The following is a 60948-nucleotide window of genomic DNA, read 5'->3' on the forward strand; positions in this document are numbered from 1 at the left end:
AATATCGAACAAATAATCAACAACCATAACAAACATATAATGTGAAAATCAGACAAAACTAACGACAACACCGCGAACAAAAAGACACATACAAAAACATGCAACTGCCGACAAAAACAAAACTGCCCACTTAACGGAAACTGCCTACAGTCATCCGTTGTTTACCAAGCTACTAAAAAACGCAAAGACAATAACACAACTGAGACGTACATTGGACTTACATAAAACGAATTTAAGACTAGACATGGAATCACACTGCCTCTTTTCGCAACAAAAAACTACGAAACTCGACCGAGCTCAGTAAGCACATTTGGACCCTTAAAGACAGCAATATTGACTACGACATCTCATGGAACATCATCGCACACATCAAACCATAGAACAGCACCAGTAAAAGATGCAACCTTTGCCTCAAAGAAAAATTCTTCATCCTCTACCAACCATCCAAATCATCCCTCAATAAACGCAACGAACTTGTTTCCTCTTGTCGCCATAGATGCAAAACACTCCTATGTAATTTGTAACCATACACCTTATTTAATACTCTAACTTCCGTCATCTTGCATTTAAGCTTTAAGCATTTAAGTATTTTATTCATTAAATCCCCTGAAGAGTGAGCAATCACGAAACAGGCTTGTCGGGATGAATCTGTAGTTTTGTGATTTTTCTCAACACCACTGCACATATTTACGCTCTACTCTCGAGCATCGAGCACTGTTTTATACGGAAAATCATCAAATATAAACTTCCTATATATACATATATATTTTAACAAAAATGGGTAATACTATGATAAATCATTCAGTTGAAAGCCGAAACATGGCATGTAATATATTTCATTTATTACTATTAAACTATGCATTGTGGGAATGTATCTCTCACTGATGCACTTACCACTAAATGCATAATATGAAGACTTGTCGTGAATACTTCCACACTTGGTATCTCTCGTCTGAGTCGAATTTTAGTGTGTATCGGTATCCGTTTTCGTCGAGTTCTTTTTGGTATGGGGCAGTTATTTGGTCAAATGATGCTTTGTTGGATGCTAGGGATGATAGACGTTTGTTGATGGCGGCGGGTATGTTCTTCGTTATGTTTATAACAAAAAGTTAAATTGCTGAAACATATGCCGTTGCATTAAAAAAGAGAGCCAACATACGTATGTATACTCAGTTGCGACAACGTTGAAATGCAAAAGAAAATTTACAGGAATTTCTAATTTTGTGGTTATGCTCAATGTAATGTTGTTAAGTGCACTTGTGTATCTTCTGATGACAAAAAAAGTTATGAATACGCTAAATTAATTTAAAACTGAATGAACGAAATGTAATTAAACAAGTCGAAATACTTAACAAAGTATATAGTCACAACAATGCAAATTTGTAAATGGCAAATTCGTGTAGCATGTACCTCCACAAGTAGAAGTTGATGACAGCCAATAAAATTTGTCGTAGCATTTGCATTTTCCATACAAACATACATCGTACTCCCTGCATTCGTAGCTACCATAACAACCTACGGTAGATGACGTCAATAAAATGAACAAAGTTAATGAAATGAACATCCAATTAAGGATTTCAAATAAACAGAGTGATGATCGATGCATTAATATCTGCACTGTTTTATGGTCATCATATATCACTCATATGTATATGTGTTCTATCATGATAAGGGAATATTATATCAAATTTTAACAATTAAAGAAGGAAGAGGTGAACAAATGTCATTTTCCATCCCAGTTAACACCCTGTTGATCATGGTGAAAATGGATATAGAGTGCACGAGGGCTGAGGGGCTTGAAACCCCCTAGAAATTTTATTGGAGGGAGGGTTAAGCCCGGGTAGAAATTTGGAAATAGTATCATATACATACACATGTAGTCAGAAGTCACAGATATGAAGTAGCGTATTAAATACATCTGTTATATAATTAATACAATTGCATCAATATAAACAACGTTAAAAAGAACAAGAAAAGCAATTGGGCCGTATTCTGTGGCCTATTATCGTTCAGTTTCATTGCCCCTCATCGGGCACTACTTTTTAACGTGATACATAAGTAGGATATATTATAGAACTTATAAATTCACTTGTTTCCTGTTACATGATAGCAACTAATATCATGTAATATCATTGTTATATCATATTATAATTTCATATATTACTAATTAGGATGTTATCTAGAAGCTTGCTTACATGCGTAAACATACTTTAGAACCACAACCGCATATGTTGTTATTGTGGTTAACTACATCTTGCTGTAACATACTGTATCGGTATGGGATGTAGGTCACAAAACCACAATATTTCCCATTAGATATTATATATATATCAGTAGTTTAGACCACTGAGTACAACCTACGAGGACAACCTACGAGCACAAGCTACGAGGAGACAAACTTAGGAGGCATAGCCTACCGAATTAGGTTGACAAGCTACAATCTACCAGACAACTATCTTGGCTTCTGTGCAATAACTATCTTTTGGCTTCTGTGCCTTTAATCTATTTGGAAAACTATTGTGAGTCATTGTTGGACTCACGAACGCTCAAGAATAAAGACTCGCAGTTGTACTCAGACAGAGGAGATAAGTTTTACTCATACTTATTGATATTATTATTAAGACACTTATCTACTTTAATATTTACGCATTAATTAATAAACTGTTTGAGAAATATAACTGGTTCACACTATCTTTGTTGCGTGTGGAAATAGAACCAAAATTAATAGTTATTCTTTCGGGACCACGCACGTAACATTTCCACCTTCAAAAACCAGCTGTTTTTGAGTACTTTACCATTGAAATTTCAATAATTTCTAATTAGCAGCAATTTTAAAAAACACTTGAGAAAAACGACGATTTTTTTGAGAGCAAACATGTTTCGACATTATCAGAATGCCATCTTCAGTGCAGAATGATTAGTGAACCTTTATTTTACCGCAGATACGTTGACGACATTTTTTGTATTTTTCATAACAAAGACGAAGCATTACTCTTTTACGAATACATCAACAAACAACATCAAAGCATAAACTTTACATACGAAACCGAACAAGACAATCAGTTACCCTTTCTTGACATCTTACTAACTAAATCACATGAAAACTGTATGACCTCTACGTACCACAAACCAACATATACAGGACTACTGACTAACTTTTTTAGTTTCACACCATTAAATTACAAAATTGGACTGATACTAACACTGACCGACAGAGCACGGAAACTCAACAACACAGACATCGGCTTTCAACGTGATTTAAAGAAACTGATATTCACTCTCCAACGTAATTCTTTTCCTTTTCATTTCATCAACAACACTATACAACACTATTTGGACAACAAGAAAAGCACTGACTCATCTAACTCCACAACTAACACTAACGATATACAACAACCTGACAATAAACGTTATTTCAAACTACCTTACATAGGTGATTACTCACGACACACACAACGCAAACTCACACAAATCATTAAACGCTACTGCACTGACATTGACGTTAAACTTATTTTCACATCTTTCAAAATAAAATCTTTATTTTCGTTTAAAGACCCACTTCCCGAACTTTCCAAATCTATGGTAGTTTATCAATTTTCATGTGCGGGATGTAATTCCCGTTATATTGGTGAAACTTCTCGCCAATTATCTACCAGGATAAAGGAACATACTCACACAGACAAAACTCCACTATCTACAAACATCTTCAAGCCTCTCCTTCATGTAAAACAAATTCTCACCTTCCTGTTTTAAAATCATCGACACTGATCAATCCACTTTCTCACTCAAAATCAAGGAAGCTCTACACATTAATAAAACTAATCCCGATTTAAATATCCAAGTTCACCACTACAACACTATATTTACTTTATAATAATACTTTTGTTATAAATTCTTAATACTTATTTTTAGAACTTACGTTATAGTTATTAATACTTAATACTCATTGTAATTAATTTACTCATATCATATTATGTATCATATTACTTAACACTAATCATTCTGCACTGAAGATGGCATTCTGATAATGTCGAAACATGTTTGCTCTCAAAAAAATCGTCGTTTTTCTCAAGTGTTTTTTTGAAATTTCAATAATTTGAAGTCTTTCGCAATCGATCGAAGCTAGTTTGATTACGTAACATCTAGATCCTTGATGTAGGACACAACATTAATGAAGGTTCTACAGTTTTACACTCATTCCTAACTTAAGTTTCCCGCAATCCGCTGTTCAGGCAAACTTCAAAAAGAAAGATTTGGATGGCGTTTGACAATATTTTGAGCAAAAATTTTAAAGTCTTGAAACTGGACTAAAAAAAAACATGCACTTAAGCCTATTTGAAATGATTTAGACTATTTATGCTTTAGGAAAAGAATTTTTTGGATAATCTGGAACGTGTTGTCTCTTATTTTACGGCAACAGCTGCTGAGGGTAAAGCGGACACTTATGTTAGCTCTGCACTGTATTTCGGAAATTCTTCGAGCAATTGATTTTTTTGTTTTTATTTAACCTAAAAAAGATGCAAAACTTAGCAGACAACAAAGTATGGAAAGTTACCCCCGAAAAGAATTATTCTAACTCCACATTATATGCTTCGTAAAACCTTACAAATACCCAAATCTAGTATGTTTTCTGAGTTATGTCTTTTATCTACATAAAACACGAGAGAAACTCTAAATATGGTATAGTACAGAGATGAACAGTCAAATATAAATTATCGATCCCGGCTTTTTTGATCTGCATCGAGTCAATCTAATCGAGTTGTTCGTCACATCTAGCACTAAAATCATCATTAATTGTCATTTCAAAGGTGCCGATCAGATCCAGGAAGTTTATAATCATCAATACATCATCTGAATACTTGACTATGGTGGTCCATCACTATCATCACTATTTTCCATGTGTCAATTTTAATTTCAGTTGTATTTTCAATACGTATTTTATTTATTTTCATTCTAAAAGCGTAAATGAAATTTAAATGCACTCCCTCCCCTTGGCTCAGTGCTGTCACCACTGATCTGATAATAGTCTGGATATATTTTTATAGTTAGCAAAAGTGAAGCCGAATTATATATGCAAATTTCATTTCCAGGTAACACAGGAGAAACAAAAAAATCACAAATATAGTTTACGAATATTTAAGACATTTTACGACCTTTTACTAATCTCAAATATCCGTAATGGATAAAAGAAATTTTATAATATAATTTGACATCGAAATGCTCTCGATAGCTGTATAATATAGGCGTTCGTGCTCATTTGAAAATAATCTGTGCAAGAATAGGCCCCATTGCTGCCAACTGCTTAGGCAAGATAATTCACAGCTCGCTTTCTAAGTTCAGAGGCAGTTATGATCCAGAATAAGTTTCAATGCTTGCAAAATCAGTACCTTTATTTTATCATTCTTGACACTCTATAGAGATTGTTGTACCTTACTTTTGCCGTGACTTTGTGAGTTAGGTAGTATTGATGTAGGAATAAGACAAATTCACAAAGGTTTTTCCTTACTTTTTTGTTAGATTTCTTTATGAAGATATTTCTTTATTGCATACTGATAAACAAATAGCTGTTAGTTTGAAACAAAATACTTCTGCCGTTAAAGACAGGAAAGCAAATTCACATTTGTAATTTTTTTAATTAACAACTTTTTAGCAAAAAATGTAGGGCGTAGTCTGTTTTGCTTTGTAGCATCTGGCAATGTAATCAGCCACGTATAGAGTTGCAACCTCTGACAGTACTGCAGTATTAGTACTGCAGTATTAGTTGCACAGACTGCAATTGATACATATGTTGGATACTTTTGTCAATAACAACCATACTTAATCATTGATGAAGGCCATATACAATTGCTATAGCAAGGCGTGGTGATTATAATATCTTTATAAATAAATCTAACAAAAAAAGTAAAGAAAAAAGCTTTGTGAACTTGTCTTATTCCTACATCTATAGTACCTAACTCACAAAGTCACGGCAAAAGTAACGTACAACAATCTCTCTAGAGTATAAAGAATGGTAAAATAAAGGTACTTATTTTGCAAGCATTGAAATTTATTCTGGATCATAACTGCCTCTGAACTTGGAGAGCAAGCTGTTGAATTATCATGCTTTGGCAACCATGGGGCCTATTCCTGCACAGAATAGTGTCAAATGAGCAAGAAAGCCGATATTATACAGCTATCACGATCATTTCGATGTTAAATTGTTTTACAAAATTTGTTTTATCCATTACGGAAATTTGAGATTAGTAAAAGGTCGTGAAATGCCTTAAATATTCGAAAACTATGTTTATAATTTGTTTGTATCTCCTGTGGTACCCAGAAATGAATTTTGCATATGTAGTTAGGCTTCACTTTTTTGCTAACAACAAAAACTATATCCAGACTATTATCAGATCAGTGGTAATAGCGCTGGGCCACCCATAGGAAATTGTTTTTTAAATTTCATTTACGCTTTCAGAATGAAATAAATAAAATACGTATTTATATAATGAAATTAATATTAAATTTATACCAATGACTTTCTTATAAATGTATTTTATTAAAATTAGCAATTATAATTTATTTTGCCTAACCCTTGATACGCTACTGTTAAGAAGGGCTGCAAAAACGTTATGATGACGATGAAAATCTTTTAGTGCATTTAATCTGCATCTTGGAAAGGACTGAGATGTTAATCTACTCCCACTGGCATGCTGGCAATGGAGCAGTTAATTATTGCGCCCTATATATTGTTTTTGGGGACAAAGAAGGGAATATGGGCATAAAATTTTGATAATGGCTAAATAAAACTTAATTGAAATGGCACATAACTTTTACCTGCGAAAGTCTATAAAATGACATTTTATTGCTTCTTAGTTTAAGATTTTTCTAGGGGAGCTTTCCATCAGCCCCTTTCCACGCGTGGTTTTATCGTTTCTCCCTCATTTCTAAAGTATTATTTTGTAAGGAGGGGGCATTTTAAGTGGAAAGTGTTGGTCCCCAGTAACATCCTTCTCAGAACCCACTACCTACTTTTTAATAAATGGCTAAGAGTAGGGTCATATACCTTAAAGTATGTTCTGTTTTGTTATGTATACATATCCAGTAAATTAATATTAGGTAGGTATTAGTGTATGATTTTCAATGTGCGCCTGTGTTTTACATTTATAAAGGAGATAATGGCAGAACATACCATAATTGGCTATTTGTAAGGTTTTAGAAGGCTTATAATGTCGAATTAGATCAATACTTTGTTGACGTCTGCAAAAATTTGCATCTTTTACAGCTTAAATAAACAAAAAAATCAAAGATTTGTAGAATCCAGTGTTCAGAACTGAATACAGTGTTCAGAACCAACACAAGTCTGTGCTTTACTCTAGAAATTAGGGCGATCAATGCCGTAAAATGAGAGACAACACGTTCCAGATTTTACCAAAATTCTTTCTTTCTAAAGAAGAAATAATCTAAAATATCTCAAATGAATTTAAGTTCATGTTTTCTATTTAGTACATTGTGAAAACTGTTAAATTCCTGCTCAAAACACTTTCAAACGCTATCCAAAGCTTCCTGGTCGAAGTTTGCAAGAACAGCGAATGGTGGAAAGTTTATTTAGAAAAGAGTGTAAACCCGGAGAATCTGCATTTTGCGTCATATACTACCATTAAATTTTAAGGGGGTGTTTACATGAATTCGGAATGATTTTCTATCCCAATCGAAACGTGATGTCTATCCGTGTTTACATGGGAAATCAACACAAGGATTGACATTTCGCGGGAATGTTAAAATTTGAAGAAGGCGAACATAAACATTACAGCAACCTTTCCTTTTCTGTTGTTTCTGCGTTCATACAGCTTTACACTTGCATGAAACGAACTGTTGTCTTTCTTCGCACTCATTTTAGCCCATTTAGTCGCCTTAGTTGCTTACGATCTTCCATTTCCCATAAGACACTACGCATGACGCTTTGTCATTAATCACAATCTCATTCCAGAATGAAACTCAATTCGCGTTTACATAAGATTAAAACTAAATTTCGTTCCTGAATGAAAATAGGAATGAACTCGATCCGGATCGAGTTGTGACTTATTCTGAATTCATGTAAACATGCAGTAGGATTTCTTACAAAATGGAATGAGTCCATTGCGGATCGAAAGTCATTCCGGCCCATGTAAACACCCCTTTAGTGTGTTGAACTGGAATGATAACTCCATTAAGAATGCCCTATGATTGGATGAAATCAACATACGTCTAAAATGTGTCTACTCTCGCCCCTGAAGTTGGCAACCAGAATTTCCTTTTGTTATCGTTTTTTCCGCAATTTTTTGCATTGTACTATGCTTAGCTTTCACCTAGTAAGATTTATACGTGTGAAACATAATCGGCAAGAATCGAGGATGTCCGACAAACTGCTACAAGACAGAAAATGTTAAAAAATATGTATAAAATAGTTTATTTGAATATTTTCTGTATTATGCACACTTTTTTTTATGAATACATCTTTTACGTGCATCATTGATGTGTTTTTACGTTAAAAAAATTTTCATTGGGTCTTTTTAATTAAAGATATATATTTCAGTTTCCCAGTGTTTATTTCATTTTTGGTTTTATATCAAAATATTACGCATCAAGCTTATTCGTGATATGCTATGTGTTGATTTTCTTTTCCTTTTTATCGGGCTTTTTACGTACAACATCACAAAAATAGGACATTGTTTACATGAAATATGTTATTTGTATTTATACATGACATGGATAAAGCTGTTTAAATAGGTTTTTTCTCTCTTTATTGATCATTCAAATTTTTGTAAACTTTCATAGTTTGTGTGTTTAACAGGTGACTACAATAATTTGGCAGTTGAAACAGGTAGGTATATTTATAACTTCTTATAACTCAGAAAAAGCGAATATTTTCGCGTGGTTTTATGCCAACTTTTGTTTTTGTCTGATAATATTTCAGAAACTAAATGATCTTTGTTCAATGTAGTTACTTGAGTGAAAAATTTAATGTCTCTAGTATAGTCAACGCTAAATATTGAACATAATAAACAAACAGAAAGCGGTGAAATTTAGCGATATAATAGTGTATTTTTTTAAAAACTAAAGTTACGAAGGACTGGCATTACCTAATAAAGACGGCTTCAATCCCACTCCCTGAGTTGTTGCTGCCACGCATCAGCGTGGCAGCACACTAATCTTGACATGTCTCGGCCCATTCCTCTACTCGACCTATATAGAGGTAAAATCTCGATTTGTGTCGGTCGGTCGGTCTGTCTGTTAACATTTCCGGGGGGGATTTTTACGGAATGAGGGGGGAAGAACAATCACAATAAGGTAGAACCTTTCGGAACTCCTGTCAGTTTCTCTTTGATTTTAAATGTCTGGAATCCGAATAGATATGCGGCCTAAACAACGTTATACAGTAGATACCAAAATCGAGTGATTACCGACATCAATTACACATATCTCGTTTGGCGAAAAACACATGAAATCGATTCACCGTGCCGTATTTAGCCAGCTCGGTTCACATTTTTTATCTTGCGCTCTATGGTCAGACGGTGAGCAAAATATAGTGTAAGCATGTATTTATTTTCGTTCGAGCTTTTATTATTACTTGAAATATCGGTGTGGATTTAACAAAACGTCAAAAATAATTTAAACGCATGGTGCGAGTTCAACGATGAAATATGAATTATGAATATGATGAAACGTTTGCTCTTTGCGATAACTATACATCATTTTATCGCAGTCGCACAGAATCATCGGAAAAAAGGTTCTATCAAAATGTTATAAAGGAAATAATGGAAACAAAACTACAGTTTTATAATATAGTCCGTTTCTACGTTTGTAAACATGCGGACGATTGTTCGGTTGAGTAAACAACGTATCATACTTTTAATCAAAAGCATTTTAAAACTCAAAAGAATCAAAACAATCAAGACATTTAAAAGAATCAAAAAAATGTTTTCATTCAAAATGGCAAGGAATTTATCTTTTAATTTTATGATGAAAACGTATGACTGACGAGAATCGATTGAGCATTGAAGCACTCACCTCCATATAAGGTGAACTGTGCGTCGTTTGTGCATGCCGATTGGATAGAAATTGGAATGCTATGATTAAACGATCGTGACTAAAACACCACACGAGTATATACGAGTACATACGAGTAACATACGAGTACATACGAGTGACATACGAGTAACATACGAGTACATACGAGTGACATACGACTATTTTCTGGTCAACAAATGAGAAACAACACAATTTCTTCAATAGATTGATATTTGCGTCTATTTTCCCTTGTATTTGTGTGGACTTTGGGGCAACCATTTGATGGATTTAAATGCTGAAAAGGTATTTTACTTTTATACTACATTCATTTGTATGTTTTAGTTGAATTTGTTATACATATTTTGTCGATGCGATTTGCCAGTATTTAAGCGCTTTTTGAAACACTTTCACGTAGGAAATACATATTTATGAAAGCGAATAAATAAACAACGTATAAATAATGCTTTCAAAACGTGCTACATGAAATAAAGTGACACAAATCAAACAAGAAATCATGCCGTGTTTTTATTTCAACCTAAAGAACAAAATCAGAATTGTGAATTGTCTTAAAATATTTAAGCAAACAAAACTTTAAGCTTTTGACAAATATGAAACATTTTCAACAGGAACCATATGTCTTTTCAAAGTCAAAAAAGTTTTCAAGGTTAAAATCTGTTCAAATGTCCACAATGTTTACATCAACCATGTGGCTTTTTACACAATCATATGTTATGTTTAAGGTATCATTAATGAGTAGTATTTCATCTGATAGATCTTCGGTAGAAGCCGTAGCAAGATTGATGGAAGACTTTGAAACATTTAGCAACTTTACAATCTGAGAGTTGAACATGGCAAGACGGATATTCTTAGAACAATTATCCTCACTTTGGACAATTATACTGCCAAACCAACTGACTTTACATGCCATGGTCTTCTGCTTCACTTTGCAGATGCTGCAAACAGCAATCATCCCATCTTTTACTTCTACTTTACCTTTACATACCACACAACCCATAGACTTGGTCACATTGCTAACACCAACAATAGTTGCTGTTATTGTACGAATAGTTTCAAATTCAATATCATCAGTGGCTGCAACCTGTTGAAGATCTTCTGCAATTTTAAAAGTGAACTCTCCAGTCTTAGGAGTATTTACATACCTGTCACCACGGCTATCTTTTAATCGAAGGTTATTCAAGTTGTAAGTTTTCCCTTCTTCTAGACAATCAACATGATTTTCCCATAACACCAACTTGATTGAGCTTGTTTCATCAACAATAACTGCTTCTTGCTTCTTCAAAGAGCCTTGACTTGTTTGAAGGCTTTTCACTGCTGATAACTTCACAACTTTAGCATGGACACTAATAAGTTGTTCTAATGATACCTTTTGCAATGAAGATATAGTGGACATGTTTGGTGTAGATAGCTCTTGATGTGCAAAGTTTAATGCCTGAACTGATTCAATGGAGGTGTTGTTGTTAATGACCACATCATTTGAACCCTTTTTCGTGCTCAGCTTGAAGTTTGAAATCTTTACTGCTGATTTTGCATCCTGGTGTTTGCAGAATTCGGATCTCTTTTTAGGAGAGAAGGAAACAATACGAACAATATTGTGTGGCGATGTTTGTAGTTGAGCTGTAAAATACGATGTTTGATTGCTTTGTTTCACGGGCGAAACAGTATGAACGTATCCCAACAGGTCTTTGCCTTCTTTATTTTCTATATTTATGAAAATATGGAATTAAAACTCAAAACCATTTAATAATTACAAATATAATTAGCTACTGTACCTTGATTTGCGAGGGCATCCATCCTAATTGTCGCAGAATTCACTGTGTTCGTCCAGAAAATTGATCTGCACTCTGATTCGGTTTGTTTTATGGAGTTTATTAGCAATGAACAATCTACACAATCTCTCCGACTATTACAAATTTGAGTCTATTTATATGTTTACATTTCGTGACTTACGTGCACTACTACAACATGAATTAATTAAGAGAGAAAATACTTAGGAAGTGTTAAGTATATACACCCTAATTTAATTATAATATTGGCACACATAAAACTCTGCATGGGAACTTATAAAATCTGGCATGCAATAAAAAATATAAATGAAATATCCTAAATTATACAACACTAATAATATGAAATTTGATGAATGACAAGCATTCATGCGTTGCAATTGGCGATTGGCCAAAAAATATATTGAGAAATGAAAGATTTTCCACTTCCGTTCCCGGGCTCCGTGAGGGAAACAGGGGGAATCTGCATATCGTAAGATTAAACACGTGAAAAAGTTGAGAAAACGTTCCATTAGCAAAAAAGTGAATAAATGGCGCATTTATTCATTGATTGTAATTTACATCAAGGCGATGAACATTTTAGTGTTCAATCCAGAGGTAAGCAATGTGCTTTTATGAGTTTATCGGCAGTTTTAACTGCTGAAAATATTCCAATTGCAGAGTGGTCTAAATCAACATTAGATAATGTCTTATTGCAAGGAGACAAATTGTATAAAAAAGCTTTGAATAGCCATTCAATAGTTTTGGACCCTGGTGTCGAATTTTTGGCTGTGGATGACTTGCCTAGAGTTGTTAGTGTGGCATGTGTTGGGAGCATGTTTTCTTACGAAATTGAATTACTCATTTTGGTAACAGAAAGAAATCAATCCATCGTTGAAAACAATAAACTACCTGTCATGGAAGAGCCTGTTAGGGCGCATAATTACGTTCAATTACCCATAATGGTTGACCCTCCACAAAACAACACTCAACTACCTATTGAGGTAGTGCGTATTAAGGCACAAAACAACACTCAACTACCTATTGAGGTAGTGCCTATTAAGGCACAAAACAACACTCAACTACCTATTGAGGTAGTGCCTATTAAGGCACAAAACAACACTCAACTACCTACTGAGGTAGGGCCAATTAAGGCATCCAATAACATAGAACTTCCTGTTGTTGCAAAAAATATTGAATTAACGATGGGGTTAAGAAACAACAAAGTACCTATTATGGTGGAACTCGTTGATAAAGTGATTTGGGTTATTAATTATGAACATGAGCTTCAAGGTCTTGTAATAACTGATGGTGAAATTGAGTCTCACTACTATACAATTCATTTGGCACTTTCCAATACATTCATCAAGCATAGGTATGCTATATTATTATTAGAAGGCTATATGATGGCAATAATAAAGCAATCAAACTATTTTTACTTATTTGATTCTCATGCCAGAGACTTTAATGGCATGCCAGATCCTAATGGCACTGCAGTTGTCCTAAAATTTACAGGTATTCTGGAGTTAGAGCAATTTTTGTGTTCTCTTGCAAATAACTTACATGTTAATGTATTTGAAATAGTACCTATTCATGTTACAAAAACTAATGTAAAACCTATAATAGGTAATGACACTGACTGTAAGCAGCAAATCAGACTTAGAAAAGTGAATGATTTCATGAAAAGAAAGCGATCAGAGGAAACAGTCTTTGCTAAACAGAATAGACTTGAGAAAGATAGACTATCTAAAAGACAAAAGAGGTCAGTCGAAACAAACTTTGAACGGCAAGCCAGACTTGAGAAAGATAGACTATCTAAAAGACAAAAGAAGTCAGTCGAAACAAACTTTGAACGGCAAGCCAGACTTGAGAAAGATAGACTATCTAAAAGACAAAAGAAGTCAGTCGAAACAAACTTTGAACGGCAAGCCAGACTTGAGAAAGATAGACTATCTAAAAGACAAAAGAAGTCAGTCGAAACAAACTTTGAACAGCAAGCCAGACTTGAGAAAGATAGACAGTCTAAACAACAAAAGCGGGCTACAATAGGGTCACAATTTCAACAGAGAATAAATCAACAAGATTACTTGAATACTTTTGACAACACTATGTATGGTGGTCTGGAAGAGCAACCTTGGGCTATAGCTAATATGGACAAGTTTCATAAGTCAGTGCAATATATTGTCAGTCATTGTACAATTTGTCATGAGGCATGGCCCCTTAAATCTAAACCAGCATCAATTTATGTGTGTTCACGATGCTCTAGAGACAAAAAATATCCTAGAAAGTTCTCATTTGAAAACTCCATGATTCCCTCATCTGTCCCAGATGAACTGCAAAACTTAACTCAAGTTGAGGAAATGTTAATTGCTCGGGCATTGCCAATTATGAGAGTTTATGTTAAACCAGGTGGTCAACGTGGTTATTCAGGGCATTGTATCAACTTGCCACAAAATGTCACAGAACTTGCCAAATTTTTGCCAAGATATCCTAAAGATTTGGCTGTAATTATCATCAAGGTTAAAGGCAAGAACAATACCTTTAAAGATGTGATTGTGAGAAAAAAAAAGTACACAATGCTTTAGTGTGGTTGAAGAACAATAACCCATATTATTCTGAAATATTAATTAATGATCATGCACTGAGTTTGTTGCCTGCAAATGGTGCACCGCCAGAACTTATGACTGTGGAGACAGATGATGATATTACTTCTGACATTAGCTCTTCACCTGATATAGGTCCTTGTACTGATAATTCTTCTGAAGATATTGTTTACAATGACTCTACAGATATGAGTAGTTTTTTACCTGTTGGTGAACAGCAACAGCAGGAAGTTGAAGCTGTCAAAAATAAGCTTAATGCAACTGACCCAATGTTATGGCCTACAGTTGAAAGTGATCCAATAAATGAGTATCAAATCTCACATTTAGCCACAATGGCTTTTCCAACATTATTTCCTGAAGGGAAAGGTGATTGTACTAATCAAGAGATTTTAAGAGAAGTTCCTCTAAAAGAAAGAATAAAGCATCTTTTAAAATTTGCTGAAATTATTGATGGTAAATGGGTATACCGTTTTGCAAATCACCCAAGATTTTCATATTGGGCTTTTAATATGCTTCAAAGAAAACAAATTTTACAACAAAGTGGAATTTTCCTGAGGCAAAATCCAGGTGAAGCTCATCTCACCTTAGATGAACTGCGAGAAATGGCTGCCAGTAGCAGTGCTAATGTTTTTATGTCTAAACTTTCCAGATATGTTGGGAATATTGCAGGTTCAAATGCTTACTGGAATAGAGTTCAAGAGGAGCTAAAAGCCATTATTACAAATGTTGGATCACCAACATTATTTTTTACTTTCTCCTCGGCTGATATGCATTGGCCAGAGTTACATGCATTATTTAACGCTAATGTTGATTGTGAAAGTTCTCACACCACCAATGAGACAAGGCGACAAAATGTTATAAAAAATCCTCATCTTGTGGATTGGTTTTTTACACAAAGATTAGAAAGCTTTATTAAACACTGGCTTTATGAAACACTTGGTGCAAAATGGCACTGGTTTAGATACGAGTATCAAGGTAGAGGTAGTATCCATTGTCATGGAACTTCTAAACTGAAAAATGACCCAGGTTTGTGTCAACTTACTGAGACTGCCTTAAAAGGTTTCTTAGCACAAAAGTTTAAGGAAGAAAATGATTATTATGATAGAACAGAACTAGACCAGGACATTGAAGCTGGTCACAGAGCTGCTGAGACTGTATGTCAATATGTTGATTGGTTATTATCAACCATCAATCCAAACCCACCAGATGAAGACATTTGGATAAGACCCGAGGTTCATCCATGTCAACGACCTCATAAAGATATCCCTGAAGATGAAAAACAATCAGATTATGAAGATCTTGTAAACATGGTTCAACGACACACTCGTTGTAGCACAAGTTACTGTCTCAGGAAAAAGGCAAACGAAGAAGAGTTGAAATGTCGCTTTCATTTTCCATTTGAACATTGTGCCAATACAAAATTAGAATTTGAAAAGCTTCACACTAAAGATGTTGATAATCATTACAGGACAAAGGTTGTAACTAAACGAAATGATGCAAGGTTGAATAATCATCAACAGCTTCAACTCCAAGGATGGAGAGCCAATTGCGATATCCAAGTTGTAATCGATCATTATGCTTGTGTTGAATATCTCACGAAATATGCAGCTAAAGGTGAGCCAAGATCTCCTTTATTGACGCAAACATTCAATTCTGTTGTTCAAACTGTAGATGTTAATAGTGAGCCTCATCGAGCTGTTAAAAAAATCGTCATGAAATCTCTCGGGGAAAGAGATTATGCAGCGCAAGAGACGATGCATCATTTGTTGTCACTGAAACTTCACAGTTCATCATTTAATGTGGTTCCAGTAAGTCTAAACGGTTCACGTAGTGTGCGTGAAAATGTTGCAGAAGGTGAGTCATGCACTAATCGTTCTCTTCTTGATGTATACGCCAATCGTCATGAATATGATAGTTCACAAGACGTTTTGACGATGAACTTTGTCCAATTTGCTACAACGTACAAAGTTGTAAAAGACAAACTTGCAAAATTGCCTGAAAATGTTGTACCAAGAATATTTCCAACATATTCTCCAAATCCAAAAGGTCAAAACTTTGGACTTTATTGCAAGTACCAACTTTTAAGGTACAAACCATGGAGAAGGTCTCAAAACAACGCATGGGATGATGAAGAAAACCCTACTGATGAGACTTACATCAACACTTGGCAAGATTTTTTGCAGACATCTTATGCACAAAAAAATGTTCCTGATTGGTTTGACAAGTTACAAGCTGTCATTCAAAGTGAACAACCAGAAGCTGAATGTTCTGAACAACCAGAGGTAACTAGAGAGGAATGGATGATTATATCAGACCTTCATACACCTTTTAACCGATCTGATGAAATGACAGAATTTGTGAATGACTGGCATGCTGACAGTGACAATTACTCTGAACAACAAATCCATGAATTGCCATCATGGTTAAAAACAAACATGAAAGAATTCTCCGTGGATGAGCAATATGATGATGTTGATATTGACACTTTCAGTAAAATGCAAAAAAATGCCTATGACATTGTCAAATCTCATTTTTATGATACAAAGCTAGATAAAGAGCCATTGTGTTTAATTATAAATGGTGTAGCAGGGACTGGTAAGAGTTACCTAATCAATGGAATTCGAAATTTATTACAAAGCAAGTGTGCTGTTGCCGCCACAACTGGAAAAGCTGCATATAATATACGAGGAACGACAATTCACTCCTTATTGAAGTTACCGATAGGATCACGAGGTAAGAAAGACCTAACAGGACAAAGCTTGTGTAGATTACAAGAGAATTTGATTAATATACAATACATCATCATTGATGAGTATTCTATGCTTGGCCAAGTTACTTTTGGTTGGATAGACAAACGTTGCAAACAAGCAACTGGTTGTTATGCTAAAGTATTTGGAGGAATTTCATTAATTTTAACTGACGATCCAGGTCAGTTACCACCAGTGGCTGATAAACCTCTTTATCATGCAAAGCCATCTAGCACTGTTGGTGAACAAGGCTTTCAAGCATATCAAATGTTTGATAAAGTTGTCAAACTTACAGAGAATCAACGAGTGCAAGGTATGGCATCTGAACAAATCACTTTTAGAGAGTTATTGTTGAGACTTCGCAAAGGTGAGTCAACACTTGATGATTGGAAAATGCTTCTTTCCCGTCGACCTTCAAAAGTCTCGAATATACAATTATTCAAAGATGCTACTAGACTTTTCTATAGCAATGAACAAGTTGCCAGTTACAATCACGAACAACTAACAAAGCTTGACCATCCAATTGCACGAATTAACGCTCACCATTCTTCAGAAATGACAAAAAAAATTCCTTCTGATGACATGTCTGGGTTAGAACCAGTTGTTTTTCTGGCTAAAGGTGCCAGAGTTATGCTAACCATGAATTTGTGGTCAACTGTAGGCCTATGTAATGGAGCTACGGGAAAAGTTGTTGATATTATTTTTCACGACAACCATCAACCACCAGACTTGCCTATTGCAGTCATAATTGAGTTTGAAAACTATAGAGGTCCTGCTTTCAATGTAGACAAACCATTTTGTGTTCCAATATGTCCAATCACAGTCTCTTCACAATTAGAAACTGGATATCATGAGAGGCAACAGCTGCCTCTAAGACTCGCTTGGGCTCTAACAATACACAAGAGCCAAGGACTAACACTTCCCAAAGCGTGGATAGATATTGGCAAGTCTGAAAGAACTGCCGGAGTTTCATACGTTGCAATAAGCAGGGTAAAATCAATTTTATCTTGTGTCATTGAACCAATGACTTACGAGCGATTAACAAGCTTGAAATCATCAGCCAATTTACAATACAGGATTGAAGAGGAAAACCGCTTAGATAGTTTAGCACAGACTTCTTATAGCAGTGCTTTTTAATGAACAAATTTTACAGCTACTTTATTTAATATAATGTGTAATCAGTCCTATACAACAAATCAATTTCATGGCCATAATCACTGCATGTATAATGTATGTAAATAAGATCATCAGCAAATACGATAAACGTAAGTTATTTTTTCAGGCTTATTACATTGCCTTCTCATATTCCCCTTTTTATGATAATGCAACAGTTTTTAAATATTATCTTTTTTTTGTAGATTTCTACATCTGGGTTATTAATTGAAGAATCAAGAACAGACTTTCAAAATACTACGATTTACGCTTTCAATAATGGAAATGCTATGAATAATGACTGCAACGACTGTACCATTCAAGTTTGTATGTGCATAAAAGTGATTCCTCACTAAAACAACTGAGTAACATGAATCCAGGTGAAAACATATAATATGCTATAACAAAGAAGCACAGGGAGACTTAAGAGATACATATATGACACCATATAACGATTTGTATTGATGGATGTGTTGATCTTGTGCTGTTGACAACCAAGTGAATGAAATTCTGAAGATTTCACTTAAGCTCCGGTTAACATGATTTAATTGTTATTGGCCGAGTTCTAAATGACAATATGCAAATTTTTGTAAAATGAGCTTTGAAAACTGTTCATCCAATTATTCCATTTTGAAATTAGCGTAATTATACATACATACAGTGTTACTTCTTGCATCTACTTCTATAAATTGATTTATATGACAAATTGAAAATAAAAGATGACACAATTAGCTTGTCTTTATGCAATGACAAAATATACGAGTTGTTGCAGTTTCTTGCTGTATTTTTATTTTTACCATTCATTACTGTATTGTTTATGGCAGATGATAAATGATGGAAAACACGCAATAGCAGTTTCCAAACTGTTTTACCTTACTTGGTGGAGGGGCAGCACTTCCCTTGCGATAGTAACTCCTAGTCATACAAGTATACTTATAATTCAATGTATCTTGCATGAAGTATTCCCATAACTACGTTATCAAAACGGCGTCGATCGATTGTGAAAGACATCAAATAATTGAATTTTAAATGTTGAAATACTCTAACACTGCTGTATTTTGAAGGTGCAAACAAGTGAATTTTCAATTTCTATGTTATATCCTACTTGTTTATCGTGTTAAATGATAGTGCCCGATGGGGGGCATCGTAAATAATTTTCTTACCGACTTTTTGTGCAACAGAATACGGCCTGAATGGTAAATGCTAAAATGAACTTTTAATACGATTATCAACATAAAAAACAATAGGCTAATTAAAATAAGAAACACATCTGACTGGCTGCGAAATCAATGAATCCGATTTAGACGTGGTATTAATCTGATGAAAACATGTTTTTTTACAGTGTCGCCCGATCGAGAGCAAAGTTCATAGATTTACGAACTTTATGCTCTCTTCGTAAACAATTCATGAACATTAAAAATTTGTGAACTTCATGTGAATTTTCAAATTCTTACGACTTTTGTGTTTTCATCATAACGATAAAGAAAGTATAAGTAAATCATAGCACAATGATAATGGTAATCTTCATTGTTCAATAATTCTTTTAAAACAGTAGCGATTTTCAAGATCATCCGATGTTTACCGGTAATCTCCGAGGCATTCCGAGTATTTTAAGAAAATGCAAGAGTAAATAAGAGACCTTGCGTCTGAAACTTCAGCCCTCCGAGACAAAAACAAAACTCTACGCCTATGATGGTGAAGAAAATGGGTAATCTCTTTAAGGAAGCGAGGCACCACTCAAGTTTAATAGTATTAAAAGACATAGATGACCTAAGTGTTTTGGAAACATAAAGTAATACGAAGATTGTGAGATGAGAGCAATACAATATTTTTGTTGCTAAACAACTACAAAATAAGCATTCTTAAGGTAAAGCCTGCCAAGAAGACAAAACTGTCCCTCTATAGCAGTGCACATCCCAATTGAAAAGAAAAGGTGACAATTACGTTTATAAAGCAAACTGAATGTCATGATATATGTAACAAAGACATTCAATGAACAAATGATTCTCCTTCAAAGCATGTTTCATAAACTGTGTCCTAAGATGACTATGTAAGTGTACATACATCAACTACCTGGTTGGAAGATGGATTCATTGAAATAGTTGGTAATCTATGTGCAGCAACTTAACCAGAAGCTTTAAAGAAAGAGTATCAGAGCCATGCTTTGCGCGCTTGGTTGGCCATTTTAAGGCATCTCGAAAATCACAGCTGTAATATAATTTATTCGAGTACATAAGCACAGCATATAAATACGGCGTGAATATCGTAGCAACAGTCAAACTATCAACCACATATGCTTCCTATAAATAAAAATGATCACATAAATCGAACAAAACAAAACGCGTGTTGAATACGCATCTGATTGCTTATCCCACGAAAGTGCTCGAATGGTCCCGTATGAAAACATAAGCACTAAGCGCGCAAAGCATGACCCTATACTCATTCTTTCTTTAAAATAGTGTCAGGAACTGTATTCTGACCGCTGTGCACTGCATTACGCTCATGTGGTTGTCTCTATTCATACTAAGCAAGTGCGAACAAAGTTTATATCTTGCTGGTTACAACGCGTTTTTTTCATCAATGAATACGTCTCTATACTAGATATATGCCAGGCCGGTAATTTTTGGTGACGTCATGCGATGTCATAAGGCAGTGTTTTTTCAGTTTATGAATACAATTACGCCATAGCTAGTTTGGTTCGTGTAAAAATGAAAAACTTTACCAAATATAAGAAAACGCCAGGTATGGTGCTTTTAACCCAAATTTACAAGTTTACCACAAATCCAAAGTAGTAGAAAATTATATGCCTTTTCTCACCTCGACATTTTTGATGTCTCCAGTCTCAAACAAGTCTTGAGTCTTTTCTGCAGACGCATTTACTTTTTTTACATTCCAGTAGTGTTGAGCTGCAATCATTGTTATTCTCGCATTCTAAAAATTAAATATACTCAAGTACAAATGTTCCTTAAAAAAACACACACACGCAATAAATTTTTATACGTAATTTTAAATAACACGTACAGTGAGACTGCATTTTGATATGCGTGATTATAAAACTGTTAGGTTTGTGAATATATTAATAATTGCTTCATATATTAAACTTTGCCACTTATAGGATGTCAAATGTCGGCATATCTATGATAATACAAATATTTTTTGTTTGGGGATCTCATTTTGCTTACATGGAACATAAAAGCTTAGATTATCATTCGCAACATTCACTGTATAATTTCAAATCTTGGTTAAGCCGTTTAAAAATTTGTATTGCCTTGTTTTCTCATTATGGAGAAGAGGTGTATACGATCAATTAAAATGGATAAAAGTGATTGACAGTTCTAAACAGGTCCAAACCATGCAATATTTTTATGTAGACGTATTGTGTAGTATTGATCAAGAATATCATTTAGACAGCGGTGTTGAAGTTGTATGTTGCTATTTTCAAAGGACTATATTTTTAATACATAGTTTGACTTTTCCAAAACCTATGTTTTAATATTTGCATCTTGTTAGAAAATTCCTGTTTGTAAAAAATATCGCTACACAGCACAATGATTACTTTTTCGTACACTTTAATTTCTAAATTACGTTTCTGATTATTACCTTCCTGGCAAACTTCGTAGTTATATAGCTTCATTCCATTCTCACAAACACAGTTGCCGCTATTTGAACATCCCTGATCTTTGCTGCATTTAGCATCATTGATGCAATCTTTACGAAGTTCTAGAGAAATTGATCAAAGAAATGTTTTGAATGAGTTTATGCGGCTTGCACGCATAAACTTCTCTGAAATTTCTTGACTTTGATACAAATTTCACTATAAACTTTAGCTATAAATATCAAAGCCCAGCAATTTGCTTTTAAAAGAGCCATTTAATGCATAAAAAGAAATATTTATTTAAAAGTGTAACGTTTCGTCTTGACTCTCAAGACATCATCAGACAATATTGAATTACAAGTATTAAGGGATATAAATATAATACCTATTTACATAATATTAAATTACATGGTGAGATGAAAACGTGCTAGTAAATATTGGATAAGATGGTATGACGTGGGATGAGTAGAAACACGAAAGAAACAAAAAAAAACAAAAAAAACAAACAAAGAAAAACGAACAAAAAAAACCAAAACAAACACAAACAATCATAAAGTATACAGACATGAGGACGGACTAAATTAGATTAAAGCAACTGAAGGACAACGGAGTTTCCTTGGACGTTAAGAGATGGTTTCATTTTGTTGATTAAGAGGCTTTCGTGAATAAGAAGTTCTTGTGAGTCTGAACATGAAGAGAGTATTTTAAAAACCTCGAAGGTGGTGGTGTGTCCTGTGGATTTAAGATGTGATAGTATGGAGGAATGACAGGGATGTTTAGAAGGTTTACCAGTCAAAGGGGTGATGCCCAAATGCTCTGAAATTCGAGCGTGTAGATGGCGAGTGGTTTGACCCACGTATGATGCAGAGTAGCATCGACACTTAAAAGAGTAGACAACATTTGATTTCAGAGTTTTGGGCACTTTGTCCTTGAAAGGAAACCAGCTGGAGAGGCGTTTGTTGGATCGAAAGAAGAATCGACTTCAGTTAAGTCTCGTTTATTTGCTAATTGTATTTCGTCACTGTTCTGATGACAGAAAGTGTTGGCTGAAAGTAGATCATTGCCAAAGTTCTTCGTCTCGATTGGTTTACTATAAAAGATTTGAAAAGTTTGTTCATTACGCCATGTAGCTGCATTCATAATAGTGTCCATAGAACTATTCAATGCGTTTGCCCTAGAAGTTGATGCAGTTCTAGTACTGTGTGCACTGTAAACTTCAGTATTTATACCAGCATCCTTTAACACGTATTTTAAACACCAGGAAATGGTCGCTAAAGTGACCAAATGATAAGGTTTTTGCTAGCTCAATGGGAGTTGCCTTGAACCATTTCGTATAGGTGCAGTGGCATTTAGATAATGAGACAAGTAATTGAATACACATAACCCAGGCTCTGGTGGATAAGCCTAAACCTCTAAAGAAGCAACATGCTTACCAGGCTTAGATGTTTTTAGCAGTTGGTGCACATGAAAAGCTATCCGATCTTCTTTCTTCTCCATATGAGAAACATCAAATGAATGAAGTGTTTGGCATCGCTGATTTGATAATAAAGCTAAAAACATTACAGTTTTCAGGGTAAATGATTTCAAATTGAGATCTTTCGGAGGGTGGAGATCTTGAAAATATTTGTATACCACTGAAACGTCCCAAACCATGGCATATCAAGGAAGAGCTGCTCTTGCAACAAATTAACCTTTAACAAACCTAGCAACGAGTGGATGTGTACCAAACATATTTGTATGAAACATGGGGTTTCACTTAATTACTCTACTTAATTATTCAATGTTCGGGATTAAGTCTAGTTTTTGAATGGCACACGTAAACAGAGTCTTGTTTAACTACCATTCTGTTTCTGTGCGTGATATTCGAGATTCTAATCTGCAGTAACAATTTGTATTCCTCGAAAGTGCGCTGCTGTCAACCAAATATCATACAAAATGCAGCAGGTCATCCTGAAGACAAGGTCATTGTCCTAAAAAATTTACCCCGGTTTGACTTAAGGGCATCGCTTTTATCCATTTTCAGCCAGCGATAATGCAACTGACCGTACATTACGACCAGGAGACTAGAAGTTAGACAGCCCAAAACCCGAGAAACATCCATTAGTTTTGGCTGAGAAGCTTGTAGCAGTTCATGACACATGAGTTTTATTTTCTCAGCTCATTCTGTCTTGACAGATATTTGAATAAGAACTAAGTTGTGTCGGAAACCCAAAAATGTAATTACATGTTTGAGAACTAAAACTGACTTATCTGGATGTACGTAAAAGCCCACTTCACTAAATAAACAGATGGTATCGCAAATATTTCGAACACATGAAGAATATGTGTTGAACGTCAGCCAAGTATCATCAATAAATCATACCGAAATATGTCCTTTTTGACGTAAATATGAAAAAAGAGGTTTGTAGAGTTTTGTAAATATTCTTAGGCAGATGGCTAGGCCGTTAGAAAAACAGACAAATTTTTATAGTTGCCCTCTCCACCAAAATTTAAGGAATTTTTGATTTGTTGGGTGAATAGGTACCGAAAAGTAAGCATCTTTGAGATCGATGGATGCCATTAAACAATTTGGTTTCATAAGCTTAATAGCTGACCAAACAAACTCCATTTTAAAATGGTGATATCTGACATGCCTGTTTAAGGATTTCAGATTAAGAATCGTGTGATAACAGCCGCCTTTTGGGGCAAGTGAAAATGGAGATACAAATTCCCTGAATCAGGGTGAGATATCTGCAAAACTTTTTTGTGTAATTTATTTATTTCTAAATCAATTTTTTCATTTCAACCTCCGGTAGCTGTATTTGTTTGGGTAAATCTCTTTGAATCGGAATTGTGTCAAATTAAATTTTTGCAAAAACACTCTCCAAGTTTTCTTTATCAGAGGTGAGTCTTTATCATGCACTTAAAAAATTTTATATGCTGGCAGCCTGACAGGTCTCCAAGCTTTTATTCAAATACGCTATTAGCGTGGGTACCAAAGAAGGATACTGGTTTTTCTGTAAAATCTTAAAATTTCTTAAAAATTCAGTGTTTTCTACTTGCGATCGTTCATTGTGCCCGATCGTTTCTTCCGGAATCGGTCCTCTTCGACCGATAGAGGGTGTTTCTCTGATGACGGGATAAAAAAGGACACCATTGTCGTTGTTTCTCTTGTTTGGAATGTTGCTGCCAAGTGCGATTACAAGAACTTGTTGTCGCGTTGCCAATCTTGTTGGATGTGCGAATGTGATTAATTTGGGGTTTGCAATTCATCTCCAAACAAATATTTCGTAATGGGAATATGCGATGCGCATAAAGTATCAAATTCTTGATGGAGATTGGGACGTATGGCGTGACGTTGTCGTTGAGAAAATGCAAAACTTACATGTCCCTGGATCGCTATAACATCAGCGTTCATACGAACAAGATTATCATTATTCCGTTTGCTGCTGTTATTGCGAGCAACTAACAGTTCATTGGGGGTGTGTGCTGCTATATGACCGGCATGGTCAGGGGTGATTGAATGGCACTCAATTGTAAATCACGCTCTCCAGCTGCGCGGTCTAATTTCCCTAAAATATTTAGCCTGCTTTTCTTTTAATTTCTCGTCGCTCAGCTTATTCAGCCAACGCTGGTTGATAATTGAGGTGAGCTTCTCGGTTGACGATTGCTGAAGTCTTTTCAGTTTCGTCCAGTGTCTGCGAAATTTCTTCTAGCAACGGGCCCACTTCGAATTGTTCTACTTCAGAATTGCGCTTAGTCGCAGGTTCTTCGTTTTGAGGCAACAAGATTTCACAATCTGCGTCATGCCGTGACTAAAGCACTTACTTTGCTTTTACGAGTAGATTCTACAGTAGGGATTCATTTTTTTCTGCGTTTGACTTAAATAGCCAGAGTACTGTAATTCTGCATGAGTACAACGAACAATTCATAAACATTGTTATTAATACTGAATTGGGCTATATACCTGACAGTTTATAGTAGTGATAGTACAAAGAAAGAGTTACAAATACCTTTTTGATTGAATGTCATATAATTGATATTTGTGATCGCTTGCGAGCCTTTATTTAAAGAGTATCTTGACTTTTATCTATTGGTTTTTATGAAGTTTTGTGAAGAATAAACTATTTATTTGTACAGTGCATGAATCGAGTTCATGTCAAGAACATGCTCATTGGATTCTGGCACTTATGATTCTTTGCTAAGTGCATACAACTATTGCTTTATCTTTGTACGTGGACAGACACTTCACAGTTGACACATAGCTAACGTATTACACACTGATATGTATAAAACTGGATAACGCAACTGAGTGCTTCACTTGAAGCTGGGCGGCGGACATATTGGACTATGCACTGTTTTAGTTTTTGTTTACGTTTTATATAACAAACTGCTTCTTTCGCATTTATTTTGGATCATATGTTTTAGTCCTGGTACAAAAGAAAAATTCAAATGCAAATGCAAATTTCATATGCAAATTTTCTCACGTTCTTAAAAAATCATAATAAAGATTTGACATGATTTCGGAAAGAGAAAATTACAAAAATACATATTCCAAGAAAAAATCATTACAAATATATATACTAGAAGAGGATAGTCCAATATGGCCGCCGCTGTCAAAAATTGGCTTCAAAATTTTGTATGCACCATAATTAGTTTGCGTTATCCAGTCTTTATATCACTCAGTCGTACTACATTCATATGATATGTATGTGCGCTTGGATTCATGTCATTTTTCAAAATGGCCATACGCAAAGTACAATTTTACCGTAAACGTTCGATTATAAAGTAATATTGAGCAAGCTTAATCATTTAATGATAAAATTCACTTTAATTTACTTTAACAAAAAAAATTAATTTTTTCTCATACGATTCGCTTTGAGTCAATGGATTATGTGAAACGATTTATTGTTCGCAAAACAATTTACGATATTTTTCCTACAAAGCTAAAAAAGTATTCTTCGTCATCGTTCGTAAGTCCGACTATCACCGAGGTTTACGAGTCTCAGACGTCGCCTTGGACACTTTTTAATGTAGCAAAATGGTTAATCGCGCATGCGCTATATTCCCCACAAAAATTTGACCGAAGGGGGAGTACATTTTCTTCACACATAGGGTGGTTGTATAACTCTTGCCAGCCTATGCTTGGTATCAACTCTAGGATCAAGGACTTTAGCTTACTTTAAACTTTAAAACAAACTTCTTTCAATGTAACGCTGTTTGCATGTTTTAACGCATGATAGCATTAACACTCGTACCTAAATTTACTCTTTCACAGTAGATTTTAGATTAAACTTAACTAAGCACAGACTCTCATGTTTTATTTCAACTGCCAACTTTCGCAAATATAAATTAGATAATTAACCTTCAGAAAAGAAGCAAATAATCTTATCCAATTTGACTAATTCGACAATTGTTGAACACGACCAAAACATTTAGCATCTGTTTCAAATGGAATAAATTTGGCTATTACATTCAAGCGTGTCTTAATTATTACTGTCTCTTGTTTTGAACAAACCTAGTTCTTCCTACGCCAATAAGAATGGTACATTAAAACATTGAAATTGTCTTTGTTTACTGCAAATGGATTCATTTTATCGGTAGATTTATTGTCTGTCGTGCAAGTGCTAACACCGCAGAGGATTTTGTGTTCATTTGTTTAAAGCAACTTGGTTATAGTGCATTCTATATTGGTTTAATTCCAATGTTTAGTCTTGTAACATAGTTGGTTGGCGTTACCGCATTTAGTAATTTATCGGATAGATTCCGTTTACAAAAATGTAAGTTAATTCTTGCAGTTTTTCTCTCAATACCAACCATATTGCCGTATTTGATTCCAGAAACGACACGGTTCCCATGCGTTAAAACGATAATAAATAAAACAAGTATTAATCCTTATGTTAAAATGAAAAAGTGAAATCAAACCATCGAAGCACGAAAGATCGATATTGCAGATCAAATCTCTTTCTTCAAAAGGTATTGAAATGGTATGACTTACAAACATAAGCAATAAGTTAACAAGTTTAACGTCTTCAACTAAACAAATACAAGCAACACTGAGAAAAGTCGACATTTTCTTTTACAGAAGAATCTTTCAGTGTTGCAAAAATACGATGGAACTCAAACCAGTTTTGAAATTCATAAAGATTTTCTACTCATGCTTTTGCGTGTGGAATCTTCGAATATTGCGTAAACCTCCATAACGTAGGGTATGCATGAAATAACAGCGAAGACACGTGGTTGATATTGATTTAACATTAACTCTGTATTTCCCCCTTAAAATTTTATGATTAAAAGTTGTTTAAACTTTTAATGTTGGTCTGGTAAAAATCGGCAGAACATTGTGAGTTGAAAATGTATATTCAACGAAGCAAGAAATTCCTTCAAATTCTGGCAATAAGTAATCATTGTATGCTGTTAAATTTGTGTACTTGTGGCTTAAATGTTTATCAAATTACATCACATAGGCTCCAAGATCAGCTTTAAATATACAAATGAGCTAATACTGCCAAAATTATCGAAATAGTAAAGTTTTGGTATTTTGCCTTGTATGCATTGCCATGAGAATTAAGAAACAATTCCAGTGTGTACTCAATTTTGCTCATATTGACATTTACTTTCCCTTGCAGCATTTTTCGTTTTCCGAGCCTGTGAAAGTATAACTACATAAACAAGCCCTACATCTTCTTAAATATCAGGTTTCGCTGAATATTAATCTTAACAGCTCAGCAATCGAGCATAATATCAACCAAAGTAATAGTTTGTTTTATGTTTATTGATGTCAACGATTTGTTGTACACGTACAGCTATACATCGTAAATATAAATCGCATCTTTACCATTTATTTGAGTGCATAGATTTATTTTATCTGATATGACAATGTTGTTCGTTGTGCCGTATAGGACTCCCTGAATCTCATCAGGACGTGTATTTCTCCTCTTTGAGATTCTTGCCCTCTTTATAAAAGCACTCAAGAAAACAGGAAAATCGAGTCATCATTAAAAGGCTTTCAAAAACACGACTTAATTAAGTCTCTTGTATATTAAAAACGTCCATCATTTCATGACATAAGCTGTAACTAAGCTTACAAATGAACTTATGTTGCTCACAAATTGAAAGAGTACTAAAGCCACTGCAAGTCCAAAAGGAATAAAAAGTCTTTTGTTCAAAATTTAGGTTTCCCATTAATGTGTATAAGACATATTGGCAAAACTGTTAAGTAGAAAAAAAGACAAAATCTTTACTGACGAATATTAATCCAGACTTGCAAGCTCACCTCAGTTAAATATAACAGAACGTTAACGATGAATTTCAAATCAAGGATAGTTTCCCCTGTTCGCTATAAAACAACATGCTTAAAGCTAATCTTTGAAAAGTCAAGTAGTTATCTAAGGAAGGATGTACGTATTAAACAATATCAAATACCACAATTGACACTTGCATGTACTGTGATGATAATATGCTCATTAGCACACACCTGCAAATGAAATTAGCTTAGTATTAACTTCATTAAAGTTTTTATCTACTACGATTTTGTCCCCATTTACCTCATTTTGGCTAAAACGTTTATTTCACATGACGTGCAAAAATCGACATGCAACATAAGCTTTTGTCATTAACGTAGCATTTCTAATGGCGGATATAAACCAAAGTCAAGAAGTCCTTATGGCAAACAAAGTACTTGACTAGAGAAAAGTCTTTGCGCATTTAATAAACATGTTTCAACATCTCATGATGCCATCTTCAGTATTATAAGGAATATTATGTATGTGATGAATATATATAAGAGTAATATGAGAAAAGTTTTTTTAGAGTCTGCTCAGAAAGAAAACTATTTTTCATAAATAATACATAATTTAAATTTATCAGTTGCCAGTCTACAAATAACAGCATCTGCAAAGAAATTTTAGTAGAAGAATTAGCATCTCTCTTTGCGCGCTCCGTAAACGGATTCCAGGTTTTTACCGAGAATTGAAAAAATAATTAATGTTCGTGTAGTGAATCTGGTTTTTTAGTAGTTCCGTCTCGTTGATTTTCCAGAAGAATAACTAAATTTTTAACGTACGTGGTATTTGATTTGCCCGAATTTACCCAAATTAAAGAAAGCACATGCCGTCTCACATGTCAATTGTCAACATAGTTAATTATATACTGATATTATTATTATTCAAAGTTTCTGTTGTTTCCCCCGTAATCAAGAATGGAAACAATAAGTAGCAGTAATAAGTAGATATAGTGAATTATTGTAATTATTCTTACTGACGAATTTAAATCCAGACTTGCAAGCGTAACTCAGTTAAATATAACAGAACGTTAACTATGAATTTTAAACCAATGATAATTCCCTTGTTTGCTATAAAACAACATGCTTATAGCTAATGTTTGAAAAGTCAAGTAGTTATCTAAGGAAGGATGTACGTATTAAACAATATCAAATACCACAATTGACACTTGCATGTACTGTGATGATATTATGCTCATTAGCACACACCTGCAATTGAAATTAGCTTAGTTCTAACTTCATTAAAGTTTTTATCTACTAAGAATTTTTGCCCCCAATTACCTCATTTTGGCTAAAACGCTTATTTCACATGACGTGCAAAAATCGACATGCAAGATCAGCTTTTGACATCAAAATTAATTCGAAATGAACTTATTGTTGACGGGATGTTTCAAGACACGATGGAGGATAAATAAGTGGGCTCAGTTCAGCATCTTACGTTTTAATAAAGGCTATTTTATAGACCAGTGTAAGAGAATGGCATGGAATGATTATTTAAGAGTTACATATTAATACAGAAAGTTATAGATCATACTCCAACTTTTGTATATTGTCAAGAAAATTGAAATTGTAATATTTCGGGATTTCACCATGTCATGCACCTCGCCATAATGACCTTATACTTTTCACTCACGGATACTCCGTACGAGGACCTGGAGTTCTTTGCAAACGGTCTAGTACTAGCAGCTTTCTTTGCGCTCTCCGTAAATGGAGTCTCGGTTTTTTAATGAGAATTGAAAAAATAATTAATTTTCGTGTAATGAATCTGGTTTTTGAGTAGTTCTGTCTCGTTATTTTTTCACATGAGAAACTATAATTTTTAACGTACGTGGTATTTAATTTGCCCGAATTTGCCCAAATTAAAGTAAGCACATGCCGTCTCACATGTCAAATGTCAACATAGTTAGTTATATACTGGTATTATTATTATTCAAAGTTTATGTTGTTTCCCCCGTAATCAAGAAGAATGGAAACAATAAGTAACAGCAATAAGTAGATATAGTGAATTATTCTAACCGAGCGAAAAAAACAACTATTTTTTTAATAGTTTTCATAAACTAACTCTGCTTTGAATTTTTGCTTAGTAAATTTCTAAAATTTACATTCTTGCTTTACTTCTAAAATATTATTAATTCTTTGTGTATCCGTGCTTTGTCTCATTGAGACATTAAAGTGGCATTTCTAGTGGCGGATATAAACAAAAGTCAAGAAGTCCTTATGGCAAAAAGAGTACTTGACTAGAGAAAAGTCTTTGTTGAGTCTTTCATCACAAAGAAAACTTATTTATCATAAGTAATACGTAATTTAAAATATTCAGTTGCCAGTCTACAAATAACAGCATCTGCATAGAAATTTTAGTCGATGCGGGACAAGGCAAGAAGAAGTATCTACGAAAAGTTTTGAATGATAGTATTCACAAAGTCGTTATTATAAGGTAAACTTGTGTATATCTTTGGTCTACAGTGGAAAGTTGAGGTCTTTACACTGGAATGAGTTATGGTTGGTTATGTTTTTACCTAGAAAACGTGAAAGAATATACAGCATCTCTCAATTAATTTAATTCCACATTTGTTTAGTCGATTTCTTTTTGAATTATCTAGGTAGTGATTTATACGTTTTCAATTTTGAATGTTAATTGCAAACTTCTTATTTTAACAGCGTAAACATGCACTTCAAAAGCTTGATCATCTTTTTGGCATTCTCCATAACCTTGGCATTTGCAGGTACGTTGCTAAAAACAAAAAGACTATTCTTTTATGTCCCGCTTTACAGAATCGATCTTCAAGAAAAGTCACATGGTTATGCGGTCGTGCAAATCTACTGCATTTCTTAACGAATAGCTTCAGATTAAAGTACTTAAAAAAATTAAAGTGCAGAATTTTTTCTTTATTTCTTGAATGTTGATGATAGACATTCGCCTTATATGTATGATAGTTTTTGCCATACAACACAAATTTCCATTTGAAATTTTAATGAAACCAAATCTGAATCTGATATAAGTCGTTGACGCGATTGAATTCGACTGCATAAACGAAAGTTATTGGTGGGCATTTATAGAAAATTATCTTATCAGTATAAAACACTCGTTTAATAGGATGGAAACAAGTTGCTCCAAGAATTTGCGTTGGTGCCAGGAACAATAATTTTCGGGCGATTGCAATCAGGGGACATTCATTCATCATTGCAATGAAATTGACACATCTTGGTGGTAAAATTGGATGTCGTTCTGGATCCAGAACGAACTGGGGTTGTAGATATGGTGATAACAGAAGAACACTCAACATGATTGTCACAGGTGGAAAAAATATTAAAATTCTTTAGCAATCAGCGCATTAACTTTTTACTGCAATAAGTAGTTACACTATTTATTGTTACGTATTGTATAAGTAGTTACGTACCGTAAGGTACGCTTGCAAAATATGCATAATATACCAGAAAAGCGACAGCTGATATTCCCTATAAGAATTCGCCCTTACCAAGATGTATGTTTCATGATATATTGGAGGGGTCACCAACGGTGATACGAAGAAAAGTTGGCTGATATAATAACTTGATAAGGTTTTACTGTATGTCTAGAGTAAAAAGTTCATCTACAGAACGCTTCACATGGTAGTTTTACTTGGTTGCAAAAAAATAAAATGTCTCGCCATAATCAGTCAATCAACGCATTTAACGTGTTTTATTTTGATTTTCTTCAGACAATAGAAATAAACGCATTTTCCCCTCACCTCTTTTGGTTAAACCTGTCAGAGGTAACTGGTACGAAATGCCTGGATACAACGAGAATTCCCGTTTACTCGTCTTCGCTCTTCCTGGTTATCAATATATGTATCATGGTCAGGTATTTAGGTTCTGGTACGGAGAAGATCTTTCAGGTCATACCGAAGGCGACAATCATGGACACACTTGTATGAAAGTGGAAGTTTTTACTAAATAGGGCTTTGGATTTTTTTTCTTCTGAATTTTTCATTTTCTAGTGATGACTTTGTAATAAATTCATTAGCATTTAAAAAGACGAAAATAAATTTCTTTTATTTTTTCTGACTTTTTGTCGACGGCTGTAGTTGACGCAGTTATTAATCGGGATACCGAAAGTCAGGGCATGTTTACACAGAGCTAGAGTAATCCCAGCAGTGTACCGAGCAGGTGATCCTTACTTACCCTAGTCATGTTGTGAGATTACACAGGTCACGCGTGATTATAAGAAAATCCTTTAACCAATCAATGTCGATATATCGATTAACGCATTTAGCAATACAACATAGTCAACTTGCTGCTATTTACTGGCTGCCATTAATTTGGCCGCGCAACTAAGACTGGTACCGATTTTACAGATTTTATATTAGAGTGGGACTCTTAAGTTCTATAATAAACCGGAAGGGCTATATGGACTGGGGCGATGTTGTCAAAAACATGGATGTCAATTGGCCTATTTCCCCTGAAATGTTCGCTTTGCAGAACAAAATTACTCTCGTCCTCCCCCTTATGTCTATAGTAAATTGTATATAATTTTTTAAAAACAAACGCGATATATTTTTGGCATTTCTTTTATGGATGTCGCGATGTGCACAAAATGAAACATCTCGCTTTCACAGGTGAGAAAAAAAGTCTCCCGCTCAGTGGATATATAACATGAAGAAATGCCCCATACAGTAATCATAAAATGGAGAAGAAGTTGTTCTGATTTACTTACATACAACATGAAGGAATGATCAGTTAGCAAAGTGTTTCTGTAATATGATGCAGTATCAACACTATTTCAAGAGTTGTTTGATAATGTCTAATTTTATGGACACAATTGATTTACTAAGGATACCTTGAATGATTTGAAAGTTAAGTAAAGGTGCAAAAGAAAGATGGCAAGGCAAGTTAGTTGTGTCTGCTTGGATGCTTAATGCAGTGTCACTTAACAAAACTGTAAAATGGTCATTAAGTTTGTGTTTATGTAGATATTAATACTGAGACTGATGATTGATGACGCACTTTCTTATAACTAAATGGTAAAATCATGTCATATATTTATCCAAATTTTTCAGTAGAGTGTTGTTTCAATGTTAATAATATCCAAGGCATGCTATATTGAAGCATTTAAGATTCAGTAGTGAAAACTACTATATCGTTCTTAGAAAACTACTATATCGTTCCTGCTTTTATAAAAACTGGAAATATTTTTGACTTTTCCAAGTGTTTCTTCAATTTTTTGTTCAAGTCTGTTCATGATATGGATGAGATAGAGGTAGTACAATTTATTGCCTTCTGAAAAGCATTCTTCTAGCATAAATGTATAGAAAACTCAATTGTTTCTTTTTGCCAAACTTTCATAAGTCAGTATAGTCTACATGTACTTCATCATTTTTGTATGCACAACTCCGTATGTGAAATACTCAAAGGGGAAAAATCCAAAAGCAACTGGTATTTATTAATGGTTAATAAGGGTATATATGATTTATTATTGAAGTAAAAACTGTATTTATCATTCAAATTACAGGCTTCGAATATGATTTAAACACCATTATACTACAATTCACAAGTCATTATTTTAATTTTTGCCCATTTCATAAATCAATACAATAAAATAATAATGTTCAACAACTTAACAAGTATTTGGTGCATGTCCAGTTCAGAAGGAAGACTATAAAAATCTCAAAGGTTACTTTTAATTTATATACAATAGAGTCCTTAAGTGGTGACGTCACGTTTCCATGGTGCTAAAAATCTCAGTTCCAAACAAGCGCCCATTCGATTCAAAATGGAGACATTATCCATCGCTTCGCTTTTTTTTTCTTCTCAGAAGAAAAGAAATCTATAAAAAGGGGGAAAACCACTTAAGTCAGATCACATTGAAGCATTTACTTACCAGCAGAGTGTTTTACGAGGAGAAGTACACGCAAGAATGAAACAAAAGGTTTATAAAGTGACGGTGAATGCCAAATGTCAAGATTAAGTTTTAGACTGTTTTTGTTGCCCAAATGAACACGAGGGCGTGATGTTCTCTTGTAGTGAAATAAAAAAGGCTTTTTAATGAACGATTTGTTTTAAAAAATAATGATACTCGTCGGTTTTCAGTCCTCAAATTGACCTACCACTACTAGTTTGGTGTGAGGGAGTTGTGGTAACAGGCTATACATATATTTGCATTTTTATTAATAAACACAAGGATAACATGGTATTTAAAAGACATGGAAATATGGTACATCATTTAATGTTGTTTTCCTAGGGGGAAGGAAAATTCCCATATAGAAGTGATGGGATGCTCATGGGAAATGTTCAGAAAGACTCCTTTAGGGTAACTGTGGGCAGTACTTGCTATTATTTTTATCCCCCAAAAGACATCCATTGTAAAACATATGTCAAAACTTCTTTTAACTTCTGTTCTCCTAAACATGATAAAAGAATTCTCGCAGTGATCTAATTTGACACCCTATGTACACCCAGGCTGTACCAGATGATAAATATTGTAATCCCTAGGAGGTAAAATCACCTTTAAATATTGTAATCCCTTTACTGTTATATTAGAATGCTCCACCCCCCCCCCACACCCCTCTAGCTGTATTTTCTTCTAAGTAAGCCTCAGTCTACAAATTATTTTATTTCTATTTGAACAACAATAATTATTAAAAAACTGTCCAATGTAGTCTTCAAGCATAAAACTACTCAAAAACCATATCTTCGCATCCCTCTTTGATGAGAGGAAATTGCAAATTTACAAGTGTTGCACATAACTGAAACAAAATGCCAGCATAGCAGTGCAAATACAAAGGAATGACACCTAAAATTTTGAAGTCTTTCAGCCTAGCATTGGCTCTTTCGACATGAACCTGTGCTTTAGCTATGGCTTTTGTTTTCTTGACCTCACTCTCTGTGAAAGTTCCATTATTCAGAAAAGGTGGGATATTGACACAGACACCATGTGGTACAACATCCTGGATAAGGAAACCCTTGTCCGCCAGAATCATATCTCCAGCTGTCAAGTGATTAAGGAGTCCAGACTGTTGCACAATGGCCTTGTCTGAAACAGAACCTGGATACAGCCGACTGACATAAGTAATGACTCCATTTGGTGCAACACCAACTATTACCTTAAAGGAATTCATTCCTCTGTATGATAAAAAGGTTGCATTTTGCTGACTCATCAATCCCGGTGCAGCAAGCTCAATATCTGTGCAGACAGGATTCAAACTGCCTGAAAGAGGAGGGTGCAGAGATCTTGTTCTTTTGTTTCTGGGATGGAATCGACGTCATTAGGTCGTCAAACAAAATTTCATGCAAAACATGAGTGAATGCTATAACAATGTTAGAAATTGTGGCCACACTACAATGAAACAATTGGGCTAGGTGAAGCTGTGTGTTGTTCTGTCATACTTTCATTAAAGTGATAAAAATTTGATCCTCAAAATTGATGGATTATACCTTCCAAAGCACTAAGATTTAAGGTTTTGGCTACGGAAAATACAAAGCGACCGTTAAAAAGACAACTAGCTGAAGCTTCTATCATTCAGTATTCGATGATTCTCCCTCATGTCCTGATGTCAACTCTTCACATGAATAGAGTCCATAAATCTCACCTAAAATCACGTAATTCATCAAATTTTCACCGAATAAGGAATTCTTTTTGAATATCAGTTCATACCTTATGAGTCGAACCATCTCTTGTACTCGTCGTTCAACATTGTAGCGCTTGGAAAAGCAAAGAACTTGCAAGTGTTGCCCTCCGACGAATGGCCACATGTAGGAGCAAAACAGTAAACCATTTTGCCCGTTTGACCCGCGTCCTTTACACTTCTTAAACAAAAGTTGATCCCTTGGATTACCTTTTAACCATTCCTGGTTTTTTTTTATTGTCTTTTGTGGGATTACACTGGATAATTAAAGCTTTAGACATTCAAAACAAAGGAAGCGTGTCCAAAGCGCTCGCATAAGATATTTTGTTTAGAACTGCATTTTTTACCTCCATGGTAACATGACGTCACACTTAAGGACTCTATATTTATTTTCATTTATTAATGACATAAATAATTCATCATCTCTTATGCTAGATAACTTGAATCTTTTTGAAATTCAAATGAAAAATAATCACAGAAAAGCATACGTGTTGAGTGAAGCAATAACTTTCGACGATTTATTCATATATAAAAAGCGGCATGCATGAACAAGTACAAATGCTACAATTGTGACGAAAAACCAAAAGGCCGTTTGACATGAAATAAAGCTAAAAAGTTATGAGAATGAATGATTCAGAATGAGCTAATACTTCTCGCAGTAACCGTAGAGACAAGCCCTTGCGTACTTTTTTTTGTCTGGTTTGTCTGGACTACAAAGTTTAATCGGGCAAATAAGTTTGATTATGTAATAAACTTGCTGCATCGCACATCTGCATCGATATGCAGCCAACAAACAGTTCCTTCCTCGGTAGTTATAAAAGCTTCCCTCGCAGGAGCAGATAAACAGCAACCACGGTTTACTCGCTGCCACGAATTACCTTGATTTTCATCATAGAATTTCTTGCCGATTGCCATAAACATACATAGTTTTTCCTCACGTCTTCTTCAGGGGAAGTGAAAAATCATGAAATTTTCTGAAAAGCGATCAATATCAGTAAATCTCAGCGGAAGTAGGTCAATTCCACCATTTTTTTGAGAAAATCCGACATCTAAAGCCGCACTTGTGATAGCCGCTCCAGTTATTAGAGAACTCAATTCACCATTTCGTCAATAGGAAGCAGCGTGACAATGAGGAGGTAAGACAAAATCGAGAAATTTTAAAAACTGTTACTGAGGCAGTGCTGTATTTATCAAAAAAAATTTGCCATTTAGAGATCACGATGAGCTCGAAGGTAGCTTGAACAAAAGTAATTATAGAGTGCAGCTCGAATGTTTGGTAACTTTGATTCTGTATTTGAACGTCGACTGCACCGTAGACTAGCAGAATGTGATTTAGTTGGTGACAGAAGATTTACTTGGGTATCCACAAAAATTCAACACAATCTTATCAGCTGTCTTGATTCCATTATTGAGGATGAAATCAGTAATTTGAGTTTAAAATTGAGGAGCTATAATTAGAAAATTAAATGTGACTTACGTGAAGTCGAAGTTTGAAATTCTATGAGTTACTGTTCAGAAAGCAAGAAGTCATGGCAGATAGAGCGCGTGACATCAAGATCAGTTATTAAAAATTTGCTAGCGTCCACATACATATTAGGAGGCAAGTAGTATTTAACATCATTTGAAAAGAAGTAAGTTATTAGTTGGTTTGTTGACTTCCTAATTCCTGAACAGTAGCTCATAGAATTTCAATCAAACTTCGACTTCAGGCAAATCTCGTTTAATTTTCTAATTCTATTTCGTCACTGTTCTACGTCACCTGGAAGTCATGTGAGATTTTAAAGCAATGTGGACACGAGCAAAAACTAATAAAAAAATAATATAATTGAAGTTTCACATTTCATTTCTCACAAATGGTAGAAATTAGATCATTTCCAAAGTTCTTCGCCTCAATTGGTTTATTATAAAATGTTTGAAAAGTTTGTTCATTACGCCAAGTTGATGATTGGTTAAGTCTTCTCAGCTTCGTCCAGAGTCTGCGAAATTTCTTCTAGCAATGGGTCCACTGCTAGTTGTTCTTCTTAATATTTGCGCTTGGTCGCAGGTTCTTCGTTTTGTGCCAACAAGACTTCACAATCTGGGTCATGCCCTGACTAAAGCACTTGCTTTCCTCTTACAAGTAGATTCTACTGTTGAGAATACTGATCTTTGCTGCATCAACCTGAGTGATTCACTTAGTGCAGTCATTGTTTACTCATTCTACAAAAGGCGGTTGTCACATTCAAATTCTTTGATGTGACTTTCACTTCTTCGCTTTCTTCCATCATGTCATCTTGTTTATCGTGTTTAGCAAAACCCAGAACTGCTGCTTCATCTCCGACATCATCCCTTGTTGTATGCTCTTCACTTGTAGTAGCCATAGTTTGTAATAAAGTGTCGAAAGGAACTTTTTTAAACTGATCGCTGTGAAATTTTCGCTCTAACAAATCTTCATATCGTGCGCTCTATCTCACATGACGTCCTAGTGACGTATAACAGTGACGAAAAAGACTTTATTTTGAATACACTGGATCCGCTGCGGTAAGTGCTCATACTAAATTACAGAGTAATCAACATAAAGCTCTCAAAGCGCGTAAGAACACTGATTCAAATCAAAGTGTTCCATTATTAAGCTATTGACATATAAAGGCAACAAAACTTTAATGGTTGAACATATATACCTGACCATTCATGAGAGACAAACATATAGAAGAGAAAAGAGCAGTAAAATTCAAAATATTTTTGAAAATCATAAAGAATTTTTGTTCATGTTTTTGCTGGGTGGAATCTTTGAGTTTTTACGTTATGATTAATGCTTATACTTCTTATTGCTGAATCAATCAACTAATTTGAATATGGGAAATATAAATTTGCTTTCTTTGATGGATGCGATGCAGTTGGTTTAGGAGTAATAGTTTTTGTCGCAGCTGTTGTTACTAGTCATTTATGCACTTAGTTTGTAGAAAGGCACGATCAAGTTATTTGTTGCGTTTATTTGTGCAGCTGGTTTACAGTGAATGTATTTTTTGTAGGGCCATGTTTGAAATTTTTATTTTTGAGAAAAACCCAAAAACATTAACTGTAAGCAATAAAGCCGTTATTAAAACCTCGTACAATTCCATTTTTGCGCATTACTTTGCACGTAAGCTGAACCAATAATTTTTTTGCTTTTAATTGGCCGTATTGGAACATAGAAAACGTTTTATATAACAAACTGCTACTTTTGCATTTATTTTGGATCATATATTTTAGTCCTGGGACAAAAAAAGACTGTAACAGAACGGTTTTTTTGGCGAAAACTCAAGTTCGCTAAATTTCATATGCAAATCTTCTCATGTTGTTAAAATATCATAATAAAAGGTTTGACATGATTTCGGAAAGAGAAAATTACAACAATACATATTCCAAGAAAAATTCATTACAAATATATATACTAGAAGAGGATAGTCCAATATGGCCGCCACTGTCAAAATTGGCTTCAAAATTTTGTATGCACCATAATTAGTTTGCGTTATCCAGTCTTTATATCACTCAGTGGTACTACATTCATATGATATGTATGTGCGCTTGGATTCATGTCATTTTTTTAAATGACCTTACGCAAAGTACAATTTTACCGTAAACTTTCGATTATAAATTAATATTGAGTAAGCTTAATCATTTAATGATTAAATTCACTCTAATTTACTTTAACAAAAAAAATTTAATTTTTTCTCATAAAATTCGCTTTAGTCAATGGATTATGTGAAACGATTTATTGTTCGCAAAACAATTTGCGATATTTTTCCTACAAAGCTAAAAAAGTGTTCTTCGTCATCGTTCGTAAGTCCGACTATCACCGAGGATTACGAGTCTCAGACGTCGCCTTGGACACTTTTTAATGTAGCAAATTGGTTAATTGCGCATACGCTACATTCCCCACTAAAAATTTTACTGAAGGGGGAGTACATTTTATTCACACATAGAGTGGTTGTATAGCTCTTGCTAGCCTAGGAAGTAGCCTCGCAAATATAAATTAGATAATAACCTTCAGAAAAGAAGCAAACAATCTTATCCAATTTGACTAATTCGACAATTGTTGAACACGACCAAAACATTTAGCATCTATTTCAAATGGAATAAATTTGGCTATTACATTCAAGCGTGTCTTAATTATTGCTGTCTCTTGTTTTGAACAAACCTAGTTCTTCCTACGCCAATAAGAATGGTACATTAAAACACTGAAAATGTCTTTGTTTACTGCAAATGGATTCATTTTATCGGTGGATTTTTTGTCTGTCGTGCAAGTGCTAACACCGCAGAGGATTTTGTGTTCATTTGTTTAAAGCAACTTGGTTATAGTGCATTCTATATTGGTTTAATTCCAATGTTTAGTCTTGTAACATAGTTAGTTGGCGTTACCGCATTTAGTAATTGATCGGATAGATTCCGTTTACAAAAATGTAAGTTAATTCTTGCAGTTTTTCTCTCAATACCAACCATATTGCTGTATTTGATTCCAGAAACAACACGGTTCCCATGCGTTAAAACGAGAATAAATAAAACAAGTATTAATCCTTATGTTAAAATGAAAAAGTGAAATCAAACCATCGAAGCACGAAAGAGCGATATTGCAGATCAAATCTCTTTCTTCAAAAAGTATTGAAATGGTATCACTTACAAACATCAGCAATGAGTTAACAAGTTTAACGTCTTCAACTAAACAAATACAAGCAATACTGAGAAAATGTCGACATTTTCTTTTACAGAAGAATCTTTCAGTGTTCCAAAAGTACAATGGAACTCAAACTAGTTTTGAAATTCATAAAGATTTTCTACTCATGCTTTTGCGTGTGGAATCTTCGAATATTGCGTAAACCTCTATAACGTAGGGTATGCATGAAATAGCAGCGAAGACACGTGGTTGATATTGATTTAACATTAACTCTGTATTTCCCCCTTAAAATTTTATGATTGAAAGTTGTTTAAACTTTTAATGTTGGTCTGGTAAAAATCGGCAGAACATTGTGAGTTGAAAATGTTTATTAAATGCTTTCTCCGGGAATATTCAAGCGAAGCAAGAAATTCCTTCAAATTCTGGCAAAAAGTAATCATTGTATGCTGTTAAATTTATGTACTTGTGGCTTAAATGTTTATCAAATTGCATCGCATAGGCTCCAAGATCAGCTTTAAATATACAAATGAACTAATACTGCCAAAATTATCGAAATAGTAAAGTTTTGGTATTTTGCCTTGTATGCATTGCCATAAGAATTAAGAAACAATTCCTGTGTGTACTCAATTTTGCTCACATTGACATTTACTTTCCCTTGCAGCATTTTTCGTTTTCCGAGCCTGTGAAAAGATAACTACATGTACAAGCCCTACATCTTCTTAAATATCAGATTTCACAGAATATTAATCTTAACAGCTCAGCAATCGAGCATAATATCAACCAAAGTAATAGTTTTTTTTACGTTTATTGATGTCAACTATTTGTTGTACACGTACAGCTATATACATGGTAAATATAAATCGCATCGTTACCAATTATTTGCGTGCATAGATTTATTTTATCTGATATAACAATGTTGTTCGTTGTGCCATATAGGACTCCCTGAATCTCATCAGGACGTGTATTTCTCCTCTTTGAGATTCTTGCCCTCTTTATAAAAGCACTTAATAATTCATTCATGTTATTCAAAGTTTATGTTGTTTCCCCCGTAATAAAAAAGAATGGAAACAATAAGTAGCAGCAATAAGTAGATATAGTGAATTATTGTAATTATTCTTACAGACGAATATAAATCCAGACTTGCAAGCGCACCTCAGTTAAATATAACAGAACGTTAACGATGAATTTCAAACCAAGGATAGTTTCCCTGTTTGCTATAAAAAAACATGCTTATAGCGAACACTGAATAGTCAAGTAGTTATCTAAGGAAGGATGTACGTATTAAACAATATAAAGTACCACAATTGGCACTTGCATGTACTGTGATGATAATATGCTCATTAGCACACACCTGCAATTGAAATCAGCATAGTATTATATTCATTAATTTTTTATCTTCTTTGAATTTTTGTCCCCATTTACCTCATTTTGGCTAAAACGTTTATTTCACATGACGTGCAAAAATCGACATGCAAGATCAGCTTTTGACATCAAAAGTAAACTCGAAATGAGCTTACTGTTGACGGGATGTTTCAGGACACGATGGAGGATAAATAAGTGGGCTCAATTCAGCATCATAAGTTTTAATAAAGGCTATTTTATAGACAAGTGTAAGAGTATCATATGGAATGATTAATTAAGAGTTACATATTAATACAGAAAGTTATAAATCATACTCCAACTTTTGTATATTGTCAAGAAAATTGAAATTGTAAAATTTTGGGATTTCCCCTTGTACATGCACATCGCCATAAAGACCTTATCTTTTTGACTTACGGATACTACGTACGAGGATCTGGAGATCTTTGCAAACGGTCTAGAACTAGCAGCTTTCTTTGCGCGCTCCGTAAACGGAGTCCAGGTTTTTACCGAGAATTGAAAAAATAATAATGTTCGTGTAGTGAATCTGGTTTTTTAGTAATTCCGTCTCGTTATTTTTCCAGAAGAATAACTATAATTTTTAACGTACGTGGTATTTAATTTGCCCGAATTTACCCAAATTAAAGTAAGCACATGCCGTCTCACATGTCAAATGTCAACACAATTAATTATAATTCATTCATGTTATTCAAAGTTTATGTTGTTTCCCCCGTAATAAAAAAGAATGGAAACAATAAGTAACAGCAATAAGCAGATATAGTGAATTATTGTAATTATTCTTACAGACGAATAAAAATCCAGACTTTCAAGCGTAACTCAGTTAAATATAACAGAACGTTAACGATGAATTTCAAACCTAGGATAGTTTCCCCTGTTTGCTATAAAAAAACATGCTTATAGCTAATCTTTGAAAAGTTAAGTAGTTATCTAAGGAAGGATGTACGTATTAAGCAATATCAAATACCACATTTGGCACTTACATGTACTGTGATAATAATATGCTCATTAGCACACGCCTGCAATTGAAATTAGCTTAGTATTAACTTCATTAATGTTTTTATCTTCTTTGAATTTTTGCCCCCATTTACCTCATTTTGGCTAAAACGTTTATTTCACATGACGTGCAAAAATGGAGATGCAAGATCAGCTTTTGACATCAAAAGTAAATTCGAAATGAACTTATTGTTGAGGGGATGTTTCAAGACACGATGGAGGATAAATAAGTGGGCTCAATTCAGCATCTTACGTTTTAATACAGGCCATTTTATAGACAAGTGTAAGAGAATGGCATGGAATGGTTAATTAGTAGTTATATAGTAATACAGAAAGTTATAGATCATACTCCAACTTTTGTAGAAAATTTCGGGATTTCACCTTGTACATGCGCATCGCCATAATGACATTATATTTTTAACTCACGGATACTCTGGACGAGAATCTGGAGTTCTTTGCAAACAGTCTAGAACTAGCAGCTTTCTTTGCGCGCTCCGTAAATGGAGTCCCGGTTTTTTAATGAGAATTGAAAAAAAAAAAATTTTCGTGTAGTGAATCTGGTTTCTGAGTAGTTCTGTCTTGTTATTTTTTCACATGAGAAACTATAATTTTTAACGTACGTGGTATTTAATTTGCCCGAATTTGTCCAAATTAAAGTAAGCACTTGCCATCTCACATGTCAAATGTCAACATCGTTAGTTGACATTTTATGGCATGTAAATTTCAAGATTTCACCATGTACATGCACATCGCCATTAACACCTTATCTTTTTGACTTACGGATACTCCGTACGAGGATCTGGAGGTCTTTGCAAACGGTCTAGAACTAGCAGGTTTCTACGCGCGCTCCGTAAATGGAATCCCTGTTTTTAATGAGAATTGAAAAAATAATTAATGTTCGTGTAGTGAATCTGCTTTTTTAGTAATTCCGTCTCGTTATTTTTCCAGAAGAATAACTATAATTTTTAACGTACGTGGTATTTAATTTGCCCGAATTTGCCCAAATTAAAGTAAGCACATGCCGTCTCACATGTCAAATGTCAACATAGTTAGTTATATACTGCTATTATTATTATTCAAAGTTTATGTTGTTTCCCCCGTAATCAAGAAGAATGGAAACAATAAGTAACAGCAATAACATCTTCTTGCTTTACATCTAAAATATTATTGATTCTTTGTGTATCCGTGCTTTGTCTAATTGAGACATTAAAGTGGCATTTCTAGTGGCGGATATAAACCAAAGTCAAGAAGTCCTTATGGCAAAAAGAGTACTTGACTAGAGAAAAGTCTTTGTTGAGTCTTTGCTCACAAAGAAAACTTATTTATCATAAGTAATACATAATTTAACATATTCAGTTGCCAGTCTACAAATAACAGCAACTGCAAAGAAATTTCAGTCGAAGCGGGACAAGGCAAGAAGAAGTATCTACGAAAGGTTTTCCATGATAGCATTCACAAAGTCGTTATTATAAGGTAAACTTGTGTATATCTTTGGTCTACAGTGGAAAGTTGAGGTCTTTACACCGGAATGAGTTATGGTTGGTTATGTTTTTACCTAGAAAACGTGAAAGAATATACAGCATCTCTCAATTAATTTAATTCCACATTTGTTTAGTCGATTTCTTTTTGAATTATCTAGGTAGTGATTTATACGTTTTCAATTTTGAATGTTAATTGCAAACTTCTTATTTTAACAGCGTAAACATGTACTTCAAAAGCTTGATCATCTTTTTGGCATTCTCCATAACCTTGGCATTTGCAGGTACGTTGCTAAAAATAAAAAGACTATTCTTTTATGTCCCGCTTTACAGAATCGATCTTGAAGAAAAGTCATATGGTTATACGGTCGTGCAAATCTACTGCATTTCTTAACGAATAGCTTCAGATTAAAGTACTTAAAAAAATTAAAGTGCAAGAATTTTTTCTTTATTTCTTGAATGTTGATGATAGACATTCGCTTTATATGTATGATAGTTTTTGCCATACAACACAAATTTCCATTTGAAATTTTAATGAAACCAAATCTGAATCTGATATAAGTGGTTGACGCGATTGAATTCGACTGCATAAACGAAAGTTATTGGTGGGCATTTATAGAAAATTATCTTATCAGTATAAAACACTCGTTTAATAGGATGGAAACAAGTTGCTCCAAGAATTTGCGTTGGTGCCAGGAACAATAATTTTCGGGCGATTGCAATCAGGGGACATTCATTCATCATTGCAATGAAATTGACACATCTTGGTGGTAAAATTGGATGTCGTTCTGGATCCAGAACGAACTGGGGTTGTAGATATGGTGATAACAGAAGAACACTCAACATGATTGTCACAGGTGGAAAAAATATTAAAATTCTTTAGCAATCAGCGCATTAACTTTTTACTGCAATAAGTAGTTACACTATTTATTGTTACGTATTGTATAAGTAGTTACGTACCGTAAGGTACGCTTGCAAAATATGCATAATATACCAGAAAAGCGACAGCTGATACTCCCTATAAGAATTCGCCCTTACTAAGATGTATGTTTCATGATATATTGGAGGGGTCACCAACGGTGATACGAAGAAAAGTTGGCTGATATAATAACTTGATAAGGTTTTACTGTATGTCTAGAGTAAAAAGTTAATCTACAGAACGCTTCACATGGTAGTTTTACTTGGTTGCAAAAAAATAAAATGTCTCGCCATAATCAGTCAATCAACGCATTTAACGTGTTTTATTTTGATTTTCTTCAGACAATAGGAATAAACGCATTTTCCCCTCACCACTTTTGGTTAAACCTGTCAGAGGTAACTGGTACGAAATGCCTGGATACAACGAGAATTCCGGTTTACTCGTCTTCGCTCTTCCTGGTTATCAATATATGTATCATGGTCAGGTATTTAGGTTCTGGTACGGAGAAGATCTTTCAGGTCATACCGAAGGCGACAATCATGGACACACTTGTATGAAAGTGGAAGTTTTTACTAAATAGGGCTTTGGATTTTTTTTCTTCTGAATTTTTCATTTTCTAGTGATGACTTTGTAGTAAATTCATTAGCATTTAAAAAGACGAAAATAAATTTCTTTTATTTTTTCTGACTTTGGTCGACGGCTGTAGTTGACGCAGTTATTATTCGGGATACCGAAAGTCGAGGCATGTTTACACAGAGCTAGAGTAATCCCAGCAGTCTACCGAGCAGGTGATCCTTAATTACCCTAGTCATGTTGTGAGATTACACAGGTCACGCGTGATTATAAAAAAATCCTTTAACCAACCAATGTCAATATATCGATTAACGCATTTAGTAATAGAACATTATAGTCAACTTGCTACTATTTGCTGGCTGCCATTAATTTGGCCGCGCAACTAAGACTGGTACCAATTTTACAGAAAGGGCTATATGGACTGGGCGATGTTGTCAAAAACATGGATGTCAAATGGCCTATTTCCCCTGAAATGTTCGCCTTGCAGAACAAAATTACTCTCGTCCTCCCCCTTATGTCTATAGTAAATTATATATAATTTTTTAAAAACAAACGCGATATATTTTTGGCATTTCTTTTATGGATGTCGCGATGTGCACAAAATGAAACATCTCGCTTTCACAGGTGAGAAAAAAAGTCTCCCGCTCAGTGGATATATAACATGAAGAAATGCCCCATACAGTAATCATAAAATGGAGAAGTTGTTCTGATTTACTTACAGACAACATGAAGGAATGATCAGTTAGCAAAGTGTTTCTGTAATATGATGCAGTATCAACACTATTTCAAGAGTTGTTTGATAATGTCTAATTTTATGGACACAATGATTTACTAAGGATTCCTTGAATGATTTGAAAGTTAAGTAAAGGGGCAAAGAAAGATGGCAAGGCAAGTTAGTTGTGTCTGCTTGGATGCTTAATGCAGTGTCACTTAACAAAACTGTAAAATGGTCATTAAGTTTGTGTTTATGTAGATATTAAGACTGAGACTGATTATTGATGACGCACTTTGTTATAACTAAATGGTAAAATCATGTCATATATTTATCAAAATTTTTCAGTAGAGTGCTGTTTCAACGTTAATAATATCCAAGGCATGCTATATTGAAGCATTTAAGATTCAGTGGTGAAAACTTAAAAGTTGTAGTACTATATAGTTCTTATTAATTTCAGTTATTTCCCTTAAAAAAAACATTTTCACCTTTTTGCTAATTAGAATGGACATGTGCCATTTGCTTCATTTCCTGCTTTTTTAAAACTGGAAATTTTTTTGACTATTCCAAGTGTTTCTTCAATTTTTTTATCAAGTCTGTTCATGATATGGATGAGATACAGGTAGTACAATTTATTAACTTCTGAAAAGCATTTAAGCTTCTAACATAAATGTATAAAAACTCATTTGTTTCTTTTTGCCAAACTTTCATATGTCTGTCTAGTCTACATGTACTACATCATTTTTAATATTGGTATATGAGATTTATTATTGAAGTGAAAACTGTATTAATGACTCAAATTGTGCACTTGGTTGGTCAGTAGAAAAACCGTAAATAGAGAAAAAGGAGAGTAGAAATATTAAAAACACAATTTTGTATTAGTAGTATAGAGACTACCGGTTTTTGCGCAACCCCGGTCTGGGAGGCTGCGTGCTTAAATCTGAGCGCCCCCGCCCTAATTCTTCACAGTACTTCGTACTGTGTATACATGGGTCCCGAAAAAGAATCGCACCTTTTTTGGCGCACTTCACAGTTTGAGAAGATGTATACACAAATCTAAGCAACTCAGCCCTAGTTCGCGTACGTGGTTAACGTAGTAAGCACATAGTAAGTACAAAGTAAGCACAAAAATCAACAGACAGGGAAAGGCAATCCCAGGACAACGGCAGGAGCCAAAGACGGCTGGCCCACCCCCAGCGCTTTTGCGGCCAGCCGTCGGGGTCTATTAGTTAGTACTCGTCAAGAGGGTTCCCCTCGAGGACTCAGTCCAACATGCGGAGGTGGGCATCTACTTGCTCCCTCGCAAGCACAACTTGCCGTTGCAGTTCCTCGGGAGCAGCACGGAGGAAGCGGTGAGGCCACCCCCTAGATCTCATCAGCTCCTCAACTAGCTTTTTTCGGTGCCCAGGTGAGTCGACATGCTTACATGGCCACTCCCTATCCCCGACTACTGGTTTGCCCTCACTCCATCCCCTAGCAAACCTTAGGCTGTAATTAAAAAGGTATATTCACCGCAGTGTTTTATTATGATCACAGCTTCAGTCTGTAACCCCTGGCGTGGGTGTGGTAACGAAAACTGTCACACTAAGATGATGCAATACTGTCAAGGGCGCACAAAGTTTATGAGCATTCAGAGCGTCCATGGGCCATGACCCCGCCAGAAGACATGGAAATTCCAAATCCAAGCCTCTTGCAGTTCAGAGCTGTCCAGATTATACCACTCGTTTTCAGCCCGCTCAATCCAGAGACCATGAATCTGTGTCTTGCCATTCTTCACATTCGCACCCTCTCCAAACCACGCCAACACAACGTCATGTCGTACGAGATCAGGCAGCGTTCCTGTAACAATTCTCGGTACACCACCCAAACGGTCATCAACGCCATGGAGTTCAAGCTTGTTTACCTTCAGCTGCGCGACAGTATGAGAGAGAGTACCCTCGATATCTCCTTTCCCATCCTGCAAACGAGCAAGTTGCTAGTCTTGATCACTGATCACGGAACCAGTCGTCGTCTTCTCCCAAGTGGTCGTCCAAAACGCCATGTCTACAAAACGTTCACTCAAACAAGGCCTCGATCCTTCAATATAGCAATACACTTGCTAGTGATGCTGCTCCCGTTGATGAGTAGCGCATTGATAAAGGTTGCATCGCTAGTCATCTTGCCTCTGACGATCATAATTTATACGTTTGCTCTCGGGTGTTTTGGAGTAGGTTTCAAGCAAGGCCACCAAATCACCGAACATCTGCCCTGACCCCGGTACCGCAGGAGCATGCTGTTTGATCTCCTGCAACTTCTGCCTTGCCAGGCGAAACTGGCGATGGCCGAAGTCGAACACGGCGTTAGCGACCACCACGAAGGGATACGTGCTGAGAAACTGTTGGTTTTCGTTGTTCACAAGCACGCGATAGTCAGCCACGATGGATAGACGTATATCCTGATCCAACTGAGGCTCCCTGAGATTTGGTTCAAACCCTTGAGGGTTTTCCGTAAACAATTGTACCAGCTGCGCACGCGGAGTGAAATAGTTGCCTTCAAGAAAGGCCTCGAGAATTTTCTGGCCCGCCAGAAAGCGGCCATAGACGACCAACAGCAAGTAATCGTACTTCCCCTCTTTTCGAGTCTGGAGAGAAGGCGCGGTTGTAGTTGGTTTTTCAAACGGAAATCAGCGAAGCTGTCGCAAACTTGGCCTGTATTGTCAGAATAGTTCAGTAACCTGGATTTGACCGCGCTCAAGACAACTCTTCATTGAGAAGCTCAGGGTGGCCCTCGAACATGGCATAGAGCTCTTTTACGCTTGGGTGTTTTTTTAGCTCCAGCAAGCTTAGCATAGCAAGGGCATGGTTTGGTAAATAGTGCAATGCATTGCGCAGTAAGGAGATGAAATCCCAGAGGCGATTTGGTGCTCCAGCCACTTTTGCTCGGGCCCCATCGGGGAAATAACTCAAGACTTCCGTATAGGACTTAGCGCGTTTGATAATGTGTTCAGGTCGGTTCTCGATAAACTGGAGGACCTACGGATTACGATGACGTAGGAGTCCGGTGGTGTTTAAAGTGACATACAGCGTTCTCGGACGAACGTGATCAAGGAGCCGTTTCATGAAGAAGCTCTTGCTGATATTGCTCTGACACAGGAGCAAAACATTTTGCCTCCATTTTTTGAGTGAAGGCAGATGCTCGTCAAAGGGTGCAGAAGCAAGGAAATTAGGTGCCAAACTTGTGGCTGACGATTTCAACTTAGAAATGGCCCTCGACTTTGAAAAATTCGCTGCTCTCTTGCCCGTGCTCTTTGCAGCATCCAGGAGCATGCTCTTGAATTCATCCAAACCACTATTCCTCGCTCGCCCCGTGGTCTTCCATCGTGTACCTGCTGTTCTTCTAGGCGCTGCACGCTTCAACGCCCCGTCTTCCGTCTTGTTGTCAACGTTGGCACTGCGCGTGTTCTTCGAACTGTTCCCGTCGCCTTGCGAGTCTTTCCAGCCCTCGATCTTTTTGCACGGCTCGTCCTCTGCTCGTGGGTTGTCACATATTCCACGCGGTAGTCATCGGAGGGGTGAGACATGTTGCTGTTAAGAATACCGCGCGGAAAATACTATCAACGACGTTGTCCCCCAGCAAGCTGAGCGCACCGAGGGCGAAGGGGATGGCGGCATTCTTTGTGTGTTCAGATCACCACCTTCCATGTTGCTTCTTGTAATTATGGTAGCAAAATTACACTATAATGATAAAACTCCACACTTCAAATTGGTAATAACTCAGACACTCCAGCTGATGCCTTTTTCTTTCGATATCTTGTACATATACTGATCGAGGCACAGAAGGTTACTTTGATTGACGTGGTGGCGTCGGAGGGGAGCGCAATAGGACTCTCCGTCACTGCCGTGAACTAATAATCGATTGTGAGATTGCCTCGCGCTTTTGCGTTGTCTGTGACATGGTCCAGATTGAGATTGATTGGAATCATGAAACAGTTGTTGCCGTAGTCCTCAGCCGTGATGGGCACTTCTGTGAAGTACGTCTTTGCGAACAACTCTTGGACCAAGTTTTTGCCTATCAGGTAGGAACTTTTATTGGGGTCGTAGATGCGAGTGGCTCCTGATTGGTTGGTTTCAAGTCGGTGAAGAAGATAATCATCTTCCTGGGGATTGGGGCATTGTGTAGGAGTGCGAGAGTGCCAGCGTAATCTTTCAGCGACTTCTGAACTATCCTGGGGCACAAGGTGTGGAAATACAGCTCCTTAGCGATCGAGACCTGTGTCTGTACTCTTTTTTCATGCGATAGATGGGGTAGACAAAGTCGAGCTCTAGCAGCTCTATACGTATGCTGCTAATAGCGTCTGCGTTATCCGCACCGCCCCCTTTGTTAGAAATGATCATGTAGCGACTGAGATCGCCCTGTGGGAGGTCGACGTAAATCTTCACCTGTGTGGAATCTTCACCCGGAGACCGCCGAATATCCCCACTGGAGAAGAGGGGGAGGAATGGGCGAGACTTATGCTAAAAGTTACCGCTGAGGACACGGACGATATTTTCTTGCACCGTATTTGAGAAGGAATTGGTTGAAGAGAGCTGTGTTAAGATACGAACATTAACCGAAAAGATATAAACAATATAGTCTTAAGTAGATTTGACACATGTCATATTAAGTGACATTTCAGAACTTGTTATGGTAATGTTTTTGTTCGCAGATACTCAACTTGTTATTTTGTTCACAATAAAAATCCTAATATTTCATACATTTTCCGAGCGTTATTGCAGAATCGCGAATAATTTAACAGGTTATGGGCCCAGGAGCGTTTGAGTTTCTGTTTATGACGGCAAATACGGAAAGTATATGAGATATCACGATTTTATGATAATATAACTTACATAAGTGCGAAATATTGAATATGGCGACTTCGGGAAATGACGAAGCATTTACACGGATCGAAAAGTTCAATGGCCAAAACTTTCACCTTTGGAAGTTTAAGATGCAGATGATACTTGAAGAGAAGGATCTCTGGCAAATAGTTATCGGCGATGAGGTAGAACCTAATGGTGAAGGAACTACTGATACTCAACGTCGACAATATCAAAGACGGGAAAGGAAGGCATTTGCAAAAATATGTTTGTCTCTCGGCGATGAACAGCTATCCCTCGTTCGATCAGCGCGTACTGCAAAAGATGCTTGGGCGAAATTAGAAAGTCATTATGAAGTCAAATCTTTGGCCAATAAGTTATTCTTGCGAAAGAAATATTTCACTACAAATATGGGTCCTGATGATTCCATGACCGAACATCTCAACAAGATGAAGGATATTGCAAGTCAATTAGAAGCATTGGGTGCGTCTGTTTCGGAGGAAGATCAAGTGGCGACACTCCTTTGTAGTTTACCCGATTTGTACAGTGGCTTAATAACAGCATTGGAATCTAGAGCAGATGACTTATCATTAGAATTCGTTACTGCAAGACTTCTTCATGAAGAACACAGAAACGTAAAGAATCCAACGAAAGTAAGGATATTGGTGAGAAAGCACTACTATGTCAAAAGTCCAAAAACGACAAAGTAAAGAATACCAAATTCAAAAGAAAAGGTAAATGCCATAACTGCGGGTTACCTGGACATTGGGCTAGAGAATGTCGCAAACCCAAACAAAATCAGCAAAGTGACAATAGAAATAAAAGGGAAGAAGCATCCTACGGAGCCACAGTTCAGAATTCATCATTGTTTACAGATAGCAAAGAATCTGCATGGTACATTGATTCAGGTGCATCATCTCATATGTCATATAATAAGGACATCATGGGTGATTTCATCCCATTCAAATTCCCTGAAAAGGTAAAGCTAGGAGATGACAGAATAGTTCAAGCACTGGGAAAAGGAAATGTACACATTGAGATTAAGTCTAAGAAGAAGTATGAACCAAGAAGATTGGTTGATGTTCTATATGTTCCAGATTTAGGAAAAAATCTCTTCTCAGTTAGTGCTACAGCAAAACGAGGATACTCAGTTGAATTTAATCAACACACTTGCTTGATACTTGATCAAAATGGATCTATATCTGGATCAGGAAGAATGATGAATAACCTGTATGTTCTTGATGTTAAAGAAGAACAGGATGATTCAAAGCATGCGAATGTTTCTACAAGTGATACTAGCGAAGAAATATGGCATCAACGGTATGGCCATCTAAGCCTGAAGAATTTACGTCTACTTCGAGATCAAAAGTTGGTTAAAGGTCTTAATTTTCAATCCGATGATCACTTTGAAGTTTGTGAAGGATGTGCACAAGGAAAGCAGATACGAGCAACCTTTCCTCGAGAACCTGCAACGCGTGCTAAAGATGTACTTGATCTTGTCCATAGCGATGTTTGTGGACCGATGGAAGAAACAAGTCTTGGTGGAAATAAATATTTCATAACATTTATTGATGATAAATCAAGGTATACAACAGTCTACTTTATGAAGAGTAAGGATGAAGCTTTTGAGAAATTTAAAGAGTTTGAAGCAATGGTGACAATCTCACTAACAAGAAGATTAAAGTACTTCGATCAGATAACGGTGGTGAGTACACTTGTCACATGTTTGAAAAATATCTAAAGGATAAGGGAATTCAGCATCAGTTCAGTGTTCCAAGAACGCCACAGCAGAACGGAGTTTCTGAAAGAATGAACAGAACCATTCAAGAAGCTGCACGATCTATGCTGAACAACGCAAAACTACCAAAGAAATTCTGGGCTGAAGCAGTTCGTACTGCAGTCATCTTAAGGGATAGAAGTCCTACTGTATCCGTGAACGGAGTTACACCTTACGAATGTTTCCATTCTAAGAAACCTGATGTTTCACATCTGAGAATTTTTGGTTGCACAGCTTACATGCACGTTCCTAAGGAAACAAGGAAGAAATGGGACTCCAAAACCAAGAAATGCACATTTGTTGGGTACAGCCTCACAAGTAAAGGTTATCGACTCTACGACGCTTCAACTGGTAAAATTCACATATCAAGAGACGTGTTATTTGACGAAAGCTCATTTGATCGACGAAAGAAATCTACTATAGTAATACATGGATATGATAAAGATACTGTGACCGAAAAACAGAATGCTGAACTATTAGAAGACAATGAAGAACATGAAGTCAATGAAGAAATGGAAGATAGTTCCAACAACAGTATGACAGATGAACTACAACAACCACGACGATCAACACGAATACACAAATCTCCCGATAGACATGGTGTGGTGATCACAGGTAATTGGTGGCAGAACAATGTCGTTAGCATTGATGATGAATCTATCCGTCACGATGAACCACTCAACATCAATGAAGCTTTTGATAGTCCAGATAAGGCGAAATAGAAACAAGCAATGGACAATGAATATTCCTCCCACATAAAAAACAATACGTGGACATTGGTTGACTTACCTAAAGATCGTAAAGCCATAGATTCTCGATGGATATTTAAAGTAAAGTACAAAGCAGACGGTTCAATTGAACGACATAAAACTCGGTTAGTTGCTAAAGGATACTTACAAGAATATGGTTTAGATTATGAAGAAACATTTTCTCCAGTAGTAAAATATACATCAATTCGCTCTCTCTTGGCAATTGCTAATCAGTTAGATTTGGACGTACACCAAATGGATGTTTCGACGGCATTTCTGAACGGCGAACTTAAAGAGGAAATATGCATGAAGCAACCTGAAGGATATGAGAAAAAGGGACAAGAACAGAAGGTCTGTAAATTAAACAAAAGCATATATGGCTTGAAGCAATCTTCGAGATGCTGGTTTGATACCATTGATCAGTTCTTAAAGAAATCCACTTACGTTCAATCCAATTCTGATCCGTGCCTGTACATTAAACGAAAGGGAGACAATATCATGCTTTTAGCGTTATACGTCGATGATTTGATTCTTGCAAGTAACAACAAGAAAATGCTAGAAGAGGAGAAAGGTATTTTAAAGAAACGCTTTGAAATGAAAGATCTAGGTGAAATTCATTTCTGTCTTGGCATTCAAACTCAACGAGACAGGAAAAAGAAACAAATGCGACTTCATCAATCAAAGTATTTGACGAATTTATTGAAGAGATTTGGAATGCAAGACTGCAAACCTGTTGCAACCCCCGTTGAGCTCGGAACCAAGTTTTTGAATAATGAAGGAGAGCCAATAAACATAACCAAATATCAAGCATTAATTGGTGCATTAACGTATGCAGTTACAGCGACAAGACCAGACCTGGCACAAGCACTTTCAACAGTTAATCAATTCTGTGCTAACCCTAGCCAAAACCATTGGAATGCTGCCAAACGTATTTTACGTTACATTAAAGGTACGATTAACTACGGCATTTGCTTTGATGGACATAAGGAATCTGAAGTCAAATTAAGTGGATTTGTTGATGCTGATTGGGGATGTGATCCAAATAATCGAAAATCACATTCAGGATACCTATTCATGATTTGTGGTGGATTGGTAAGTTGGGCAAGCAAAAAACAAAGTATTGTAGCTCTCTCATCTACTGAAGCTGAGTATGTTGCAGCATCACAAGCATGTCAAGAAGCAATATGGTTAAGAGGATAACTACGTGATTTAAACTTCACTCAAAAGAAACCAACTATCATAAAAGAGGATAATCAAGGAGCAATAAGTTTGTCGAAAAATCCGAAATACCATCCAAGAACGAAACACATTGACATAAAATATCATTTCATTCGCGACAAAGTACTGAAGAAAGAAATTACACTTGAGTATTGTACGTCACAACAAATGGTTGCTGATATGTTAACGAAACCATTAGGAAAAACTGTATTTCAACGAATGAGATCTAATATGGGAGTAACAAACATTTAAAGGAATAGTGATTAGTTTATATTTTTCGAAAGGGAGTGTTAAGATACGAACATTAACCGAAAAGATATAAACAATATAGTATTAAGTAGATTTGATACATGTCATATTAAGTGACATTTCAGAACTTGTTATGGTAATGTTGTTGTTCGCAGATACTCAACTTGTTATTTTGTTCACAATAAAAATCCTAATATTTCATACATTTTCCGAGCGTTATTGCAGAATCGCGAATAATTTAACACGAACAACTCAAACGAGACCCAACACCATCACTAGTTCGCAAACTTAACAGCAAGATCTTATCTATGAGAAAATCTAACATTATATCTGAACGTTATTACTATCGACTCAGATGTTCAGTACCACGAACACCCAGACTATACGGACTACCAAAACTTCACAAACCACAAATACCCATGCGACCAATTGTATCATTCTGTGGTTCGCCTATTTACGAACTTTCAAAGTACTTGACTAACATACTGCAACCACTTACAAACAAATCAAAACACAAGCTACAATCCACTGAAACTTTCATTAAAAAACTGTGCACTATACAAATATCGGACAACTATATACTAGTGTCTTTTGATGTGCAATCACTGTTCACCAGTATTCCACTTAATCTGGCACTTACGTGTACAAAAACCTTCATTACAAACACCACAGACGAACTGCCATTACCGACAGAAGACATTATGGAGTTACTGGAGCACTGCCTCACCTCGACTTACTTCCAATACAAAGGAACACACTACAAACAATTACATGGGACAGCAATGGGCTCGCCCGTTTCTGTTGTAGTTGCTGAAATTGTTATGCAATCTATAGAGGAACGGGCGCTCACGACTTACAAACATGCACTACCTTTTTGGTTTCGCTACGTAGATGACACAATCACGGCACTACATGCAGACGACATTAATGACTTTCATACTCACATCAACAAACAGAACAGCCACATACAATTTACCAAAGATGTCGAAGAAAACGGAACTCTTCCTTTTCTCGTCTGTTTAGTAAAACATGACAATCAAAAACTACGAACAACAGTTTATCGCAAGCCAACACATACTGACCGACTACTAGACCAATCATCTTACAACCCTACATCACACAAAGCCACCACAATCAGAGCATTAACAAGACGTGCACAAATCATATGTGATTCACCGGACGCACTACAAAACGAAAACAACTATCTCAAACGTGTTTTTGACAAAAACAACTATAACTCTGACTTTATCAAACTCAACACTTACAAACCCAACGAACCCAACGAAACGAACAACTCAGTGACAACAGCAACGATACCTTACATCAAAGGTACGTCTGAGACTATCTCGCGTATCTTTTGACCATACAACATACGTGTCGCACATAAACAAATCACAACGTTACGACAAGTACTAACGAACATAAAGGACAAAGAACAACCCAACGAACGACAAGGTGCAGTTTACAAAATAAACTGCTCCGACTGCCACGCCTCCTATATCGAGGAAACTGGCAGGAACTTAAACATAAGACTTACTGAGCACAAACGTGCTACTAAGAAACAAGACAAAACTAATCACATTGCCGAACATCACCGAATCACAAAGAACAACATTGACTGGGACTCGGCAAAATGCATCACTTACAGACTATAGACAACGGCTTACATTAGAAAGTTGGTATACCAACTTGGAAGAAACCCCCCTGAACAGATCACAGCAATTACCGGCACCTTACAAACGACTTATTCACAATACAAACAAACTATCAACTAAAAACATTACACTTCAAACTAATTCACAATGACAATACACAGTTGACACCCACACATTACAACTAAAAACGTCACACCTAAATCACACATCACAACTAAAAATAAAATATTTCACTTCACACTAATCCACAATGACAATACACATTTCCTGTACACACAATACAATGACGTAAGAACCAGACAACAAATACGGCTAACTTGACGTTTACTCCTCATTTGAATCTGAAGATGACTACCGCTAAGGTTATCGAAAAGTCAGTCAACAACAACAAAAACAGTCCTTCGCACGACTTTATTAACCTGGACGATCATCATTTACAAACATATAACGATACTCCCTGGTTCAAACCATTTACAGAATTACATTTGTTGAGAAGTAGCTCCCTTTTTTATAAATTTTATACTGTAACTATTAATTAAGCATATTCTTTTCTTAAAGAAATTATTCTTTTATTGTAACACAATAATTTTCAAAATAGGAAAATATTTTTTGCAAAAAAAATAACCAGATTTCACGAATTAAGAAAATTGTAATTCTTAAGAAATAACTTCGTCTTTTTAGAAATGTTATATTTATAACAAAAGAAATTCCTTTCTTAAGAAACTTTTTTCTCGTTTTAAAAAAATTATTCTTAAAACAAAAAAATATAATTTTTTAAGAAGAAACGGATTTCTCGAAGTATGAAAATTGTATGTCTTAAGAAAAACGTTCCTCTCTTTAAGAAATATTACTGTTGTAATAAGAAATGTACTTTTCTTAAGAAATTGTCTTCTTGTTTTAAGAAATGTATTCCTCTTCCCTCTCTTCCCTTCCTCTTTTTTTAAAATTTTATTCTTATAATAAGAAATATTCTTTTCTTAGGAAATTATTGTCTTAAGAAATTTATTTTTTGCTTGCATATATATATAAATATCAATAAAAAAATTCTTACCCTTCCAAAATTTTTTTTGCTTTTGGGTAGAGCAATGTAACGCAAGTTTGCTATGACTATGCACTGACTATGCATATTGCTTTAAATGCAATTGGCGATATGACGTCAAAAGATGAACGACTAGTCATTGCTAAATCAAACTGGCCATGAGATAAAGGAAAAGTTAGTGCACAAGGTCATCTCTTACTAGGACATTACTAGAGCAATTGAACTTCTTACAAGTTACTCTATACGTCCATTAAAATAATGAGTAGATCGCATGTTTGTGGCTGTTAACACAGCAGTGGCGTGCTGGGATCAACTTCTCCAGGAGTTGAGGGCCATTGCCCAGTACTAAAAACGAGAACTTAAGTTTTAACAGTTTAAAAAGAAGGGTCAATAAGGCCTGAACTTTACACCTAAGGTGGTGTGTCGTGCTTGTGTCAATGGGGACACGCTCCTTCCGAAAATATTTAAATTAAGAAGCTCTAAAATGCCGTTTCCTGGACTTTGGAGAGTGATATCATACTAACCGTACAATTTCAAATGCGTTTTTTGAACACAGCTCCGAATTTTACATTATTCATTTCAGTGCCCCAGAAAAATATCGGAGTATTTCTGGAAGTGTATACCAAACATTTTTTTCCTTCAAAGAATCCCAATACAAGTACCTGTACATCGCTTCAAAAAAACGGAAATGAAAAGCCATAAACAGCAGATTAAAAATGGTTTTGCCGAATTTTTTAAGAATTGCCGAATATTGTTCGAGAAGTGCAAGTTTTTTTAAAAGTAAAATGTCTTAAATTAAAACGTTGCAGCTGGAGTCAACCTGTCCATAATAAATTTAATTTTTGTTCTAAACTTACATTTCATCATGTATCAGTCCCACAGTTTTAAACTTCTAAAACATTTAAACGCAAAAAGCTACAAGTCTTGATAAAATACCCTCACGATTACTTAAGGAAAGCCCTATTTTTATTGCTAAGCCTCTGGCTCATATCATAAAACTATATCAATAAAAACTGCAATTGTACCACTAGATTTTAAACTTGGCCAGATTATTCCATTCTACAAATCTGAAAAGACTTTAACTGTCGATAACCATAGACCAATTACAATACTTCTTGCAATCTCGAAAGTTTGGGAGAAGTATGTATTTATACAGATTATTAAACGCAAAGAGAAGAATAAATTGATAGCATCTAATCGATTCGGTTTTCAAAAAAAAAGAATGATGAACTGAGATGGCAGCCACACTTCTTTTGGATGATATATGGAAGGAAATGGACAGGAATTATCTTTGCGGAGCGGTTTTCATAGACTTAGCTACGTAAAGCGTTCGATACCATTAGTCACTGCTCAATTATCACAAAATTTTCTGAATATGGCATTATTGAGGAAGAGAAAGAACAGATAGTTAGTTATCTGTTCGGCGTACGTAGTGTGTAAACTAAGAAGGCTGCACCTCTTTAGCGTACACTATAAAAAATAGTGTGTTGAAATGAATAAAAAAACTCGTGCTGTTTTTCGTGTGTGTTAAAATAGCACAAAAAACGTATGTTAAACGGATTGCACGTGTAAAAAAAGGAAAAGAAATAGGCGTGTTGTATAAACTGGTGTGCGATACTAGCCACAAGTTATCTTGTTGAAGAGACACGCAACAAGAAGAGATGACAAGAAAACTGTTTTAAAGGGGTAGTCTGACCTTAACACAACTTTCGCTCATATGAAAGTATATATTGTTCTTACCTCTCTCGCGAAATCCTAGGTTTCCAATTCAAATTTAACTCGAGAAATACTGCCTTAAATGTGTGTATTTTTCGATCGCCATTGTGTACATGCAAGCGAAGCCGCAGTCCAGCAGCGGTTTTTCGTCGTGACGTCACTGCGCGGTGATCGTTGTCAACATAAGACAAAATATACTAGCAAAAGTAGAAATTACGCATAAGCATATTCATCGTTGCATTTTATTTTCTAAGTT

At 35.5% G+C, this 60948-nt stretch overlaps 5 protein-coding genes across 5 annotated transcripts; 4 read left to right on the top strand and 1 right to left on the bottom strand.

The window, feature by feature from the left end:
- The first annotated feature begins 14487 nt into the window (after positions 1-14487).
- LOC124449122 lies at positions 14488-17122 on the top strand. The gene is made up of 2 exons (XM_047000069.1): positions 14488-17005; positions 17049-17122. The coding sequence occupies exons 1-2, from the start codon at positions 14488-14490 to the stop codon at positions 17120-17122; spliced, it is 2592 nt and encodes an 863-aa protein (XP_046856025.1).
- Positions 17123-17229: 107 nt separating this feature from the next.
- Positions 17230-18492, top strand: LOC124449423 (ATP-dependent DNA helicase PIF1-like). The gene is made up of 2 exons (XM_047000344.1): positions 17230-17407; positions 17717-18492. Exons 1-2 carry the CDS (start codon positions 17230-17232, stop codon positions 18292-18294), a joined length of 756 nt encoding a protein of 251 aa, XP_046856300.1. The 3' UTR covers positions 18295-18492.
- Positions 18493-31499: 13007 nt separating this feature from the next.
- Positions 31500-33209, top strand: LOC124449424. Its single transcript, XM_047000345.1, has 4 exons — positions 31500-31599; positions 31824-31888; positions 32260-32460; positions 32864-33209. Exons 2-4 carry the CDS (start codon positions 31831-31833, stop codon positions 33100-33102), a joined length of 498 nt encoding a protein of 165 aa, XP_046856301.1. The 5' UTR covers positions 31500-31599; positions 31824-31830; the 3' UTR covers positions 33103-33209.
- Positions 33210-35741: 2532 nt separating this feature from the next.
- On the bottom strand, positions 35742-37095 carry LOC124449560. The gene is given in 3 exon segments (XM_047000499.1): positions 35742-36332; positions 36334-36730; positions 36796-37095. Coding segments are annotated over 2 exon segments (591 nt in total). The 5' UTR covers positions 36408-36730; positions 36796-37095; the 3' UTR covers positions 35742-35815.
- An 8050-nt stretch (positions 37096-45145) lies between these two features.
- Positions 45146-46856, top strand: LOC124449519. The gene is made up of 4 exons (XM_047000464.1): positions 45146-45245; positions 45470-45534; positions 45907-46107; positions 46511-46856. The coding sequence occupies exons 2-4, from the start codon at positions 45477-45479 to the stop codon at positions 46747-46749; spliced, it is 498 nt and encodes a 165-aa protein (XP_046856420.1). The 5' UTR covers positions 45146-45245; positions 45470-45476; the 3' UTR covers positions 46750-46856.
- The last annotated feature ends 14092 nt before the right edge of the window (positions 46857-60948 follow it).

Source organism: Xenia sp. Carnegie-2017, unplaced genomic scaffold (assembly GCF_021976095.1).
Source record: "Xenia sp. Carnegie-2017 unplaced genomic scaffold, XeniaSp_v1 HiC_scaffold_23, whole genome shotgun sequence".
Taxonomy (NCBI): domain Eukaryota; kingdom Metazoa; phylum Cnidaria; class Anthozoa; order Malacalcyonacea; family Xeniidae; genus Xenia; species Xenia sp. Carnegie-2017.

Bases quoted from the DNA above. Each gene is read 5' to 3' on its own strand.
- LOC124449424 (XM_047000345.1), top strand. From the start codon at position 31,831: ATGCACTTCAAAAGCTTGATCATCTTTTTGGCATTCTCCATAACCTTG. The intron at 31,889-32,259 runs GTACGTTGCTAA...CTCGTTTAATAG, and splicing joins CATAACCTTGGCATTTGCAG to GATGGAAACAAGTTGCTCCA. The intron at 32,461-32,863 runs GTGGAAAAAATA...GATTTTCTTCAG, and splicing joins ACTCAACATGATTGTCACAG to ACAATAGAAATAAACGCATT.
- LOC124449122 (XM_047000069.1), top strand. From the start codon at position 14,488: ATGACTGTGGAGACAGATGATGATATTACTTCTGACATTAGCTCTTCA. The intron at 17,006-17,048 runs GTAAGAGTTACC...TTTATTACAAAG, and splicing joins AAATGGTGTAGCAGGGACTG to CAAGTGTGCTGTTGCCGCCA.
- LOC124449519 (XM_047000464.1), top strand. From the start codon at position 45,477: ATGTACTTCAAAAGCTTGATCATCTTTTTGGCATTCTCCATAACCTTG. The intron at 45,535-45,906 runs GTACGTTGCTAA...CTCGTTTAATAG, and splicing joins CATAACCTTGGCATTTGCAG to GATGGAAACAAGTTGCTCCA. The intron at 46,108-46,510 runs GTGGAAAAAATA...GATTTTCTTCAG, and splicing joins ACTCAACATGATTGTCACAG to ACAATAGGAATAAACGCATT.
- LOC124449423 (XM_047000344.1), top strand. From the start codon at position 17,230: ATGCTTGGCCAAGTTACTTTTGGTTGGATAGACAAACGTTGCAAACAA. The intron at 17,408-17,716 runs GCTTTCAAGCAT...CTTCAGAAATGA, and splicing joins TAGCACTGTTGGTGAACAAG to CAAAAAAAATTCCTTCTGAT.